This window comes from Rhincodon typus, chromosome 4 (assembly GCF_021869965.1).
Source record: "Rhincodon typus isolate 14 chromosome 4, sRhiTyp1.1, whole genome shotgun sequence".
NCBI lineage: Eukaryota > Metazoa > Chordata > Chondrichthyes > Orectolobiformes > Rhincodontidae > Rhincodon > Rhincodon typus.
The window spans coordinates 82,422,523-82,493,576 of NC_063335.1; the positions used below are offsets into that span (position 1 = coordinate 82,422,523).

Below are 71,054 nucleotides of genomic sequence, written 5' to 3' on the forward strand. Positions count from 1 at the left end.
ATTAGGTCTTGTTCAGCCTTCTCGACTCTAAGGAAAACAAACTCAGCCTATCTCATCTCTCTTGATAGCTGAATCGTTCGCACCCAGGTACTATCCTGGTGAATCTCTCCTCCACCGTCTCTAATGCCATCATTCCTATAGTGTGGCAAACAGAACTGCACACAGACCTCCAACTGTGGCCTAATTGATATCTTATACAGCTACATCGTAACCTCTTTGCTCTTGTATTCAATACCTTGACTAATAAAGACAAGTATTCCACATGTTTTCTTAGCCACTACGTCTACCTAGTTGCTTTCACAAGGTGTTGGTATGTTGCCTTCTTGAACCGCTGCAGTTCATTTGCTGTCAGTAGATCTATAATATAGTTAGGAAGGAATTTCCAGGATTTTGACTGAAGGAACAGTGATATATTTCCAAGTCAGGATGGTGAATGGCTTGGAGGGGAACTTGCAGGTGGTACAGTTTCCATGTATCTGCTGCCTTTATTCTTCAAGATGGAAGTTGTCGTTGGTTTGGAAGGTGCCTTCTAAGGATACTTGGTGCAGCTTGTAGATGATTGACATGCCTGCTGATGCACGTTGGTATAGGAGGAAGTGAATGTGGATGAAGGGTATGGTGCCAATCAAGCTGGCTGCTTTGCCCTGCATGGCTCAAGCTTCTTGAGTGCTTTTGGAACTACAATCTCCAGGCAAGTGAGTATTCTATTATGCTTCCAGCTTGTGACTTGTAGATGGTGGACAGGCACATTGTAGTTGGAGAGTGGGGAGGTGAATTACTCATTCTGAGATTCCTAACCTCTGATCTGCTTTTGTAACCATTGTAATTATATGGCTAGTCCAGTTCAGTTTCTGATCAATTGATACTCCCAGGATGCTGATGGTGTGTGATTCAGTTATGGAAACACTATTAAATTTCAAGGGTGTTGATTTGATTCTTGTTTATTGGAAGTGGCCATTACCTGGTGCTTGTGTGGTACAAATGCTACTTGCCACTTATCAGCCCAACTTGGACAGTGTCCAAGTCTTGCTGCATTTGGACATGAGCTGCTGAGACTAGCCTTCAATTCTGGATTTATGAATTGAATTAGAATTCCACCAGCTGCTGTGACAGATTTGAAGCCATATCGCCAAAGCACTGGACTACTACTGACATGATCATTACACCACCACTACCCTGACCTTTAGGTAGATTCAATTTTGCAATCCAATTTTAATCTGTGTCCACTTTTGTGTCCCTTTTAAGAATGCTGAATTGGTGAATTTATTCAGTGAGGAACAGATCTTATGATTTTTCTTTAATAGTACACAGAGGAAACCTTTCCTAGAATATAAAATGCCATTCTCATAAAGTTCTATAGGGCTCCTTAAATTGCCAAGAAGCAGTAAATAAACTTGATCATGCAGTTTTTAAATCCCATAGTATTGCTCAAAAGTGTGAGCTGAGAAAAGCAGGCTCAGGGAGAGCAACAAGCATCTTGGTCAACAATGTGGCAAACACACAATGAAATTTCAGCCCTGAGAAATAGTCAGAGGAGGACGGGAGACAGTGAACTAGAGAGGTTAATTCAGTGTCAAATCAAATACTGAAAGAGAAAGCAAGGAAATAAAGATGAGATTAAGAAAGGGAGAAACAGAAATGCAATGAAAATAGATGTAAAAATTGTAAAATTTAAAATTTGAACTTCATATAATAATTCTCCTTAAAGAACTCGCAATTTTCAAAAATGAGATCTCACAATTAACAATGTTCATTTTCTGGGAAAAATTACTGATTTCTGGTTATTAATAATTGGCATGTTATTATGTTAATTGCTAGACTTATCTTTCTGTGTAGTTAATGGACACTGTAGAAAGCCAATGACTTCATGAAAATCACATCGATGTTCAGTATGACAAGATCTTTCTGTGAAGCTGATGGTGAAACAATGGAATTTGTTCAGAAACCTTCTTATCTTTTCTTTTCTTTGCAATTCACCAGTTCCAGTAAATTCTGATCCGAAAGCATCATGAGAATAAATGCAGGTCACCCTGATGACTAAAGGAACAATTGGAACATACTGCCATCTGCTGTAGTATTTGATTTAGTCAATGTCTAAGACACACAGGCTAAAATCATTCCAGAATACTTGTAAGTACTAATTGCCAAAATTATTTTGATATTTTAATCTTTGGATTCCTTTATCACATTAAGATATTTACTAATAATTCCACACCAAGTTGTAGTTGCATACGCAGCTGACACATGTCCTGATTGCCTGAATATTAGTAATGCTTCAGATATTTTTAAAAATTATGTTAATCATCTGGAGAGTGTCACAAATTCATGTTTAATTTTAAATATCTTCATGGGATGTGGGTGTTACTGCCTGGGCCAGCATTCATTCTCTATCACTAGTTTCTCTGAGAAGTAGTGGTGAGCTGTGTTTTTGCATTGCTGCAGTTCATTTTGTGCAGGTAAACCCATAGTGTCACTGGGGAGGAATTTCCAGGATTTTGACCCAGCAACACTGAAAGAAGGGTGATATAGTTCCAACTGAGGATAATGAGTGGCTTGAATGGGAACATGCATGTGGTGGTGCAGGCTTTGTCCTTCCAAATGGCAGGGGTCAGAAGTTTGGAAGATGCTGTCAAAGGAGGCTTGTGGGTTGTTCCAGTGCATCTGTAGATGGTACACACTCCTGCTACCCTGCATCAGTGGTGGAGGGAGTGAATATTTGTGGATGTCATGTTAATCAATAGGCTACTTTATCTTGGATGGTTGAGCTTCTTGACTTTTGGCAGAGCTGCCCTTATCCAGACTGTGGGGAGTATTCAATCATACCCCTGACCTGTAGATGGTGGACAGGGCTTGGGGACATCAGGAGGTGAGTTACTTGCTGCAGGATTCCTAGCCTCTGACCTGCTCTTGTAGCCAGACTAATTATATGGCTAGTCCAGTTCACTTTCTAGTCAATGGTAACCCCAGGATTTTGATAGTGGGGGAATCAGCAATGGTAATGCCAATGAATGTCAAAGGACAATGGTTAAATTCCTTTTTTATTGAAGTATGTAGGAAGTTAACTTAACTGCCGCAGGGCAATGCAGTGGCTCAGTGGTTAACACTGCTGCTTCATAGCGCCAGGGACCCAGGTTTGATTCCAGCCTTGACTGACTGTCTGTGTGGAGCTTGCACATTCGCCCCATGTCTGCATGGGTTTCCTCCCACAATCCAATGATGTGCAGGTTAGGTAAATTGGCCATGCTAAATTGCCCATGGTGTCCATGGATGTGTAGATTAAGTGGATTAGCCATGGGAGATGTAGGGTTACGGGATAGGGTCAGGGTGAAGTCTGGGTGGGATGCTCATCGGAGAGTCAGTGTGGACTCAATGGGCCAAATGGACTGCTTTCACTGTATTAGAATTCTATGATGATTTGTGGTGTAGCTTTGGTGCAACCCAAGAGTAAGAAATCTAACTCAGTCTGACACACAAATTCCTTAGAAAATTTCCATCTAATGTCTTAACTGTTCAGTCTTCAACACACTTAATGACTCATCCTCAACAGCCCTCTGCAGTAAAGTTTCATGATATCTAAGAGAAATCCTCATTTCTGTCTTAAATGGGCAGTACCCTACACTGAGATTATGCCCTGTGGACATAGACACTCTCACAAGCAGGAACAACGTCTGTATATCTACCCTGTCAACCCCCCTAAGAAACTTATATGTTTCAATAAGGTCTCCCCCAGAGATCTGAACCGTTCAAACCCTCCTGACAGGAAAATCCCTCTATACCCAGAATGGTGAACCTTCTCTCGACTGCCTCCAATGCCAGTATAACTTTCTATAGATAAAGGGACCAAAGCTGCTCACAGTATTCAAGGAATGATCTGATTAATGTCTTGTACAGTCCTAGCAAGACATCCATATTTTTATACTCCATTACCTTTGAAATAAAGGCAATCAAGCAATTTGCCTTTCCTATTTCCTGATGAATTTTGATGCTAGCTTTTATGTGATTCATTCACAAGAGCTCTCAAGTCCCTCTGTGCTGCTCCTTTCTGCAGTCGTTCCTTGGCTCACCCTTGGTTTATTTTCCCCCTTTTTTTGAATCATCCTTTGTTGGCTTTTAATACTTGCTGGTTTGCCACTAATCTTTGCCACGCTGATTTTCTTTTCTTTGTATTTGACATCATCCTTAATTTTCTTGATTAACTATGGTTGGTTTGTCCCTTTATGAGATTCTTTCTTTTTCACTGAGATGTTTCTTAGTTGTGAATCATGCACTGTCTGCTGTTGTTCCACAACCGTTTTTTTCTGGTAAAATACTTTAGCGTCCACTAAAGTCAACTTTACCCCAGTCATTTGTCATTCCCTTTACTTCACGAAAGCAGCTCACCTCCACCTTTTAAAGAAAAGTTAAGACGGACAATGAATGTTGGCTGAGCCAATGGCTTCCACAATCAACAAGGGAATAAAGGAAATAAATTGAAGTTTAGCACAGTTATTTCTGAACCAAGTTGGTCACTCTCAAATTGAATGATAAATTATATCATGTTATTGTCCCTGTTCCCTAAGGAATCTTTCACGCTGGGAAAGAATGGTTCTAAGAAAAAAACAGCAAGTTATATTTTTATGTAATGGTTTTCCATTAGACATATTTTGTTTGTCACAGAGTCAGAGATCTACAGCATAGAAAAATCCCTTTTGGCCCATCATGTCCACACTGGTCAAAAGCAACCACCTAACTATTCTGAGGAAGGGTCATTCGACCCATAATGTTAACCTGATTTCTCTCCACAGGTGCTGCCAGACCTGCTGAACTTTTCCAGCAATTTCTGTTTTTGTACCTAACTATACCATTCTTTTTTCAGCACTTGGTCCATAGCATTGCATGTCTTGGGAGCTAAGTATTTCTTAAATATATGAGGATTGCTGCCTCTACCACCTTTCCTAAGTGAGTTTCAGATTCCCATCTTCTTGGTAAAAAGGTTTCTCCTCACATCTCCTCTAAACCTTCTGCCCATTACCTTAAATCTTTAAGTTTGGAACACATTGTCTTTAACGTGCTCAATGGCTCCCTGTTGAGTGCCTGCCTCATGGCATTGACCTAGACCTCCATTTTTGCCAAAGACCTGAAAGTCTGCTGTTAATTCGCTGTTCAACACTTTAGTCTCAGCCTTGCGGTCCTGCTGTGACAAAGTAACTGCAAGCCCACTAGTGAGACACTAATAGCTGCTTCTCACAACAATGTTGTGCCGAGCACGATGCCAAATTAAAACAATGCCTTCTGCCTGCCCTTGGCTCATGTCCCTCCATTCCTTGCATCTTCACGTGCTTATCTAAAAGTCTCTTAAACACCTCTATCATATCTGCCTCCAGCACCACCTTGGCAGTGTGTTCCGCACACCTCTGTGTAAAAACTTGCCCCTCACATCTCTTTTGAACTTTCCCTTGCTCACCTTAAATGCATGCCCCCTAGTTTTAGGCATTTCAACTCTGGAGAAAATGATTCTAACCATCAATGCATCTTATCATTTTATAGACTTCTATCAAGTCTCTCCTCAGCCTCCGCCGCTTCAGAAAAAAACAACCTGAGTTTTTCTAGCTTCTCCTTATAGCTCATACCCTCTAATCCAGGCAGCATCCTGGTAAACCAGGATCTTGGCATCTTTCCAGCCCTCCACATCCTTCCTGTAATGTGGCGACCAGAATTGAATGCTGTACTCTACGTGTGGCCTAACCAAAGTCTTAAATGCTGCAACAAGACATCCTGACTCTTGTACTCAATTCCCTGACCAATAAAGGCAAGCATGCCATATACTTTTTCTACCAACCTATCTACTTATGCAGCCACTTTCTTGGAGCCAAAGACTTGAACCCCAAGATCCCGCTGTACATCAATGCTATTCAGGGTCCTGCCATTAACTTTATACTTTTCTTTAACATTTGATCTCTCAAAGTGCAATACCTCACACTTACACTGATTAAACTCCACCTGCCATTTCTCTGCTCATATCTAGAGCTGATCTATATCCCATTATATCCTTTGCCAATCATTTACACTATCTACAACTCCACTGGTCTTTGTATCGTCTGCAAACTTACTAACCCACCCACCTACATTTTCATCCAAGTCATTGATATATATCACAAACAGCAGAGGCACACTACCCTCTGCCTTCTACGGCCAAGCCAATTCTGAATCCATGCAGCTTGTATCCCATGCATCTTAATCTTCTGGATGAACCTACCATGAGGAACGTTGTGGAAAGCCCTACTACAATCCATGTAGCAACATCCACTGCTCTACCCTCATCAATCACCTTGGTCACCTCCTCAAAAAATTCAATCAACTTTGTAAGACATGACCTGCCCTGCACAAAACTATGCTGGCTGTTCGTAATTAGACCATTCTTTTCCAAAGTGCCTAAATCCTATCCCTAAGAATTCTCTCCAATATCTTCCCAACTACCGATGTGAGACTCGCAGGTCAGAGATAGTAGGAACTGCAGATGCTGGAGAATCTGAGATAACAAGGTGTAGAGTTGGATGAACACAGCAGGCCAAGCAGCATCAGAGGAGCAGGAAAGCTGACGTTTCGGGTCTAGACCCTTCTTCAGAAATTTCTTTAATCTGCAGATAGATTACACTTTTTCTTTTTCTTTATTCACTTGTGGAACGTGGGCATCACTAGCCGGCCAGCATTTATTGCCTGCTCCTAGTTGCCCTTGAGAAGGTGGTGGTGATCTGCCTTCTTGAATCGCTGCAGTCTATGTGCTCCAGGTAGACTCAATGCCCTAAGGGAGGGAATGCCAGGGTTATGACCTAGTGACAGTGAAGGAATAGAGATATATTTCCAAGTCAAGATGGTGAGTGATTTAGAGTTGAACTTGCTGTTCATGTATCTGATACCCTTGACCTTCTAAATGGAAGTGGTCATGGATTTGGAAGATGCTGTCTGAAAATGGTGAATTTCTGCAATACATCTTGTAGATAGTATAGACTATGGCTTCTGACCATTGTTGATGAAGGGCGTGGATGTTTGTACATGTGGTGCTAATCACATGCTTTGTCTTGGATGGTGTTAAGCTTCTTGTGTATTGTTGGAGCTGCATCCATCCAGCCAGGTGGGGAGTATTCTATCATACTCTTGTCTTGTGCCTTGTAGATGGTGGACAGATTTTAAGAGTGTCAGGAGGTAAGATTTGCACCTCAGTATTCCTAGCTGCTGCCCTTTTCTTGTAGCCACAATATTTATGTGGTGAGTCTAGTTGAGTTTGTGGTCAATGATAACCACCAGGAAGTGCATAGTGAGGGATTCAGCGATAGCAACATCATTGAATAGCAAGGGCCACTGATTATGGAGATGATCAGTAGCTAGGAATTGTACAACATGAATGTTACTTGCCACTTGTCAGCCCAAGACTGGAATTGCTTCAGTATCTGAGGAGTTGTGAATGATACTGAAAATTCTGCAATCATTTATGAACATCCTCACTTCTGACCTTATAGAGGGGAATCTCAGACATTAGTAGCAATACCATGGAATCCACATAAAGTCCACATTAAGACCATTGGGCTACAAGCATTGCATTGGACTTTACAAGCTTCAAAATCTCCCCACCTTCGACCTCATCCCAAGACCAGCCCATCCCGTCCCCGCCTCCTTGACCTGTCCATCTTTCCTCCCACCTCACTGACCAACCCCCACCCCTACTTCCTACCTGCACTCACCTGTATTGGCTTCATCCCCGCCTCCTCGACTTGTCCGTCTTCTCTCCACCTATCTGCTCCTTTATCCACCTTCTATCATCGCCTCCCCCTCTCTCTATTTATTTCAGTGCCCCCTTCCCCTCCCCCATTTCTGAAGAAGGGTCCAGACCCAAAACTTCAGCTTTCCTCCTTCTCTGATGCTGCCTGGCCTGCTGTGTTCATCTAGCTCCACACTTTGTTATGATGGGCTCCTTATAGTTAGAAACAGGGGAATTTATAATTGGGAACAAAGAAATGGCTGACCAATTACATACATACTTTGGTTCTGTATTCACAAAGGAGGACACAAATCACAAGAGATGTTAGGGAACATAAGATTTCATGAGAGAGAGGTACTAAAGGGAATCAGTACTAATAGGGAAATAGCATTGAGGAAATTGAAGGCCAATGAATACTCAGCCCTGATAATGTACATCCCAGAGTATTTAAGGAAGTGGCCCTAAAATTATTGGATGCAATGATGGTCATCTTCCAAGCTTTTATAGACTCTGAAACAGTTCCTTCAGATTGGATGGTAGCTAATGTAACTTCTCTAAGAAGGGAAGCAGAGAGAAAAGCAGGAATTATAGATCAACCTGACATCAGTCATGGGAAAATGCTGAAGTCTATTATAAAATAACTAATAGCTAAGGCATTAGAAAAGTAGTGGCTTTGAGATGCCTTGTGGGAAATTACTTGCCACAATATTCCTAGTCTCTTGTAGCTACTACATTTATACAGCAAGTCCAGTTGCCAGTTAAAGAATCAAACAGATTCAACATGGATTTACAAAAGGGAAATCATATTTGGCAAACCTACTAGAGGGTTTCATTGACGTAACCAATAGAGTTGGTGAGAGAAGCTAGTGGATGTGACTTTCAATAAAGTCCCATGTAAGAGATTAGCGTGTAAAATTAAAGTGCAAGGAAGTGGAGGTACTGTACTGAGATGGATAGAACAAAACAAGACGCTCAGGGAAGAAAGAGCTAGAATAAACTGCTTACGTAGAGACATGGCAGAGTCGTGCCCAAAGTTTTATGATGGTTCTCTGCATGCACTACTCCAGGCTGTAATGGAATGGTGGGAGCTCAAATGAGAAGAGGAGACAGCATCAATTAATCTAACCACTCTGACAGGGACAGCAGAGGATGTGAGTAAAAGTCATCATTGTCCTCAGAGGACTATAGGCTACTTTCTCATTAAAACAAAACAAGCAATGTGTTTGACTGCAGGATCATCACATCTCAGAAGAGGTTAAGTAGGCAGAACATTCATAGTACAAACCAAAGTTGCTGGAAAGGCTCAGCAGGTCTGGCAGCATCTGTGAATGAAAAAAAAAGTGTTAAACCTGACCTGAAATGTTAACTGTTTTTCCCATTCACAGATGCTGCCAGATCTGCTGCTCTTTCCCAGCAACTTTGTTTTTGTTCCTGCTTTACAGCATCCACAGTTCTTTAGGTTTTTATTGGAACATTCATAGTAGCTCAGCCAACACAGGACTTGAACACATGCCACTAACTCTGCATCATAAACCAGCCATCCAACTAACTGAGCTAACCACAATATTTGGTTACATCTGGACAGTCAAGATTGGATCCCGACCACGTACCCAATTCCCCCTTGCTGTTCCAGAACAGTATTTCTACTCTGGTTCCAGTATCCCACCCACAAACTCTGATCTTAGCAAGCCTAAGTGCCCCTATGCTGCCAGCCACCCAAATGCACGATCACTGCCAGTACTAGGATTATGGTATCTTGAAATTGACATCATGTCTGGGACATTATATTCAATCACTATTTCACCTCTGTTCCATTTTAGAGGAAAATGAATTGAATCCAATGTTTTTAACTTTTCTGAATGATTTTTCTCCCTCAAGTTATCGAATGAACGCAAGGTCAATCCCTCATGGCTCATTTCATGCCGTTAGCAGTGAAAACTAATGGATTTCATATAGCATATTGATTCAAACAAGTAGAAACATACCTTGTGATGCTACTGCAAATAAAATTGTACTTCCTTCAGTATTTTCGGAGACAAGCGATTAAGACAACACTTCAAGATTATCTTAATCTGTCTAAATAAGTTATTTATGTCCCCATAACAGAGCACATATATAGCATTTCCACAGCTGATTACAGGACTGAACCAGCATTTATTTGTAACTCTCAATGCTGTTGTATGTTGAATGCCAGAATTGTTAATTTGCAAAAACTATGACAATTTACAATCTACCACCCAATAATTTTGAACCCATTTTCAAATATCTTATTTCAAGTAAACAATGAATGGTTACCTAATCATACAGGTCTACAGCACAGAAAAAGGCCTTTGGCTTATCAAGTCTACACGTCCAAAAACAAGCAGCCAACTATTCTGATCCCATTTTCCTGCATTTGATCCATAGCCTTATATTCCTAGGCAATGCAAGTGTATATCTAAATAGTTCTTAAATGTTGTTTCTGCCTCTAACCCCCTTACAGACAGTGGGTTCCAGAATCCCAAAACCCTCTGGGGGGAAAAAGAATTTTCCTCACATCCCATCTAAACTTCCTGCCGCTTATCTTAAATCTATGCCCTAGTTATTGATTCAGACTCGACTCCATTTTTTCACCCCTGGTCCAGGAACTTCCCACCTACGTCCATACACCACCCACACCCTCCACCTTCTCCAAAAATTCCGATTCCCTGGTCCCCAACACCTCATCTTTACCATGGACATCCAGTCCCTATACACTTGCATTCCCCATGCAGATGGCCTAAAGGCCCTCTGCTTCTCCCTGTCCCGCAGGCCCGACCAGTCCCCCTCCACTGACACCCTTATCCGCTTAGCTGAACTCATCCTCACCCTTAACAACTTCTCCTTCAATTCCTCCCACTTCCTACAGACAACGGGGGTGGCCATGGGTACCTGCATAGGCCCAAGCTATGCCTGCCTCTGTGTAGGATATATGGGACAATCCCTCTTCCGGAACTACAAAGGCCCTATCTCCCACCTCTTCCTCCGTTACATTGATGACTGTATCAGCGCTGCCTCGTGCTCCCACAAGGAGCTCGAACAGTTCATCCACTTCACCAAAACCTTCCACCCCAACCTTAAGTTCATCTGGACCATCTCCGATACCTGTCTCTCCTTCTTGGACCTCTGTTTCCATCTCTGGCAACCACCTGGAAACCGATATCCATTTCCAGCCTACCGACTCCCACAGCTACCTAGAATATACCTCCTCTCACCCACCTTCCTGCAAAAATGCCATGCCCTATTCCCAATTCCTTCGCCTCCGCTGCATCTGCTCCCGAGATGAGGCATTCCACTCCCTAACATCCCAGATGTCCTCGTTTTTCAAGGACTGCAACTTCCCCTCCACAGTGGTCGAAAATGCCCTCGACCGCATCTCTTGCGTTTCCCGCAACTCATCCCTCAAACCCCCTCCCTGCAATAACAACCAAAACAGAATCCCCCTCATCCTCACGTACCACCCCACCAACTCCCAGATCCAACGCATCATCCTCCGGCACTTCCACCATCTGCAATCTGACCCCACTACCAAAGACATTTTTCCCTCCCCACTCTTATCTGCCTTCCGGAGGGACTACTCTCTCCATGACTCCCTTGTCTGCTCCACACTCCCCACCAGCCCCACCACCCCTGGCACTTTTCCCTGCAACCGCAGGAAGTGCTACACTTGCCCCTACACCTCCCCCCTCACCCCCATCCCAGGCCCCAAGAAAACCTTCCACATCAAACAGATGTTCACCTACACATCTGCTAATGTGGTATACTGTATCCGCTGTTCCCGGTGTGGCCTCCTCTAAATCGGGGAAACCAAGCAGAGGCTTGGAGACCGCTTTGTTGAACACAAACGCTCAGCTCACGACAAACAACTGCACCTCTCAGTTGCGAACCACGTCAACTACCCCTCCCACTCCTTGGATGACATGTCCATCCTGGGCCTCCTCCAGTGCCACAACTATGCCACCCGAAGGTTGCAGGAACAGCACCTGATATTTCGCTTAGGAACTCTGCAGCCCAACGGTATCAATGTGGACTTCCCATCCCCAAGCGCATCCCAGAACCAGCCCAGCTTGTCCCCGCCTTCCTAACCTGTCCATCCTTTCTCCCAGCTATCCACTCTGCCCACTTCAACCCTCATGCCCGCCTCCTTGACCTGTCAGTGTTCCCTGGACTGACCAACTCCAACGCTAACTCCCCACCTACACTCATCTTTACTGGCTCCATCCCCACCTCCTCAACCTATCCATCTCCTCTCCACCTATCTGCCCCTTTATCCATCTTCCATCCGCCTCCCCTTCCCCTTCCCCAGAATCCCCTTCCCCTCCCCCATTTCTGAAGAAGGGTCCAGACCCGAAACGTCAGCTTTCCTGCTCCTCTAATGCTGCTTGGCCTGCTGTGTTCATCCAGCTCTACACCTTGTTATCCCTAGTTATTGAGCCCTCCATCAAGGGGAGAAAAGTTTCTTCCCACTTATCCTGTCTATGCCCCTCATAATTTTCTACATCTTAAATCATTCCACTTCTCCACTCCCGCACCCCCAACCCCTCAGTCTTCTCTGCTCAGAGAAAAACAAGCCAAATCTATCCAATCACACTTCATAACTAAAACTTTCCAGCTCAGGTGACATCCTGGCAAATCCGCTCTGTACCTTTTCCAGTGCAATCACATCCCTCCCACAATGTGGATTCCAAAACTGCACACAATACACTAACTGTGGCCTAACCAATGTTTTATACAAAAATAGAAATTGTTGGCAAAACTCAGAAGCTCTGTCAGCATCTGTGGGGAGAAAGCACAGCAAGTGAAGGGGTCTGTCGGATGGGCACAGGACTCCTGACTAAAGAAATGGGCACAGAGGCAGAGGTGACAGAAGAATTCAACATCATGTGATGCCTGAAATTCAGCAAGACAGGGCACAGGGGGCTAAAACTAAGGCTTTTGCTAAGTATAGAACATTCAACAACTGACAGCGAAAGGTCAAAAGGGATAGCAAATACCTGTCAGGAGGTGGCGTTAGAAGGATAGAAACAGAGGGAAAGTGAGGGAAGGGAGATTCCAGAATGATGTGGTATGAGTGATTACAGCTTGCGTTCCTCAATGCCTGAAAAGTTTATTGTTAGAATATTGAGCAAGCCAAAAAATGAAGTGGAACTAGGGGCACAGGGAAGTTCTGAGATAACACGAGGTGATAATGATAGTCAGAGGCCAAGATTGTGCAAATATATAGTACATAGCACCGAGTGTGGATCTCAGGATGCAGTGAGAACAACGGAGGTCAGGTAACTGTGGGAGTCAGTGCTTTTGTATATCAGTGGCCAGCCTATTCCCAGAAATGGAAACAGAGACATTGATAGGTTCAGAATTTTATAGGGAACACATGACATTCTGTCCATAAACACGAAGCAGCCAATAGATTTTAATGTAAAACATTCAGGTCAGGACTGTAACACACAGTGTTTTCATATGGGAATGTGATCTTCATTTACCATGCAAGAACAAGAGTGGCAAATTCAGAAAAGAAAACATTTCAGTGATTATGCTTCAAGTAGCTAATTCACCAACTAGCAAAAGTTTTTGTTTTACAATTTATCAATTAAAACCTTCAACCTGTTATGCAGATCAGTCACAGCTCCTTAAAGCAACTTGAGATGACAATTTAAAGAAATAATACTGGATAGTTTGTAGAGTTTTCTTCATATTCGTTTGATTGAATAGGCTTTTTGTTTAAAAGATGGATTTAAAAATTGGGTGTATATTCAAAGTAGAATAGTCATGTAATTTTCTTTGATATAGGTATGAATAATGTATCATACAATAAATACATTTGGAATCAATTCTTATAATAAATACCTGCAACAGTTGTAGTCTTATACTTAAATCCTTGCCAGCCCACTTCTAGATGACAATATCCTAGAATTATGATTTCATGTGCTGATATTGACAAACAAAATAAAAACTTGTTTCTGCTACATTTGTAGGTAAATTATATCTGGAGATAATTTTATCACTTTGAAAGATATCCAGTCTACGGCTGGCAAAGATGACCACATTCCTTCAGTGATCTAAAATTTCTCACAGCTGACAAGAAGTTTGATTGGATAGGTAAGCCAGACTAACACTAACTAAAAGGGGCTTTCAAGTTCAAACTAATTTTGCTATTCAGTACAACTACCTCGAATTTAGAAAATGGTAAGAAAAATATTAAAGGATATCTTAGAGCCTTTTCATTTTTTTTAAACCAATGCTATATTGGTTATTCGTGGTTCTCATTAAATAACTAAATTAAATCACTAAACAATCAAGGGGTAAAAGAGGAAGCAAATACAATAACTATCACTGCAGAAAAAAAAACTAATGGGGCTAAAGTCCAAGAAGTCCCCTAGATCTGATGGGATGTATCTTAGGATTTTAAAGTAGCTACAGAGATAGTGGATGCACTAGTACTAACTTTTCAGGAATTCTTAGATTTTGGAAAAGTCCCACAAATTGGAACACCTTTATTTAGAAAGGGAAAGAGACCAAAAACAGGTAACTAGAGGCCAGTTACCATAACATCTGTTATTAGGAAAATGTTAGAGTCTATTGTAAGGAATGTAATAACACAGCATTTAAAAACACAATATGATCAGGCAGAATCAGCATGGCTTCATGAAGAGGAAATTACACCTGAAAATTTGCTACAATTCAAGGTTAACAGGCATAATAGATAAAGGGGGAGCAGTGGATGCAATACATTTGGATTTTCAGAAGGCATTTGTTAAGGTACCTCCCATTAGGTTACTTAATAAAATGAGTCCATGGTGTTGGATGAAGTAAATTATCATGGGTAGAGAACTGACTAACAGAAGACAAAGAGCCAAGATAAGTGGAGCATTTTCAAGAGTGCTCTGGCCGTGATTATTTACAATGTATATTATTGATTTAAATGAAGAAAGTGTATGTACTATAGTCAAGGTTCTGGGCAACAAAAATAGGCAAACAGTCAATTGGCGAAAATGACAGTGTCGCAAAAGGGACATAGTCAGGTAAAATGAGGAGGCAATACTTAGTACATGGAAAAATGTGGGAAAATGTATGGTTATGCCTTTTAGCAGGAAGAATAAAAGGAGCTGAATATTATTTGAAGAGAGAGACTGCAGAAATCCAAAGAACAGAGAGATTTGAGAATCTTCATGCATGACTTACAAATAGCTAGCATCTAAGTTCAGTGGATAATAAGGAAGGCAAATGGAACAATGTGCTCTCTTTTAAAGGAAATTGCGTATAAAAGTAGAGGGGTTTTGGTAAAACTATACAAGGTACTACTCAGAGCACAGCTGGAATTCCGAACAGTCTTGGGTACCTTACCGAAGAAAAGATATACTGTCATTGGAAGCAGTCCAGAAAAGTTCATTAGACTAATACCAGGTATGGAGGGATAGTCTTATCAGGTGAAATTGAGTACATTGGGCCTGTACTTATCAGAATTTAGGAATAAAAGACAACCTTATTGAAACACACGAGATTCTGTCGGGACTTTACTGAGTAAATATGGAGAGATTGCTTCTACCTCTGGGAGAGTCCAGGACCAGAGGACATAATCTCAGAAGGGGTTACATATTTAAGACACAGATGAGGAGGAAGTTCTTCTCTGAGGGTAGTGAGTCTGCAGAGGTCTGTCGAAGTTGGTTTGTTACTTGTATTCAAGGCTGAGAAGGAGAGATAGAGAGATTTTAAATCAGTATGGGAATCAAGGGTTATGGGGAATTGGCAGGAAAATGAAGTTGAAGATTACCAGGTCAGTCATGATCACACTGAATAGATTTGACAGACTTAACAACCTACGTCTGCTCCTGCAGCTTGTCGTTGTATTACGAAATGAGATTACATAGGTTACAACATAATGATTTCATTTAATGTAGAGAGATCACAGAATCTACACCTACTAGATAACAGTATCTATCAAGACGTGCTTTAGCAGCACTTTCTTAGAGTCAGAGGTCACAGCTCAATTCCCATTCTAATTTAAGCACAACTTCTGCACAGGTATTGCTGGGATTTTTTTTTAAAAACTTCACATTTTACAATTGAAGCCATGCTTGTTCATTTAGGTGAATGTACAAATTTCTGTTGCACTATTTCAGCTTGCATTCATAAATCAATGCCACACAAAAAGATTTAATAGGGCATGTTGCCTATTGATTTTGTCTAGCTATGTACAAGCTGTGCCAGGCTTATCTACAACTGCATTTTGAAAATAATCCGTGTGTTATTTGGGACATCCTAAGAACACAATTTTTGTATAAACTCAAATTTTCTCTGCTGACGGATCTTGTCCTTACACATCCCTAGAAAAATGAGATCAGTTATTGGTTATTTTACCCTGCTAGTCAAGTTAATTGATCCATATTAAAACTAAAAAGCAAAACACTTTTTTGATTTCAAATTGAGGCATGAGAAGTATCATTTCCCTAATGACTTTGTCCACATCTTTGAAAAAGGTGCTCATTTCCAGCACATAGGCTGCTGATTCTTTACATCACTTCACCAAATATCTGAATACCATAGTGTAAACAAGCAAGGCTCAGCTCTGTTTTGTTATTGACATTACCAACAAGCTCTTGCCAATCGTCGAAATGTGCACCATTCGAAGACGGCTTCTGCTAGATGTAAAAGATACATTAAAATCTGAAGTACAAAATCATTTAATATGTCTAAAATACTTCTGCTTAAAATACAACTATAATTAGCACATTATGTAATTCTTCAATCTGTTTTTCCAAATAAACTAAACAAACTCTGAACAGAAAGGCTGACATGATCAATAGCAATGCTGATGAATAATCCAGAATCAAACAAGCTCACTTTAAATCATTTTATTAAAACAGATTATACATTAAATTAAATATTCAGTCATGTGACATCAATAAAGAAATGCACTTCATAGTAAACAATGATATCATTTTTTTGTGTGTACAGAAAGCATCAGATGTTTCTATACAAAATACAGTAACCAGGAGCAACTTTAAGAGAGTGATCCAATTGAGCCAGTCAAATGACAAACCACTCAGTAAAAGGTAGTTTCTAGCAGTCATCGGAATCCAAAATTAGATTTTAGAATTGTAATCGCTTATTTAGAATATATAATAGTTTCATTTTCATATAGACTTCTTCTTTTGGAGTTTCCATTCTGCCACTGGCAGTCAATATGGATAAAGTTCATGCACACCATATTCTTGATTCATGAGATTCACACAAAACATTTAACCATGATGACATTTCTGCAGATTTATCAAAGAATAGTCTGAGATCTTCACTGGAGTCTTCTGCACACGACCATTGATATATACACATATTATTGCCGAGTACCATTATATGAAAGCAAAATTCAAATTTTATAAAATCTAATGCTCCAAGAAATAGAAAGGGCAATTCAATTTATAGATACTAAACAAAATATCCATCATGTATCTGCAAGCTAAAAGCAGAATACGTTGAATAACCTTCCACATTAGTTCAACTTTTACTTATAGAAGGGAACAAAGTCACAGCTGTAATTCATTTTTTATAATTCACAACTGAAAAACCATTAGCAAAGTCCAAATTAAAGACATGTCTGTTCCATACCCGTTTTCAGTTTGTAAAATCTGTTATACTTCACGACACTGATATTCATGAACAAACAGGAAATAAATCAAGTTAAATTCTTTGAAATGTGCTTTTTTTCATATTCATTACAACTAAACCTTATTCTTTTAAGGAATCTTTGTATTGAAAAGCAGGATGTCACCCAGACAGTGTCCCAGCTTAGATGTAAATTACATTAAATTTTTTAACAGAACTTTGCGTATATATGTATGATATAGGCTTTCAAGTTTCCATAACCAGCTAACAAAGTGTAAGCATCAACAAAACGTGCTTCACTCTCTTACCGCATCTCAACTATTTTCAAAAGAACTACAATAATTTCCATTTGTCCATTCTAACTGGATTGTAATTATTTCCAAAAATGTACCTTTTTACAATATCTCTGCATTTCATTATTTCAGCTTTAACTACACTATTCAATTAATATCCATGATCTTGACAAAATTTGCAGCAAGTTTGAATGGTACATAGGCCATGTAATTACAAACTTACTGTACATATCAAACGAAAGGAAACAATTCATGTCCATTTGGCATTGGCTAAAAGTGCATGTCTGTCAACTCCAAGTTATAAAAGCTAAAAGGAGTACAAATGGTGTTTAACAGATGCGTTACACCATATAAAAGTTTTCATAAGCTATAAGCAAAATAGTTATCAGTTTACCATCAAGGCAAAGAGAACTCTTCACATACGAAAAGATCAGAGCTGCAAAAAAAAGTTACTACACTGATAACTCAAAGTAATGACTCAGAAAACATGCAATATTTTTATACTACACAACAGCACATTAAATATAAACATGCTGCTTAAAATGTTGTTCTTAAATCATAGTGCATTAACTAACTGATGTTCAATATATATAGAACTAAAGTATTATCTTGCATGTGGGATGTTAAAACAACATGAATCATTGTACACCTCTGTCTACTGATTTAAATGGGTGTCATGCAACATTTCTGGTATGGCATCTGTCTAAAAAGAAAGTCCTATTTTGATGATGATGTACTGGTCACTCAAATAATTGACTGGCTACACACTCCCAACATTTCCTGCATATCCCACTGTATCTAACTGCTTAGTTTAATAATCCATTGGGAAAAAGCTAAGATTTCAAATGCAGGATTAAACTATCTCAATGCCTTTGCAAAAATGAACATTTCACTGTGATTGTTAAAAGCCTACAGACCTCATTGATTGCAAGCTATATTCTCATTTGTAACATCTATAGACATTAATACACCAGTTTCTTTGACAAGAAACAACCCTAACTGATGTAATCTTGACACAAAGATCATCAAGATGCAGCATATTTATCTGGTTCTTCATTCTAGGTTCAACCAAAATAGTTTTAAACTTGAGTTTTGTAAACATATAGGAAATCTTGAAACCACAGACTGGCATAGACTGAGCTAACACATATCACATTGTGATACTTATATTTATGTTATTTTCACGAGAAGGAGCAGATTCACACATTTTGAATGTTCCCAAAGACACCTGGTTCAAATTGATCGCTATTAAGACCATAACCGTATTTATTTATGCCAATTCTGATGTGCAAAATACTTTATTTACGAAATGTTCTTTTCGATTCTAGATTTTACTAATTATTTTAATTATAGCAGGCAGCCTCAATAGCTCAAAGGCAATGAGCACTTATTTTTGAGACACTCTGTTGTTATCAAATGCTTTCTCTACAAATGTACCATTCTGATTATGACCAAATACCTAAAGTGCATATTACAAGTAGCCACAGGGCCATCTGTATTACTCTTACTCATTTAATTAGAAGGTTACAATGAAAACACTAATATAAACTTAGTGCTTATTTAATTGATCACAGCAAAACTGCTCTAATATTTAAATGTTTTAAAGACGACTTTAACCAGATTAGAAAGGGGACTTTTGATTGGAATTTTACATGTCAAACAATGTTCTAAACCATGGTTGTGACATTCCATTTCATTCTCCAAAACTGGGAGCCCCTTTGTTCTTTTTTGCCTACTCATTTGGCATCAAGCATTTCATTCACACAAACAAATATATTATCTTACTTGGTATGCCATAGTGCCACATATACTAGATTTTAAAATACAGTTGCAACCAAATATATATCACTCTGAACAACTCTGATTGTAAACCAATTTACAAGGTCAATAGTGGAGGGAGGACAACCAAATATTGGCTGTCCAATGAAATCAAAAAATGTTATAGACTGTGTTCTTCCACGACAGATAGACAGGGTTCAATCATATATGCAATTCAGTTAGCAATACCTTATTAATGCTTTTTGAAAAGTTGTCCTTCCATCTTGCTTTCTTAATAATGAGCAACAAGACTCCATCACACCTTACCTATTTCAGCTACCAGTGCCATACCATACCATTAATACGTTCACTATTAAGGCAGTTGCGCAAAGCTGTACTGTAGTATTGCCCAACAATTAGTCATTAACTCTACTGACCTAAAATTAGCACTGGCCATTGGGCTTATAGTTCCCTGAATATAATAATTTCCATTCATACAACATTTATTCCCCCACTTGTCATGGCTGAAGTCCTCTTATTACAGAATGTCATGTTGGGTCCATTTGGATGGCCACCTTTAATAAGCGAAGACTTTAGTTCCATCTGGCAAGCCAAAATGGCAGCATCCAATTCAGTATGAGCCCTGTGCACAACATAAAACATCAGTCCAACGCTGATACAGATCTGCAACCAGAAGAAGCAAACAGTATAAGTACAGTATAACAACATGGATGATATAGTGAATACGTAGAGTAACTGTACAAATTGAGATTTAAACTGCCCATACAGTTCGGCATTAGCACTACAGATAGTAAACAAATCCACCTGTTTAAAAGTATTGCAAATTTGCAGCCTCAATCACAAAAACCAACAACTTGTTCTTGCATGGTGCCCTCAGTGTAACATGCAGGAAATATGGAATTGGTAATTGAGCTTGGGTCAAATATGGGATTAAAATTGTAGCCAGTCTCAGACAGTGGGTGAGGAGGGATTTGAGAAGTGAGACGTGAACAAAGGCCTTACACAGCAAGGAGAGGTTGGTGACCGACTTTACCTTTTCAGACACAACCAAAAAGTCAAATAGTCAAATCTTGTTTATTTTTGGGGGAGCTGTGGGGAGAAGAGTGGATCTGAGCAGTTAAGTGCTCAGGACACAGTGCCTGAAGAATACAAACTGCCTATTTCAGCTAATATGTAGGCAGAAAGTGAGATAAAAGTGCAACAGGTTAATGGGAATGGAGTTAAGGAAACACATGATAGGTCTCACGCACGAGACAAGTTCAAGATTTTTATTGCAAGGTGACAGGACAGGAATAAGGAGCAAAAAGCAACCTTTTATAAGAATACAAAAATGAAAAAGAGCTAGAAAAGGGCATGATTATTCAGATGTAAAATAAATCAAATTGATAAAGTATTTTCCATCAGTTTTTAATCAAATGATTATGGAGCGAACCTTTACTTGCTAAAGGAAGCTATGAAATAATTGTTAGAGATAACTGGGATTCCTTTAAAAAAGTGCAGAACAAGTCACCAGGCTTTTGCTGCATACATATAAACAGGTTAAAGGAACTCAGGAGATAGTAGAAGCAATAACTTCAATTTTCCAATCTCAGAACAGTGCTAAAATAAAACATTTGTCCCTCTCTTTATTCACGAATAAAAACAGGGAATCACAGAATAGTTATCTAGCTAAAGTTAAAGGCAAGCTCTTGGAATATACAACCACAATCGTAAATCAGGGTTACAATTATAGAAATAATATAAATTTAAGATGGGACTAAAAGCTCAAAATCCCAAAACGTACATTCCAGGATACCTAAAGTGGTGACCTGTGATACAGAAATAGTGGTTACCTCAATTGTCAGCTTCCAAAATTCTGTGAATTCTAAAATAGTCACAGTAGATTGGAGGGTAACAAATGTAACCTCACTATTTTAAAACAAATGGAAGGAGAACACAAAGTACTAAAGATCATTTAGCTGATCAATAGCAAGGGCAATAGGAAAACATTCGAGACTAAAGGATATGATAAGGGGGCACTTAGAACTGTTGACAGAATTAGGTAAAGTCACCATAGATTTAAGAAAGGGAAGTAGCGTTCGACAAACTGGAGGTTCTGGAGGACACAGTAAAATACATGAGCAAGAACCAGTGGGTGCAATAAATTTGAATTTTTAGAAAACTTCTGATAAAACTCCAATAAAAGGTTAAAGTGCAGAATTAAAGCACATGGGATTGAGAGTAATATACTGGCATGGACTGAGAAGTGGTTCGCAGACAGCAAACAAATGGGTGCAAATAGGTATTTTCTGGAGTGGAAATGGTGACTAATAAGGTATTAGAGAAGTCAGTGCTCAGGCTCCAACTATTCACAGTATATATCAATGATTCAGATAAGGAAACCACATGTATTATTTCCAGGTTTGTTGATGCAGCAAAATTGGATGGGATTGAGAAGGTGAGGAGGATATCAAGAAGCTTCACAGCTCTTTGAGCAAGTTAACACATCATGTTACACTGCAATCATGTACAAGTATGAAGTTATTCATTTTGGTAGGAAAAAACATACCACTTAAATGGAAATAGATTGACAAATGTTGATGTACAACAAGCTGTGGATGCCCTTGTATAGAAGTCACTAAAGCTAGCATGTAGATGCAGCAAGCAGGTAGCAAGGCAAATGCTTTGTTGGCCCTCATTGCAAAAAGCAATTCAGTACAGGAGCGAGGATGTCTTGTGGCAGTTAATACAGGGCCTTGATAACCTACAGTATCATGTGTAGTTTTGACTTCTTATCAGAAAAATGATACAGTTCTCATGAAGGGAATACAGTGGAAGTTCAACTTATTGATTCCGGAGATGGCAAGATTGTAGCGACTAGGCCTGTACCCTATGTACTCCAGAAGAATGAGAGGAGATCTCATTTAAACATATACAATTTTGTTAGCGCTGGACAGACTGGATGCAGGGATGTTTTCACTCTGGCTGGGGCATCTGGAACAAGGAGCAATGGTCACAGGAAAGAGATAAGTCAATTATGACTGAGATGTGAAGAAACTTCTTTAGTAAGAGTGGTGAACCTACAAAATTCTCTGGGCAAAAGGAGGTGGAGTTGAAGTCACTGAATACAATTAAGAAGAAAATAGATTTCTAGAAGCTAAAGGTGTTGACAGTCATGGGGAAAGAGTGGGAGTATGGCATTCAGATACAGGATCAGACAATAGTCATACAGATTTGCACAGCAGACTCAATAAATCAAGAGTCCTACTCTTGCTCCTAAATTATAAACCAAGGATCATAATTCACTTCAATTCCACATTCAGTTTAAAAACTATGTTCTCGGATCACAAACAAGAATCTTAAAAACCAATTAAGTAGGTACGATGCAAAGTCGACAATGTGGAGCTGGAGGAACACAGCAGGCCAGGCAGCATCAGAGGAGTAGGAAAGCTGACATTTCGGGTCGGGATCATTCTTCAGAAAGGATCCCGACCCGAAACGTCAGCTTTCCTGCTCCTCTGATGCTGCCTGGCCTGTTGTGTTCCTCCAGCTCCACACTGTGTTATCGGCAGTTCTTACTATCTCACAATGCAGAATTTCCCAAGATTGACTCTAATATAGACTAAGGAGGCAATAAATAAGCAACAAGTGATAGAAAAGAAATAATTCAAAATATTCAAAAGTACATTCCAGATTAAAAACAAGTAGTAACCATCCACAGCTTATTATGGAAGTACAGTATTAGATTAAAAGTCGTTTACCATCAACACTACAAGTGGCTTTGTTTTGCTGCTATGCAGACCTCCAGGCATGACAGCGTCTTCTGTATGCAGAAATTATCGCTGCAGCAGAGAACCTCCTGGTGGATACACAGCCATGCAGCTTAGGGGGTAACATTGCTTAGATATGTGGTAAAAATAACTAACTCTGAGGACCAGAGTGTTTTAAGGATGAAAGAGCTACCTCTAAAGTTGATAAAAAGCAAAAGAATAGAATGAGAGTGATGTAGCCATATAGTTAAGAAAATAGTTAAGAGACAGATATATAGATAGGTATACAACAAGGACATCAAAGTAAGTATTGGCACCTTAGAAGCATATACATCAATGATGAAATGGCCAAGTTATTGAACAGATATGCTGTGTGCAGTTTAATAGTTTTTTTTAAGGTGTAACCATCATGGTAGATCGTGACTAACAAAGTGCTGCAAGGATCAATGTTAGCACCTCAGTTGTTTATGGGATGAATCCCAAAATACTCTGCACTCCATGATAGTCCCCTGCCTATTTAACGTACAGGGAGAAGGGCAGTCATCAACGCCAAAGTCTTGGAGATGATTCTGAGATTTTCAAGACACTGCATAAGATGGAGCTAAAAATTTTAATCCTTTAAACTCCAGGGGACCATAATACAGTAGATAAGGGACCAATGACAAGGCAGAATAATACTAATTTATAACAGGGATATAGTCATCAGATTAAAATGATCAGCTATTCAGCATGCAGTATCTCAAAAATAGCTTTGGACATTTTACCACAAGTAGTAGGCAGAGCAGAGACAACTGCAAAATTTAAAGATGCTTGAAAAAATAATCTCAAATAGTGGAAGAAATGGATGGAATCAAAGACAGTGACTGATTTTTGGTAAACCTAGTAGTGACAATGGATCAATAGACTTGTTCTGTGCCCACTTCTACGGTCCTTCTACTGAACATACCACATCAGTTCAAGTCTAAAACAGTGTTTGTGAAACTCCATTTTTTTCCAAAGCTTGAGGGATCATGAGACATGGACAGAACCCAAAAGTGGAGTAACAACTTGCACTTTTTAATGCTTCAATTTTTTTGTTTGAAGATGATTCTTTGACCCTAGGTGCATATAATGCTTTGTAGAAGTATTGGGGAAATGAACATAATCAAAAGCATGGAAAGCCAGGTTTCTTCTGGCAATATGAAACACAGAAGACAAAATTATCTACACATGAAAAGGGTAGAACAGAAGAAAGAAAGAGAAGATTGTGCCAAATTGTTGACCAAATTTCAATCAGATTAGGGATTATTCTTCCTACTCAGGGATTCTTACTTGTGACTCCTAATAATACACCACACTAACGGTGACTGCATTCAGTATGACATTTATGCTAAGCAGCAATAATTTTATGATGAGATAGTAAGAACTGCCGATGCTGGAGTCAGAGATAACAGTGTGGAGCTAGAGGAACACAGCAGGCCAGGCAGCAGAGGAGCAGGAAAGTTGATGTTTCGGGTCGGGATCCTTCTTCAGAAATGGGGGAGAGGGAAGGGTGCTCTGAAATAAATAGAGAGAGGAGGGGTGGGGCTGGGGAAGGCAGGTGGGACGGTGATAGGTGAGTGCAGGTAGGGAGTGGTGGGGATTGGTCAGCAAGGTGGGAGGAGTGGATAGGTGGGAGAGAAGACGGACAGGTTGTGTCAGGTCAAGGAGGCGGGGATGAGAGGGAGAGTTGGTCATGGGATGAGGCTGGGGGGTGGGGAGATCTTGAAACTGGTAAAGTCCACATTGAGACCATTGGGTTGTAGGCTCCCAAAGCAGAATATGAGGTGCTGCTCCTCCAGTTTCCAGGTGGGGTCATTGTGATACTGGAGGAGACCCATGATGGACATGTCGCCCAGGGAGTGGGAGGTGGAGCTGAAGTGAATTTTATGATCTTCTCTTTGCACAATACCACAATATCAAATGAATTTTCATTACCCATGAAAATATAATACAAGCAAAAGATTACCTGCAGACTGAATATTAAATATCCACTGACACTCTGCTCAGCAATTACATCTTCCATTGTCCGTAGTGTTGTTCCCAGGTAAGAATTCAAAAGTTGAGTGGGGAGCAGTCCAACTGATGATGCAACAAGGTAATTTGGGACAGATAAATCTGTAATCTGCAAGAGCAAAACCATATAATTAAATATTATTTCAAGGAAGAACAGTTGCATCAAACTAGAGATTTTTTTTCCAGTTATTTTGACAGTTTCTCCAATCTAATTGCTTCTACTCAAAGAAAAGGTTGAAAGGAGATTTGACAAGAGTATTCAAAAGCATGACGAGCCTACAAAGAAGACAAAGAGAAGACATTCCCATCCATGGAAGGCTCGAGACCAGACAACTGAAAAAATAGCTAATGATGAAGGACAACATCTTCACTCAGCAAATGGTTAGGACTGGAATGCATTGAGCATGTGTGGGATGGAAACAGATTCAATGGTGGCTTTCAAAAAGTGGATTGGGTTAACATCTGAACAGAAAATAGATTTCAGGGCTGCAGGGAGCGGAGACAACTAGACTAGCCAAATTGTTTTTGCTGAAAAGCTTCCTTCTGTACAGTAACTATTTCAAGTATCCAAGTGAATCCAGGATGGGTGCCAAGGTCAGACTGCTGTGTGCAAGTTATCTACAAGATGCACTGCCATAATTGCTCTAAGGTTTCTTCAGCAGAACTTCCAAATGCATGACTTCTACCACCTAGAACAAGGACAGCAGGCACATGGTAACACTGTCACCTTAAATAATTTCCTCCAAATTGCACACCACTCCAATTATGATAGCATTTCACAATCCCTTTATTGTTGTAAAGTCAAGATTCTGCAACTCCCTACCTGATAGCATTATCACTGCATTTACACTACATGTAGCTGTTCACCATCACCTTTCTCAAAATAAAATGTTAGTCTTCACTCAATGCTCAAATCCAATGAACAAAAAAAAAAGTCTCTGTGTTGCTATTGTGTATTCAATTGTATGATCTGCAGATATCCACTGCCCAAAGTTCCACTGGCTAGTAGTTTAAAAAGTGCTACATAAATGGCTTGTAACTTGTCTATAAAGTCACAAATCAGAACTCTAACACTGCATATTTGCAGTTCAATCAACACAGGAAAAATAACTAATTTTAGCTTCAAATTATCCAGTCATGGGCTAGTGAATATTAAGCAATTGTAAGAACCAAGAATTTGTTGATTGTTTATGACTATAGATTTGAATTATAGAATATTCCATTATCACAGCTGACTCTGATCAGAGCAGCTGTTTTCTTTTCCATCCAATTTCAAAGATATTCCAACTATTATAATGCATCTCTATCAAATGCTCAAATTAAACAGCTGTTTCATTCTTTCCACGACAAACCTCAATTAAATACTCACTTCGGTTATAATTTGCACCCATGTTTGATGACGTACACTGGAAACATATTTATAGAAAGGAACAGTGATCCAAAGGTTAATTGATAAATGTCTAGGGACACAATGTAGGGTTGCCAGTTACTGCTGGATGGATCCCTGGAGAATGCATCTACATGATTGCTAGTCTCCAACCACCTCACCCAGTTAACAGTCTTCCCCACAACCAACTGTGGTCAATAACTAACAAATAAAGTGTTTGAAGGAGAAAAGATCCAGTATTAGTATCTACATATTTTTCTCAGATCAATCCTATAAGGTTTGGAAACTTATCATGATGTCATCTGTTTTATTGTATGTAAAAACAAAACAGGTAATTTAGTCTTTATTCAATGCTCTGATTAGTTTCAAATCTGGAGGCACAGATTCAAATTATGTACTCAAAACTGAATTCTGCTCTGCACCAATGTAACATGCTTTCCACGAGGATTCTATCCTTTTTACAGAGTCAACTTGTTCAGAACAGTTGCTAATGAGGTGACAATCTGCATTGGTAGACATTACAGTAATTTTCTGTTACATCCAATAGTTTACCCTGCAGTAGGCTGAAAAGCTCCTGGGCTTGTAGATCCAAACTGCAATCAAATATAAATGCTGCATTAAGTCTCTTTTAGCTTAATGAGAACCAGACTGATTCAGTTAGGAGGATTAAAGTAAAGATTAAATTAAAGATTAAAGCAAGCACCGCATCATGGCTGTATATTATGATCCTGTATGAATACGGTTCAAATTAAAAAGTATTTCTTCCAACTGTCTCTTTTCTGTAGAAATTATAGTTTTGACATGGAGCTCATTCAGTATTTAGCACTCAAAGTCAACATTTCTCAACTTCAATGACAGGACAGGCAATATTCTGAAGCAAAAATTGCTTTTGTCTTTGCAATTTTCATATATTCCTCATTATCAGACTGATCACTCATTTCTTGTTAACTTTCCAATTACTCTTTCACTTTCTGAAACGTAATAACAAACAAGGCTATGGATCAAGTGCTGGAAAGTGAGACGACTGTACATTTAGAACAGGTTTTTAGTCAGGGCAGACTCAGTGGGCTGAAGGGCTGCTCCTGTACTGTACGATTCCATGTTTCATATTTGAGTAGGTCAACCTCCAGATATCTACTAAAATTCAACCAAAGTTCAGGATGGGGAAAGCAGTGGAATGGAAACTTCAGTATCAGTAACAACTTACAAGACAGCCTTGATGATGGTTTAAGTTCTGGAATAAGCTTCTGGCTCAGAGGAAAAAAGGAACTATCACTAAGCTGTACTGACAGATGAAACCATAAACCTATACAGGAATATAGCTAGTCTCGCTGGTGCTGCAGTTATACACTGTACCTGCACATGCAAAAAAGATATTCCAGGCAAAACATAATGCTCAATTACACCTTCCTACGTTGTCTGTTTAGTCGTATATTATGCAGACGTCACTGTCAGAAAAACATAGTCTTTCATTTCTTTAAGTATACATTGCCTTTTGTTAAAAATGAAAAGTGGAGGGGCTTGCCTCTGTTGATGTATCAGCATAATAGCTTCAGGAACAAAAGCAATCTGTTTGATAGTGTTTTAAATACAAACGTAACCCCAGTGGTATTGTCAGTTCTCACTAAACGATCTTCATATTTATTTAAAAGAAGTACCATGCTGTTAAACACAAACAGAAAATGCTGGAATACTCAACAGGTTAGCAGCATCTGTAGAAAGTCAGAGTTTAATAACTCAGTCAAAAATTTTTCACTAGTGCCAGGGGAGGGGGGGTGGCAGCGGTGGTGGATAAAAGGTTTAAAGCGAGAGGGGTACTAGGAAAATGTAGTACAAGTCTGTGGCAAGGTGGAAGGCAGGAGAGATTAAATGACAAAGCATTAATACTGTAAGTTCAAAGGGAGTGATATATAAACTCCAAAGCAAAATGTACATGGTGTAGAACACCCTTAGATGCTGCCCAAAAGCGTACAGAACAGAAGAGAAAAACTAGAGAAAACCAAAAGCAAAGGAAACTAAAGAGAGAAAAGGTTATGGTCTGAAACTGCTGAATTCAATAACAAGCCTGGAAAACTGACATGCCTATGAAAGATGAGATGCTGAACATCATTGGACCACACAGGAGGCTGTAAACAGAGATCAGCATGGGAGCTATATGATTAAAATGGCAGGCAAATGAAACTGAAGGGTCACGCTTGCACACTCGGAAAACCAATTCCGCAAAGTAGTCACCAAATCTGTATCAAAGTAGACTGCATGTAGATCTACAAATAAAACTCAGAACTCAGAATCAGTGTGGAAACAGGCCATTCACCCCAAGTCCACACCGACACTCACAGCATCCCAACCAGGCCCATCCCCCATAACCCATCTAATGTACACATCCCTGGACACTATGGGCAATTTAGCATGGTCAATCCACCTAGCCTGCACATCGTTGGACTGTGGGAGGAAACCCACGCAGACATGGGGAGAATGTGCAAACTCCACACAGACAGTCGCCCAAGGGTGGAATCAAACCCAGGTTCCTGGCACTGAGAGGCAGCAGTGCTATCCACTGAGCTGCCCCAAATACAGGATAATAAATTAAAACAAACACAAATAAACCATTTTCACCTGTAAGAGTGTTTGAAGCCTTGGGCCATGAGGATCAAGGAAGTAAATGGGCAGCTGATCCAACTGCTGTTTGTATGAAACATGCTACAGATGGCTGCTGGGAAAGGTGGTGGTAATGGTGGTGATGGTTCTTCACCCCTCTATCAATGACAGCAGCTTCTCTTCTTTTATCTCTAGACCCTTAAAAATTTTGACTATCCCCAATCAAATCTCTTTTTAGATAGAGCTATGCCAGCTTCTATGATTAAACTTTGTCAATGAAGTTCCTCATCCTGGAACCATTTGAGGACCTTTCCTGCACTTTCTCTGAAGCTTTCACATCCTATCTGTAGAAGATAATCAGGAAGGCTAATGGAATATTGACCCTTATTTTAAGGGATTTGGCACAAAAGAGTAGGAAAGTCTTACTGCAACTGTTCAAAACGCTGAGTCCTTTCAAAATAAAGCCCAGAATCAAAAAAAGTTCTTTACTTAAGACAGAGGGGAGACAATTTCTTCCGAGGACAGTGAATCTGAATTTTTTTTTAAAATTGCAGAGGGGTGAAGAGGCTGGATTAAGTACATTCAAGACGGAGACAGATTTTTTAATCAGTAAGTGAATCAAGGGCTGCAGGGAAAAGACAAAGTGAAGTTGAGGATCATCAGATAACCATGATCTCACTGAATGGCGGAGTTGATTCAATGGGCCAAATGGCCTACTCATGTTCCTACATCTTACAGTCAACAGTCCACCTGAGGCTGAACCAGAGTTTTATAAAGGGCTGTCTTGAATTCTTTGCTCTTGTACTCTATACCGGTTTTAAAAGTCTCCTTTTACTACTTCAAAACCTCCTTATTGCCTTCAAGGATTTGTGCAGATATCACTCAGTATTGGCCCATTCAGGCTAAGAGAAGTTGTTTCTAAAGGGCCTGAACTCTGCGAGTCTGCAAGTCCGTTTGGATGCATTCAGAGCCGCTTTCAAAAAGACTTTTAGATTTTAGGTCCTTTTGGTTTTGGAAACCCAACCTGAAATGCACTTGGGAGGGGGCTAACGGAAAGAGATTATAATATGCATGGTAGGAACCTGGGAAGCACAGAAGATCATAAAGACATATTCAAAAATTCACGACAGTAGCAAGATGGGTAGATAAAAGTGATTACGGTGACATATGTCTATTAGCCAAGGCATAAAAATAAGAGCAGAGAGGTTATGCCGGAATCAAAGAAAAAGGCTGGTTGGGATGCAGTACTGCATGTAGTTTTGGTTATCACGTTAATCAGAACGATGTGATTGCAGTGGAGAGGATGTAGAGGAGATTTGATGCGGCCCAGGCTGGAGGGTGTGAGCTACAGAAAATATTAGATAGGCTGGGGTTCTTTTCCTTGGAGCAGTGTGGGCTGAGGATGAACCTGATAGAGGTGTATACGATTATGAAGGCCCGAGATATGTTGGATAGAAAAGCGCTTTTTCAATTAATAGAGGGATTGATATCAAATGAGGCATAGATTTGAAGTAAAAGGCTGAGAGGAGAGTTAAGGAAATTGTTTTGCAATTAGAAGGTGGTGAGAGTCTGGAATTCTTGTAACATGCAAGCAATATTCAGATATTCATTCATGTTGTCATCACATCCAGACCTATGAAAAGCTAAAAAATGGGATTAATGTAGTCAGATCTTTGTTGATTGGTGCAGACATGATGGGCCAAACGGTCTTTTATTTGTGATGTAAAAATCTATGAAGCTACAAAGGTACAGATAGTGGTTCTGGATGGCCACAAGTTTACAAAAGATGGAAGAGCATAAGACTTGCCTGTCAATAGTAAAGTCCCTATTTCTTATGGTCTTTCTTTTGTATATTTCAGCCATGTTTATGATACATTGTCTACATTCAAGTTCACAGCTACATGTAAGACTTCCCTTGAATACTTTAATGGACTCCATCCTGCATGCAAATTTATTTTGAAATTAAACAGTCAAACGAGTTGCTTTTCTTTATTTTTCAAACTGAGCAATTTGCAGGAACATCCCTAGCAGTGTCTATTGGAAGCTTACCTTCTCTGGCTAATGTACTAGGATTCTGGCAATGCTACATGCAATAAGGTTGGTCTTAACAGCAACCAAACAAAGATAGAACAATGGGAGGCCAACAAGAAGAGCATTAGAACTGTTAAGTCTATGGTGACCAAGATGTGGAATGGTGCCTAGAGCTTGTTCTAACCTATTTGACATTCTCAATCATGTGTCATAATTGTCCAAATAACCTGCCTTCTAATAAATGCAATGGATTCAATGAGAATTAATGCTGAAATCACTGTGCAATCAGCATTCTGCAACACTACCAATACATATTGCAAATGATCTCCCTGTGGTAATATCATATGTACTCTTTATAAAAAGATCACAATATGAAGTAAAACCTGCTGTCAGAATTAAAACTAGGGGGCATATTTTTAAGGTGAGAAGAGAACAATTTAAGGAGGACATGCGGGGCAATTTTTTTTTAAAAAACACAGTAGTTTGTGTGTAGAATGTACTGCCAGAGAAAGTGGTAGATGTAAGTACAGTTACGACATTTAAAAGACATTTGGATAAATTCAAGAATAGGAAAGGTTTGAAGGGATATGGGCCAAGCACAGGCAGGTAGAACTATTTTAGTTGGGAACATGGTCGGCATGGACTGGTTGGACCAAACAGTCATACAGCAGGGAAACAGGCCCTATGACTCTATAAAAGTCTCTTTCTTAAGCACATTCAGTGAATCAGCTTCCACAACATTCTGTGGTAGAAAATTCCACAGGTTCACCCTCGTGAAGAAATTTTTCCTCAGTTCAGTCTGAAATGGCCTACCATGTATCCTAAGATTGTGACCCCTGTTGCTTGTGGAAAAGAAAAAGAAAGAGAGAGCACACGCAAGAGACAGAGAAAAACTGGGGGGGAGAGAGAGAGAGACACACAGACACTTGGCCTATCCTGTCTCCAAGGTGCATGATGGAATACAAATATGCTGCTGCAGATGAAAGTGATGCAGTTTTGAGCTCCTGGATCTGTTCCCAATTAGCACAGTGGTAATGTCGTGCACACAATGAAGCATACTCTCAGTGGAAAGATGTTACTTCATCTCCACAAGGACTATGCAGTGGTCACTCTATTATCATCATACACCGATGCTCTGGTGTCTGGTAGGTTGGCAAGAACAAAATTAAGTGGGTCTTAGCCATCACGTTGGTTCTCATACTACCTGCAACTAGCCCAGTTTGGCAGCCATGCCTTTCTACACACAATATTTCATGCACATAAAAGGGTACCAGGTCTGCATAACAAAAAACTGTGGAAAATCTATATTTTCACAGGTAAACTCCAATTAGGAAATGCTTAAAAAATTTCATATAGTTGACATTGCTGCAATTTATTCTGTATAGGTGATGCCAACTGTTACAGCTTAGCAACACAAAACAATACTAAAACAGATGTGAGTTAGATAAACAAAAGAAAGTCAAGCAATATATACTCAAATCCTTTACTCAAATCATGAATACAGATTCAAACATTCTATCACTAGACTTAAAAAGTTACATTTATGCAGTTTCCCTGAATTAAAGAACAAGGAACCTGCACATTTGTCATAGGGAAAATGCTGAAGCTATCATTGCAGATGTTATAACAGGGCATTTGGATACATTCAAGATATTCAGGCAGAACCAACATGGCTTTATCAAAAGGGAAATCATATTTAACTGATTTATTGGAGCTCTTTGAAGTAGTAACTTGCACTGTAGATAAAGGGCACTAGTGGATGTATTGTATTTAGATTTACAGAAGGGTTGAGATAAGGTGCCACATCAAAAATTATTAGGGTAAATAAAAGCTCATGGTGTAACATATTGGCATGGATTAAAGATTAGTTGGCTAACAGGAAGCAGAGAGTAGGAATAAATTGGTCTTTTTCAGACTGGCAGGATATCATGGGTGCTATGCCACAGGGGTCAGTGCTAGGGCCTCAAATCTTTACAATTTATATAAAAATGATTTGGATGAACGCATCAAAATGGTAGCTAAATCTGCTTATGACACAAAGATAGGTAGGAAAGAGTTGTGAAGATGGTTTAAGGAGCCTACAAAAGGATTTAAATAGGTTAAGTGAGTGGGCAAAGGTTTGGCAAATAGAGACCAATGTGAAATTGTGAGATTGTTAATTTTGGCAGAAAGAAAACAGAAACATATGTAAAAAAGGAGAGGTTTCACAGCGATCAAGGTTTCCTAATGTATGAATCATAGAAGGTTAGCAGACAAGTACAGCAAGTAAATAGGAAAGCTAATACATATTATGGCTTATTGTGAAGAGAACTGAATTCAAGAGTTTACTTCAGTTATACAGGGCATTGGTGAGTCCACATCTGGAATACTATGTGCAGTATTGGTCAACATACTTATGGAAAGAAGTTCAGATAAGGTTTACTCGACTAATACCTGGATTAAGAGAATTTCCTTAGGAGGAAGGCAAAACAGGCTAGTCCTGCATTTTAGAACTTACACAAGTCAGACTTAATTGAAACATACAAGATCCCAAGGAGACTTGGCTGGGTGGATGTTGAAAGGATGTTTCCTCTTGCGAGAGAATCGGAATCATAATTTATCAAACCTTCATTACAATCTTACCATTTAGTGGATAGTCCATCTGGATTCTGTAGAATCTTAAACAACTATTAGTTCCCCCCTTACCCTTTAGCAGTTCTAGTTTCAAAAATCATGCACTTCTCAAGTCTGAGATAACAAGGTGTAAAGCTGGATGAACACAGCAGGCCAAGCAGCATCAGAGGAGCAGGAAGGCTGACGTTTCGGGCCTAGTCCGGTCTGCTGTGTTCAGCCAGCTCTACACCTTGTTATCTCAGATTCTCCAGCATCTGCAGTTCCTACTATCTCTGAAACCACTTCTCAAGTCTCTCCATTTTTACTCAACCCGATAGTACTTTACCAGATCTACGTCAAAAACTTTATATTTCTTTACTACATTTGGATATCTAAGACAGCACAAAATACTTAACTACATACCAGTATTACATATTGCTTTCAGAGCTACGTGTACCTTTCATGTCCAAAAATAAACTTATCCTGTTACCACTAATGTACTTATTTGCATACGAAGTTCTGTCTTCTCCTATACTCCAAATAAGATGCATTTCCTTTCTTGATTGCTATTTTGACAGCATAATTTTTCTTCTATATTGACGTGCATTTGCTACCCATCTATGTTGAATTTTCATAATCATAAATTACTATTCTCCTTATGTTGTGCCATCAGCAAATTTGAATATTACTCTTTAGAGTCTGAAGCCTTGAGCACCAATCCCATATTTTTCCAATCTGAAAAAAAAATCTAGATTTTCCCAGCCTCTTTTGTCCTCTCCCCTCTAATGAGCTTCCTTCCATTCAGCTTTAGTCCATATACCATTATAATCATTTACCCATGAACTTAGCCTAAATATGAATGAAGTATTCAGTCAGAGTCATACAACATAAAAAACACATTCGGACCATATTTTTTAAAATATTGAACCAAAAACCTTGTGTATTACAAATCTCAATTTTATTTTAATATCATTGGAGTTAAATTTGGGTTAGTTTCACTTGGGTTTTCTCATTTTCAAAGTTATTAATTGAAACATTTCTGTAGCTTTCATGATTTAGTTTAGAAAAGGTGGAGAGATATACTTTGGCAGCACTAACAGATTTTATTTACCTTCAGGATGTTTTTCAACTTAGCAAGATAAACCACAGTCCTTTAAGAGATGTTAGAAATTTCTAAACTTAGGGTTTTTTCATCTTAGAAGAAACACACAAAGCTTAGAAGGTGAGACTTTTTTTCAGTTTTGTTTTGGGCAGTTCTGGGAAGTTCTAGGACAGAAAATTTTGAATAGCGTAGTGCTCCTGAGAAACAGAGAATATGGTAAAACTAGATTCCTTAGAACTAAAGGAGAAGTTTTGTGACAAAATACTGAAGAAGCAACTTACAGCAGAGTACAAGATCAGTTGTATGTTAACTCCAAGAAGAAGCTATCAGCTTTTCCAGATGAGGAGCTGAATTCACGGCTACCTTAAGCTAATTGAAGTGTTAGAAAATATTTATATTTCCTCCGAAGTGAGTACTATATAAGAAATTTTTTAATTTGGAATTTGAAACAGCCTGCTTTTGAACTAATAGGATTATACTTTTACTTCAGATTTTAAAATGAAGTTTTGAATTTGAGATAAATAAATAGCTTGGTTCATTTCACCAATTCTTTTGGTTAATAATCTTTTGTTGCGTCTGTACTCAATGGAGTTAAGAATAATGACAGGCCTTAGTTAATTACAAGATTGTTATGGGGTTCTGTTGCATGGGAGATGCAGAAAGGCCGTTTTCCCTTGTGAGAGCTTAGAGGGCATAATCTCAGAACAAACAGTCACCCAGTTAGAATGGAGATGAACAGGAATTTCTTCTGAGGGTTGTGAATCTGTGGAATTCTTTACAACAGAGGGCTGTCAAGGCTAGATCATTTAATATATTCAAGGCTGAGATAGACAGATTTTTAAATCAGAAAGGGGATCAAGGGTTATGGGAAAAGGCCGGAAAATGGAGTTGAGGATCATTAATTCAGCCATGATGGTATTGATGGGTGGAAAAGACTGAAGGAAGCAATCCACCTATTTCGGTTTCCATGATACAACCCAATTTTTTTTTCATATCACAGAACTATTTCCACAAGGTGGTGCACTGCTGTGGAATGTGCCCTGCCTAAAATTATAGCCATTCAAACATCATCCAAGACTTCAGAGTAGTAACAGTACATCTTTATGTAGACTTTTCCAAATACCTGGTATGTCCCTGCAAGTCTGATTGACACCAAAGAATTGTTATAATTTAAAGACAACTGTTCAGAATTACCCTTGTTAAAAAAAAAATTCTAGATAGTTGGTGTGCATCAACTTTTACAGGACAACACGCACATTTATTCATGGAGACAGCATCAACTGGCCAACTGAAGTAAAACAGAACCAAACTACTGTCAAATGCTAACAAATAGTCTTTGCAAATGAGATTATAATAGATAGCTTGTGCGTAATGGCTAGAGATTCAGGATCACTGCTAAAGGACCCACTCTAAACTTATTGCAACTGTTTCAGCACATCACATGGGTTAATTGAAATAACAATGCTCAAATATTTTCATTCTTGGTGTTGATAGATCGATAAAGCAAGAATCTAACTGAGCAAGTTAAAGGTTCAGAATAAAAGTTCAATAATAATTACTTTGTAGATCTCTCTACCATGTATTATTTGCCACTAAAAACTGATCTTTCCAATGAGAGTTCACCTCAAACAAAGTTATAAATGTACTCTCAAAAACAGTTAATCACAGAATTATTAGTGTCAAAGGTGGTCATTTGGCACATCATGCCTGTATCAGCCAATAGTGACTGCCACTCTCCTGGCTTCTCCCCATATCCCTGCACATCATTACTATTGAAAAAAAAACAAACAATCCAATGCCCTTTTGAATGCCTCAATTGAACCTGCTACCACCACATCTCCAGGCAATGCATTCCGTACCTTAACTACTTAGCTGAAGGTGACCAACACGAATTGGGTATAAACACGATTGATGAATTGTGGACGCTGTTTGGATAATGCAAAATTTCTGCTGTACAAGTGTAGCAATTTCCCTATAACGCGACTTTCTATAGTGCAAGCTCACACAAGAACGCAACTAGTTATAGGAGAACTACTTGTAAATCGTTTCTGCACTTTCTCCAATGCATTCGCTTCTTTCATGTAATGTGACGCACACAATTGAAGACAATACTCCAGCTGAGGTCTAACAAGTGTATAATTTCAACATCACCTTCATCCAAGCCCCTATTAATAAAGCAGCAAGCACTGTATGCTTTGTATGCTACTCCTTCTACTTGTCCTGCCACCTTCAATGATGTGCACACTTATACACCCAGGCTCTCTGCTCCTGTACCCCTTTTAGAATTTTACACCCATTTTATATTTTTTCATTTAAAGGAACAATTGTTATTCTTGCCTCTTCAGCAACCGGTTCAAAATAGTACATGTTGCAATGCATTCTATCAACTGACTTTTCATTGAATTCACTTGTGGGAGGTGGGCATCACTGGTTGGCCAGCATTTATTGCCCACCCTTAGTTGCTCTTGACAGGGTGAGCTATCTTCTTGAACCACTGCAGTCCATGTGCTGTAGGTTGACCTACAATGTCCTCAAGGGAAGGAATTCCAGGGATTTGACCCAGCAGTGAAGGTTCAGTGATATATTTCCAGGTCACCATGGTGAATGGCTTGGATGGGAACTTGCAGGTAGTGGAGTTCACAAGTATATGCTGCCCTTGTGCTTCCAGGTGGAAGCAGTTGTGGGTTTGGAAGGTGCTATGTAAGAAGCCTTGGTGAACTTCTGCAATGCATGTTGTAGATAGTACACACTGCTGCTGCTGAGCATTGGTAGTGGTGCCAGTCAAGCAGGTTGCTTTGTCCTGGATGATGATCAAGCTTCTCAAGTGTTGTTGAAGCTAGACCCATAAAGGCACATGACTGAACAGAGCTAAAATTCAGCATTGTCAGTATTATTCATATCCCAAGAATCAAAATATTTACAATTATTTCAATTATACAATTATTTCATTAGTCCGAGAGACAGCTCTTCCCAACTGGACACTAGTCCTCAGATGCTAGCAAGGATACCTTTATAGGCCTGATGGGGCTAGGATTGCAAAGGTCCTGATGTAAAACTGTCTTTGGCAATGAACTTGTCAAATACTTTGCTATTCAGTTCATTCAGCAATGATTGCTTGCAATTAAATGACAGACTACTCCAGTCCATAGGACATGAAACTCCATGCCAATCATACAGTGGAATCAGAGTTGTATGCAGGCTGGACCAAGTAAAGGGAGGGAAGAACAAAAAGAGGTGTATTTTGCCTCCTGAAGGATCAGTGATATTTTTATGACAATTTGATAGCTTTGATGATTTTTCATCAATCTAGATATTACAGACTTAGTAAATTCATTTTTTGCTACAGCATTTAGTGTCCTGTGAGTTATGCTATTTAGATCTTAGAATCCCTACAGCGTGTAAACAGGCCCTTCAGCCCAACAAGTCCACACCAATCCTCAGAGTATCCCACCCAGACCCATCCCCCTATAACCCACATAATCTATACATCCCTGAACACTATGGGCAATTGTGCACGGTCAATACACCTAGCCTACACATCTTTGGACTGTAGGAGGAAACCGGAGCACCCGGAGGAAACGCACACAGACATGGGGAGAATCTGCAAACTCCACATAGACAGTCACCCGAGGGTGGAATCAAACCCGGGCCCCTGGCGCTGCGAGGCAGCATTGCTAACCACTGAGCCACCGTGCCACCCCCAAAAAATATATGGAACGCTTCACGGCTTTGCGTGTCATCCTTGCGCAGCGGCCATGCTAATCTCCTCTGTACCATTCCAATTTTAGTATACGTGCTGCTGAAGTCAGCACAAAATCCAGGGACTTGAGCTTCCATTAAGCACTGTGAGCCTGACATGATCTGAACACACAACCTTGCTTTGAACAACAGAAAAATATAGTAGGGTTAAATGCAAGTACTAATTGTACTTTACCAGACAATTTTATAGATGCCAAATTTAGCTAATTTATATGCTTTATTTCTATACTTGATAGAACTAGCATCTGAACACACACATTGCTCAAAAATGTGCCCAAATACTGTAATTCAGTCAGTGGATTGCCAAGTGTTTCTTCCCATATAGGAACTGACAGTAAATTATTGTTAGTGTGATCATTCGCCAGCAATTCCAGAGTCAGCAGGACACTAATCAATGAGGCTACGCTTAGAACGCAGTATCTGAAAGTATTCTTTTTTTTAAAATGGGCAGTGCAGGAGGGCATGCAAGCAGCATTACTAGGCATACCCAAAAATGAGGTATCAACTTGGTGAAACTACTAGACAGAAGTACTTGCATGCCAAACAGCATAAGCAGCAAGTGATAGATACAGCTAAGCAATCCCACAAACAACAGATCAGATGTAAGCAGTTCTGCCACATACAGTCGAGAATGGTGGTGGACAATTAAACAAGTCACTGGATGAGGAGGCTTCACAAATATCCCCATCCTTAATGATGGAAGAGCCCAGCACATCTGCGCAAAAGATAAGGCTTAAGCATTCACAGCAATCTTCACCCAGAAGTGCCGAGTGGATAATCCATCTCAGCCTCCTCCAGTGGTTCCCAGCATTACGTATACTAGTCTTCAGCCAATTTGATTCATTCCACATGAAATCAAGAAACGGTTAGAGACACTGGATACGGCAAAGACTACGTGCTCTGACAACATTCTGGCAATATACTGAAGACTTGTGCTCCAGAACTTTCCACTCTCCTTGCCGAGCTGTTCCAGTACAGTTATAACACTGGTATCTACCCAACAATGTGGAAAATTGCCCTGGAATGACCTGTACATAAAAAGCAGGACAAATTCCAAGCTGGCCAATTACGACCCCAGTAGTCAACTCTCAATCAACAGTAAAATGATGGAAGGTGTCATCAACAGTGCTATCAAGAAGTTCCTGCTCATTAATAACCTGCTCCGTGATGCCCAGTTTGGGTTCCATCAGAGACACTCAGACCTCATTACGGCCTTGATTCAAACATGAACAAAACAGCTAAATTGCAGAAGTGAAGTGAGAGTGGCAGTCCTTTACATACAAGGCTGCATTCGACCAAATGTGGCATCAAGGAACTCTAGTAAAATCAATGGGTACTCGGGGCAAACGTTCCGCTGGTTAGTGTCACACCTGGCACATAGGAAGATTTGTGGTTGTTGGAGGTCAGTCATCTTATCTCCAGGACATCTCTGCAGGTGTTCCTCAGGGTAGTGCCCTCGGCCCAACCATCTTTAGCTGCTTCAACAATGACCTTCCCTCCATCCGAAGGTCAGAAGTGGCAATGTGCAATCATCGGTGTACAATGTTTAGCACCATTCACGATTCCTCAGATACTGAAGCAGTCCATACTCAAAAGCAACAAGATCTGGAAAGTATCTTGGGATTGGGCTGACAAGTGGCAAGTAATATTTGTGCTACACAAATGCCACGCTATGACCATCATCAATAAGAGACAATCTAACCACCGTCCTCGACATTCAATGGTATTACCCTTATCTTTTGTGCAGATGTGATGGGCTCTTCCATCATTAAGGATGTTACCACCATCGAATTCCCCTATCAACATCTTGGGGCTTACCACTGACCAGAAACTCAACTGGACTCACCACATAAACACAGTGGTGACAAAAGCAGGTCAGAGGCTAGGAATACTTTGGCGAGTATCTCACCTCCTGACCTGCCAAAGCCTGGCCATCACCTACAAGGCACAAGTTAGGATTGTGATCAAATACTCACCACTTGCCTGTGCGGGTGCAACCCCAACAAGCATCCACTCCCTCCACCATCAACACTCAGTACACACTGCTGCTACTATCCAAAAGATGCACTGCTGAAATTCACCAAAGATTGTCAGACAGCTCGTTCCAAACCCATGACCACTTCCGTCTGGAAGGACAAGGTCAACAGATATATACCAATACCACCACCTGCAAGTTTCCCTTCAAGCCACTCATCACTTTGACTTGGAAATATATCGCCATTCCTTCACTGTTGCTGGCATTGTGGGTCAACCCACAGCAGGGGGGCTGCAAGAAAGCAGCTCCTCACCAGCACTTCCTCAAGGGCAACCAGGGATGGGCTAGAAATGCTGGCCAGCCAGCAATGTCCACATCCAAAAAAATGAATAAAGGAATAAAAAAAAAATACTCACTGGAAAATAGTCATAAACAAGCATTTCACTGATAACTTTTTTTTAGACATTCTAAGTTGGAACAAAATGCAAATATATCACACCAAGCAGATGTTGATTTGGAATGCTTACAAAAATTGCATTTTCAGACTACAGGGATCAGCAGTTTTATTTTGTACAGTTATATAGAAGATTGATGCATATAAAACTTGACTGAATGCTGCATTCTCAATTTTTATAAGTTTAAAAACACACTGGCACATAACTTGAAGTTAATTTTTGGACACAATAATGGACACAATCTGCATCAGCGAGTTTCATTAGGTTTACATAATGCTTTTTATTCTCCATGTAATTCAGGTTCACTTCAACTTCATGGAAAATTTGCTTAAAACAGCCATACATCAGCACAATTGTGGAAGCTCAAAATATTAAAATTGTATTTCAACCAGACATACTACTCATCTCATTCTGAGTCTGCAAATGCAATTCTAATCTTGAAGGCAATGTTTTGATTTATCCAGCTCTATACTACTAATTACATTCATTTCACATACATTTGAAATCAACACCAATTAAGTTCAGAGTCATCATTTGATCAAAATAAATAAAATTGTCAAAAGAGTTTACATTACAAGATGTAAATAAATGGCTCAAGAAACAATGCCGGGGAAACTCAAATCAACATAATTTGCATCACCAGATAATTATAATTAAAAAAGGAATGAGCGACATGATGGCTCAACTCCACCCTCCAGCAACTGCCTGTGTAGGGTTTGCATATTTCCTGTGTCTGCGCAGGTTTTCTCCAGGTCCTGCGGTTTCCTCCCTCACTCCAAAAACATACAGCTAAGGTGAACTAGTCATGCTAAATTGCCCATGGTGTCCAGGTATGTGCAAGCTAGCTTAATTAACCATGGGAATTGCAGTGATAGGGCTGGTGGGAGGGGTCTGAGTGGTTGTGTCTGGGTGTGATGCTCTCCAGACAGTCACTGTGGACCCGATGGCCCAAATGGCCTGCTTCAATACTGTAGGGATTCTATGATTCAAGACAAAGGAGCTTCAAAAGAGCCAACAAAACCAAGAAATACAAAAATTGGGATAAAAAGGAAATTACTGGAAAAACTCAGCAAGTCTAGCAGCATCTGTGGAGAGAAATCAGAGTTATGTTTTGGGTCCAGTGTCCCTTCTTCAGAACGACAGTTCTTTTTGGTTTTTGGTTTTTGGTTTAATTTCAAAAATAAACTACCAACATCAACCTTACCAATAACCTCCACCGCAATAGCCACGATGTTCAGACATCCACTCTTCATGACCAATTCGGAGGCTACTCGGCATCTGATTTTTTTTAAAACTTTATCTGTGTAGTGTTATTTATTCTCCTCACATTTAATAATTAATAAATTGACTCTTTGTTAATTCAAAAAATTGACTCCCTCTAAAACATAAGTTCATGTGGTTAGGGAGAAAAGGTATCCACAAGGGCAAGGATAATTTTAAAACTAAGCATGCTGGAATCAATTGAGAACGTTGTGAAAAAAAGAGGGGAATCTGTTCATCCCTCCACATCCAGAAAGCTTAACAGTTTGGAGTATCTCATCTGAAACCGTAACAAATTGAGGAACCTTGCCTGCAATTTGGTTGCATTGTGCCAAACTGCACAAACTACCATTAGATATTTCCATTCTCACCATTGCCTGTTACTAATCCAAGTATCTTACTGATTCTACCACATTAACAAGTTATTCCGTTACCAAGTCCTACAGACCAAATACTTTTGCAACCTTGCCGTAAAAATTTGCAAGTAGCATTGACTTCACTTCTCTGAAGAGTTTAAGAGTAATATTACCTGTGCACATTCAGATTCAAAAGTACATTATTCCGACATGTAACACCCTTCAAGCCAATCTCTGGATGCCCTGTCCTAACATTTGTGCTTCCCTTTTGCAGCGGCATATTAACAATTTTACTTATTTGTTTAATCTCTCATTAACCTTTTAATGCTGTAAATGCTGGTTTCAGTATTTTCCAGTGAAAGTAATTCAAGAATGGGGAGATTAGACTGATCTCCTTGGAAAACAAATTAAGATCTGACAGAAGTTTTCAAAATCATGAGGGGTCAGGACAGTAAATAAGGAGAAATTGTTCTGCTTATGAAAGAATGGAGAACAAGAGGGCACAGATTTAATGTGATTCATATACGTAGCAAATGTGATGCGAGAAACAACTTTTTCCTAAAATGAGTAGTTTAGGCTTGGAATGCACTAGTGAAGCTATCAAATTGGTTCAATTGTGGCATTCAAGAGCGCAGATGATTATTTGACTGACGTGTGCAACTGTATGGGGAAAGGCAGGAGAATGACACTAAGTCATAAAGCTCATTGGACAGCCTGTGCAATGGCCTCCTTTGGCACCGTAGCTTTGTGAACTTATGGAAATTGCCCATTTCACCTCACACACTGGAAATACGCCGCAGGTCCTACAGTCATGCAGCATGGAAACATGTCAAAAATGTCAGTTCAACTCATCCACACCGACCAGTCATCCCAATGTGACCTAGTCCCATTTGCCAACATTTGACCAATATCCCTCTAAACGCTTCCTATTCATGTACCCATCCAGTTGCCTTTTAAAATGTTGTAATTGTATCTTCAAGCAGCTCGTTCCATACATATACCATGCTCTGCATAAAAATGTTACCCCTCCGGTCCTTTTTAAATCTTTCCCCTCTCACCTTATACCTATCAGACATCTTCAGCTGAGAGAAACAGAGTTAATGGAGAAAATTTGATGAATAATGTGCCATTCCCAGCAGCGTGACGAGAAACATTCACTCTCTTGTTTCCTGCCCCCCCACCCCATTTCCCATATGATCCTAATTTAAAATTTAAGTGCCACCAGTAGCACCACAGGAAATACTTGTGATTCGAAAGTGCGGATGCTTTTATGCAGTGAAGCACTCCATCAACTAACAATTTTACATCAATGAGTGAGCTATAAAAAGAGGCTCCTGAAAAAAAATTCACAAACACAGCTTTCAAATCCAACTCCATTAATGGTTCTGTCTATTGCCACTGCAACCGCAGGGGACACACTCTCAACACTTGTGAGATCACTGCTAGCAACACAGCAGCAAGGTGCCTGCAACAAAAAGGAGCAATAAAATACGTAATTTGCAAATGTTTTAAATGGATTAAAATCTTAGGATCATGATTTGCTCACTCCCTCACTCCCAACCACTTATTGCCATGCTGTCTCACCGTTCACTGCCACTAGGAACAAGGCAGTGAGTGGGAAGAAGGCAGTGAAGGGTCAGGAGTGAAATGGCCAGAAGGTAGCAAGCGGAGAGATAAGCAGGACGAACATGTTCATAAGGGCAGAGTCAACGCAGACCTCTGACTATAGGCACCCACTGAATTATCAACAGTGTCAACTTTCAGCAGTCAGAGCCAATCCATATGGAAAGTGAAACAAAGTTAACATTTCAGCTCAATGACCAGCTGTCAAACATTTTAGGTCATAAAAAATGATGACAAAGCATCAACCTCATTTACCCTTCTCCTCAGGTGTTACTTGACCCAAGTGTTATTTCTAACAATTCCTTTTTATTTTCAGCTCTAAAGCATTTTGCTATGCTTCCATGATACTGTTTCACATCAAAACCAGAGTATATTTTATAACTGTTTCAAAAAATTGTTTTCTTAAAAGCTTCATATTGCCAAAACACACTATCTTTTTGTATAAAGCCACTGAACTGATTAGTAAATTTCCAAAATATATACACACACACATACATAACAGGATCATTCAACTCTACATAATTTTAAAGATAAACACACAATATTGAGATTCAAGTTTATGTAGTCCTACAAAGATGGAGACAGTCAACCTCTGTTTTCAGGCTAAGAACGCACCGCACAGGTTCAATTTCTTCAACAATCAGGTTACTTTAATCCCTTGGTACTTGACACCTGCTCTTACCAAGCTATTTTGTAAATCACTGTTCCCTGTGGAATGCTTTTATGTTTTGCTGAAGGATATTCACCATTTGCAAACTTGCCCGCCCAAGTCTTCCCACTTTCAAGAAGAAACTGAAAATACAACTCACTTTTCCTGCAGCAGTACATTACGGAGCAGAAACAGTCCATTTCCAAGATTTCTAACTGAGCAGATCAGACAACATACCAATTAATTAAAAAGCCAATATGTTTTAAGCAGAGATAGTAGGAACTGCAGATGCTGGTGAATCTGAGATAACAAGGTGTAGAGCTGGATGAACACAGCTGGCCAAGCAGCATCAGAGGAGCAGGAAGGCTGATGTTTTGGGCCTTAGCACTTTTAATATTCAGTTTTTTTTGTAGGAATGACAATTCCAAAATGGGCCTACACAACATTTTTCTCCATTTAAAACTCGCACCAAACTTCTGATGTGGGAGAGCTATATCTATTACTATTATTCACAGTACACTTTACAACTATATGTACAAACACTAAGTAATTTTAAAAAAATAAACCTTGTTCATATTTAATATAAAACCTCCTCCTGCTCACTACCATTCCTTTGTGTTGTGCGAGGGCTTGGGTGAGGAGCAAAGAGGCGGAAGCAAGTGAATGAGAGTGGCTGCAATTGGGAGAGACACAAGCAAGAGGATCAGCGGGCAGGCTAAGTTCTGGCTTAGCTTCATGCACTGACAAGTGAATTTTGGTTGTAAATCCATGTGATCAATCATGTCAGGTTTGGTTCTTGATCTCTACTTTCCCAGCTTAGGGGAGTATATCAGCTCTTTGCTCATTAGCAAGGGTAGTAATAAAACTAATTTTACCATCAGGAAGTGCACAGCACCTGATGGACTGCCGCATGGTCACACAGGCAGGAAGCGTAAAGGAAACACTGATCACTAACCCAAAGATCCTTTCCAAGCCAGACATCATCATAGCTTGAAAATAAAGTACCTTCCCTCATTGTCACTGGGTCAAAAATCACAGAACTCCCTTTGTAACAGCACTGGGAGCAACTTCACAACATGGACTACAGCAGTCCACAAAAGACTCACCACCTCTTTTAACGTAATTATGACGAGCAATAAATCACACCCACATCACATGAATGAATAAAACAACTCCGACATCTCTCTCATACATGTTAGGAGCTTAAGCTTAAACTACCACACAAATTCCATTCAGATTTAATGTTCTACATTGTATTACCATTCATCTGACAGTCTCAGCTGATAGGTGGTCCCATTAAATTACATCTGCATCTTATCAGCCTAATCCCCAAGCCCCACTGGTATTTGACTGTTTCATTCTGAGATGTCTGCAGCATTCACCCATATTGGTTCCCACAGCAGCAAATTTCACTTTGTTCCTCTCTCCATTTTCTAAATCATTTACTTTGAACATAGATGACAATGACGTGTCATTGAATACTGAAACATTCCAGTGACAGTAATCGTTCATTCTGATTCACCTCCCTGAACAAATAACCCTTGCTTCCTGAAAATATGCCACTTTCTACTGGATGGGTCTCACTGTGGTTCTGAAATCAATTAATTTCCAACACAGAAAATAGGACCCAGAAGTAGGGTATTCTCAACCCTTCGAGTTTGCTATGCATTCATTATGATCTTCACCAATTATCAAACCCAATTGCTTGTTCCTGCTTTTCCCCCATATCTTTGATCCCTTTAGCCCATCAGCTATATCCAACTCCTCCTTGAAGTCATACATGTCCAGTCTTGTTAGCCTTTTATAGGTTTCTCAGATTCCTCTCATTCTTCCAAACTTGAGTGAATATAATCCTGACCAATTCAATCTCTCCTCATACATCAGTCCCTCTATACAAGGAAACAGCCCAGTAAACCTTCGCTGTATTCCTTCCATAGCAAGAGCATCTTTCCTCAAATAAGGAGTTCAAAACTATACACACATACATATAGTGAGGTCAAAAATATTTGTGATGTTTAAATAGAACATCAATTACTTTGTATGAGGGAGAGAGGAGTAATAGGTCATTCAGGCTCTTGAACCTGCTCCACCACTCAAAATCAGGACCAATCTGTATCTCAATTCTATCAAGCCACCAATGCTCACATTCTTCAATATCCTTGCCAAACAAATCTTGCACTTGTCAATTAGTATCCATATTTTAAAGTAAAGTGATCCGGATTCCCACATTCCTGAGAGAGAGAAAGTGGCACAGATCTAATTTTAAAATTATGACCACTTGCTCTGTATTTTCCCCTCAGTTTTTCCATATGCTGAAATTGTTTCTAGAAAGCTTTTAAATGGGACTTTGCATTGGCTACAATTATAACGCAAAAGAAAAATACTGACTGCTGGAAATCTGAAGTATAAAAGGTTGTAAACATTAGACAGTCAGAGAGCCATCTGCAAAGACGAACAGAGTTACATTTCAGGTTGATGAGACTGAAATATTGACTCTCTCTCTATCTCTCTCTCTCTCTCTCTATAGAGATACTGCCACACTTGGGAGTATTTCTTACATTTTCTCATCTATTACAGTTGTGCTGTATTGGGTAGAAAGGACAAAGATTGGAGATACAGCACCAAGCACAGAACCACTAACTGATGCAATCCCAATTTTTAGCTCTGAGCCAATGCTTGGACAAGCACAGTGGTACGTATTATTTATTTCAGAGTTGCTTCACTAAGCAGACCAGAGTCATCATAACGCTATGACAATTTGAGCTAAGTCCACACCAGATCTCATAGGAGCTATCCTGCCAGTGCCATTCTTCCCCTCAATTCCCAAAGTCTTGTAGGTATATTTTCCTCGAGTTCCAATCCAATTTCCTTTTGAAATCACTCCTGTCATCCTTGCAGTAGCCAACTTCAGGTTCTGATGAAGAGTCACTAGCTCTGTTTTCTCCTTACAAGTACCTGGTCGGTTTCTCCAGCAGTTTCTGTTTTTGTTTCAGGTCAGTACCACTGCCTGTATTAAAAAAAAGCTCCCCCTCCTATTCCCTCCTTCTATCTCTTACCCAAAACCATAAATGTGTCCTCTAATTCTTGACCCATCAATAAATGGGAACAGCCCATCTGTCTACCTTACCGAAACCTATCAATTTAGCACACCTCTGAAAGATTTCCCCTCAAGCACCACTTTGTTCCAAAGAACGACTCCAGCTTCTCCAACCTAACATTATAGCTAAATTCCCTAATCCCCGGTGTCATTCTGCATAATGCCTTTATACCCTCTCAAGGACCTCCTGACATCCTCCTTGGAGTCTGGCAACTATTTGTTACTGACCATTGGTTGGGGGACTTGTAAGATGCACAAAATAGTAAAAGGAAGTGCCCAAACTAAAATACAAGTTTCCTCTTTTAAGAGTATCTCATCATATGCGCCAACAGTGGGTGAAAAATAATTATGTATGTTTCTGGGCAGCCATGTTTGATTTCCTCAAGAATAAAGAACTGTCAGCTAATGGAAAAAAAGTGTCTGAAGTATCACTGTTGCAGATCTAAATTAAATTTAATTTTGAGTTGCACCATGTTAAGTGTACTGCTACTCCCATTTCCCAAGCAATAGCAGTAATTTTCAGTCTGGAGGAACCACCAAGTCTCCGCGGAAATTAAACAAATACTCTTCCACGCCGCCCACTTGTCTGACATAGGAAGCCAAAGAGTTTTAGAATTATCTGAGAAGCACTGTAATTGAGAGTCAAAGTGCAACTCGGAATGCTCTAATTTATCAATGCACATTCCCTAGACACTATATCCGGCAAAACAGTCTCTCATTAAACTAATTTTACATAAAACTGCTTAGATTCTGATTTCAAACCAGACAGCAAGACTTATTCTTGTCTAGATGGATGGGGGTGGGGATGGTATTTAATATGCCAAGATTTGGAATGGTTACTTCTGAGCAATAAGTTGTCAAAAAAAAAGTAAGTTTGCAGCAATTTTTCTTTGGATTGTTTACAATTGTCATACTGATGCTGCAGGTTTAAGTAGTCCTTTGTGCTCCGAATATCGACTTTAAATACTGATACTCACCGAAAACACTGCATTCTGCAGCCCGAAGGGAATGGGGGTGAGTCTGGCCAAAGCGACCACCTTCAGTCCGCTGCCTCCTTCCACCACTCGAACCACGGCGCTGAGCTGCTCGTTGGACCGGACCTTAGCGACGACCCACGCCGCCAGCAGCCGTTTGCAAAGCAGGTGAGCGATGAAAGTGCCGATCAGCACCCCGACCACCACAAGTCCCAAGCCCAGCACGAAGCCGTACAGGTAGCCGGCGGCCACGTTTAGCACGATGTAGCCCCAGCTGCAGGGGAAAGAGACGGCGATGAAGCCCACAACGAAGAGCAATGCCCCGACCAAGCTGTCCAAGCCCTCCACCCACAGCAGCAGTTCCTTCAGGTAGCGCCGTAGCAGCGCCAGCGAGGAGAAGCAAACCAGGGTCAGCAGGCAGACCAGCAGGAAGCTCTTGAGGCAGCAGCCGTTCAGGCAGCAGGTGGCCTTGGGGTCCCCCAGGATGGGCAGCTCGCTCTCCAGCCCCTGCTCCTGCAGGCTCAGCTCGGGCTTCACCTGCACCCGCTCATCGTAAGAAGCCGCCTCCCCCTGGGCCAGCAGCAGCGAGTTGGGGCAGGGTCTCTGCAAACCCCGGCTCAGCGCCCAGTGCTGACCTTTGCTCAACTTCTTCAACACTTTGCTCAGTATCTGCAGGGGGCCACCGCCAGAGTTCCACATGTCCGGGTGACGGGGGCGAGAAAAATCCAGTCTTTCGGCCAACTACAAACAGAGAGAGACAGAGAGAGAGAAACAAGCCAACAATCTATTCAGCCAAAAGAAAACAAACTGCAAACATTTTCTCTTTTCAGGAATTGGGGAGGGGGAGGTGGGTGGAGGAAGATCACAAATCATAAAATCCGATTTCCCTCTGATAAATAGATTCACTTTTTTTGAGTGGGGGTGCGGGGGAGTAGGTCGCACCGCTTCGTTCCCAGCGCAGACCTGGGGCGAACGGAAGCGAGCGGCAGAAGACTTAAAAAATGTTGGTTGACTGCAGCTGCAGCGGTTTACCCCGCTTAGGGGGAGGAGAGTAGGGGGGAGGAGAAAGAAAGGAAATGAGGATGTCCCCGCAAGGCCGAGCGTTCGTGAAACAAAACGACAGAGGGAGGAAAAATAAAAGGATGTTTCTATTTCCTCCTCCCCTCAGACGATCCCGGTGTCTGTGCAGCGGAAGCAGCTGCAGTAGCTAGGGAGCAGAAGACGGCTTTCTGTTGCCACGTCCTGTCTCATGGTTCCTCCGGGGTGGGGGAGAGGAGAGAGAGAGAGAGAGAGAAAAAAAAACCCTGACAGCCGCACAGGGCAGCGATGGCAGCTCCTCCGCCAACGCCAATCCTCCCGGTAGGATACGCGCCCGCTCCCGGGCTACAGGAAGCGCGAGGCACCTTGTGAGCTGCAGGGAGGCCGCCTCGCGCCGGCGCCAGCCTCCGTTCCCCGCCGCCACAACCGCCATCCGCGCGCCCGCCCACTACCACCGCGCGTCACCGCACGCGCACACTTTCAAAACAAGTTCCCCCCCCGCCGGCGGAGGCTTTCACACCAACTGCCGTCAACGTCGGATCCCCGTTCACCTCGGTTGGGGTTGGGGTTGGGGGTAGGGGTGGGAGAAATCGATTCCCTGGGAGACATGACCTTGCATTGTTGACTGATCATTAATGAAGCACAAACAAATGCAGCAGCAATCACAGCAATAAAAAACGTCGAAACAAAACCAAGAACAGAGAAATCTGAAACAAACACAAAATTGCTGGAGAAACTCAAAGAAAACAGAAGCTGGAATCTGTACTCAAGCACATTACTGCAGATGCTAGTACTGGAGACAACTAATGCTGGAGATCACAGCGAGTCAGGCAACATCCACGGAGAGAGAGAGCAAGCTAACTTATTGAAGTTATACCTGGACTCAAAACGTTAGCTTGCTCTCTCTCTCTCCCCGTGGATGCTGTCTGGCCCTCTATGACCTCCAGCATTTGTTGTTTTCAGTGCTGTCTTAGAAGGTTTAAAAGGTTTACCTGAGAAGGCTATGCCACAGCATGTTGAGAAAACTCCAGTGTCCTCTTCTACCACTGACGAAAAGAGGTTCAGAGGCAGATAAAGTTCATTCATGTAATAAAGAACATAGATGATCTGTTATAATATACCAAGTGTCAGTGATTTATTTCCCATTGCAACTAAGAAAGGTGGTCATCTCCATAAGCACATGTCTTTGGATAGACCCTAGACACTGAAGCTGCATGTTAATAAATGTGGAGCTGGAAAAGCACAGCAGGTCAGACAGCATCCCAGGAGCAGGGAAGTCAATGTTTGGAGTTGAAAAATAGAGGGAGGGCGGTGGGGCTGAGGGGAGGGTAGGTAGGATGGAGATAGGTGGATGCAGGATGGAAGCTCCCAAGGTGAAATATCAGGTGTTCCTCCAGTTTCTGTTTGGCCTCACTCTGACAGTGGAGGCCAAGGATAGCCTTGGGAGTTTACAGCCCAATGGCCTGAATATTGACTTCACCAGCTTCAAAATCTCTCCACTCCCAACCTGTCCATCTTCCGACTCACCTATCCATTCTACCCTTCCTATTGACCAACCACAATAACCCCTTACCTGCATCCACCTATCTCCATCCCCATTTACCCTCCCCCCAATCCCCCCCCACCCCGCTCCCTCTCTTTATTTCTGGGCTCCCCTACCCCTCTCCAGACCTGACGAAGCATTTCAGCCTGAAACTTTGACTTCCTTGCCTCTCAGATGCTGTCTGACTTGCTGCGCTTTTCCACCTCCACATTTATTGATTCTAGCTTCCAGCGTCTACAGTCCTTACTCTCTCCAAGAAGCTGCATTTTAGATGGTTGAAGAAACTCAGGTTTGAGATAATGAGCAAAAACCAAAAGATACTGTTATTTCAGTGTTCCAAATAAAGTTAGTGACCTCCCCATTAACTGTCATGTAAAAAAAAGTAGAATTTGTCTCTTATGGCTTTGATGTTCTGTTGGTCTGAGATCTACTCCCAGGAGGTTTCATTCTGGTCCTCAGCATCCTCTAATCCATGTACAGTAACAGAGCATTGTGGTCTGTTGTTACCTTTTCATTTGGCTGAGGGAGATCATGGACCACGTCTTCCTGGTGTTTTGACAATGGGGCTTCCATGAACTCTTTTGCTCCCTATCTCTATTTTAGCCTTGGCACATAGGCAAACAATTGTTGCTGTGCTTATGGCTGTTCACCAAGTAGTAATTTTTCAGTTAATCTTTTGTTCAGTCGTTCCTGCATTTACTAGGAAACTTCTAGGCATTCACTAAGAATCATAGAGTTGTACAGCACTGAAACAGATCCTTAAGTCCAACCCATCCATGCTGACCAGATATCCTAAATTAATCTAGTTCCATTTGCCAGCATTTGGCCCATTACCCTCTAAACCTTTCCTATTCATACACCCATCCAGACGCCTTTTAAATGTTGTCATTGTACCAGCCTCTCCTATCTCCTCAGGCAGCTCATTCCTTAGACACACTGCCTTCTGCATGAAAAAGTTATTCCTCATGTCCTTTTTAAATTTTTCCCCTCTCACCTTAAACCTATGCCCTCTAGCCCTCAACTCCTCTACCCTGAAAAAAAGACCTTGGCTATTCACTCTATCTCTGCCCTTCTTGATTTTATAAACTTCTATAAGGTCACCCCTCAGCCTCCGATGCTCGAAGGAAAATAGCCCCAGCCTATTCAGTGTCTTCCTATGGCTCAAACCCTCCAATCCCGGCAACATTCTTGTAAATCTTTTCTGCAACCTTTCAAATTTAATATCTTTCCCAAAGCAGGGAGACCATAATAGAATGCAGTGTTCCAAAAGTGGCCTAACCAATGCCCTGAACAACTGCAACATGACATCACAACTCCTATACTCAATGCACTGACTGATAAAGGCAAGCATACCAAACTCCTTATTCACTATCGTCTCTACCTGCAACCCCACCTTCAAGGAACTAAGAACCTGCACCTCAAGGTCTCTTTACTTGGCAGTACACCCCAGAGTCCTCCCATTAAGTATATAAGTCCTTCCCTGATCTGCCTTACCAAAATGCAGCACTTCACACTTATCTACGTTGAACTCTATCTGCCACTCCTCAGTCCATCTTATCAATGTCCCGTTATACTCTGAGATAACCTTCTCCACTGTCCAGTAAACTACCAATTTTTGTGTCGTCTGCAAACTTACTAACCGTTCATCCTACATTCACATCAAAATCATTTCTATAAATGACAAAAAACAGTGGACCCAACATCCATCCTTACAGCATACCACTGGTCACAGGCCTTCAGTCTGAAAACCAACCCTCCACCACCATCTTCTGTCTCCTACCTTCATGCCAATTTTATATCCAAATGGCTGGCTCTCCCTGGATTCCATGTAATCTAACCTTGCTAATCAATCTACCATGAGGAATCTTGTTGAACACCTTGCTGAAGTCCATATAGACAACATTCTGCCTTCATCAATCTCCTTTGTCACTTGTTCAAAAAACGCAATCAAGTTAGTGAGACATGATTTTCGGTGCAAAAAGCCATGTTGACTATCCCTAAACAGTCCTTGCCTTTTCAAATACATGTAAATCCTATCCCTCAGAATCCCTTCCAACAACTTACCACCACTGATGTCAGGCTCATTGATCTACAGTGCCTGGCTTTTGCTTACCATCTTTCTTAAATAACAGCACCACTTTAGCCACTCTCCAGTCCTCCAGCACTTCACCCATGCTATCAGCAATAAAAATATCTCAGCTTGGGGCCCAGCAATCACTTCCCTAGTTTCCCACTAAATTCAAGGATACACCTGATCAGATCCTGAGGATTTATCCACCTTTATGCATTCTAAGATATCCAGCATCTCCTCCTCTGTAATATGGACACTTTTCAAGCTATCACTATTTATTTCTCCAAGTTCTCTAGCTTCCATATCCTTCTCCACTGTAAAAACTGATGTGAAATGCTCACTTAGTATCCCACCCATCTCCTGCAGTTCCACACATAGACTGCCTTATTGATCTTTAAGAGGTCCTCTTTTCTCCCTAGTTACTCTTTTGCCCTTAAAGTATTTCTAGAATCTTTTGGATCTTCCTTAATCATATTTGCCAAAGCTATCTCATGTCCCCTTTTTGCCCTCCAGATTTCCCTCTTGAATATACTCTTACTTATACTCCTTGAGGAATTTGCTCGATCTCAGCTGTCTATATCTACCATATGCTTCCTTCTTTTTCTTGAGCAGAGCCTCAAATTCTCTGGTCATCCAGGATTTCCTACACCTACCAGCCATGCCCTTCACACTAACAGCAACACACTGCCTCTGAATTCTTGCTATCTCATTGTCAAAGGCTTCCCCTTTTCCAGCAGCCCCTTCACCTGCAAACATCTGCCCCCAATCAACTTTTGAAAGTTCTTGCCTAATACTGTCAAAATTGGCCCTGCTCCAATTTAGAACTTTAACTTTTAGATCAGGCCTATCCTTTTCCATAGTTATTTTAAAACTAATATAATTATAATCACTGGCCCCATAATGCTCCCCGCGACAACTCAGTCACTTACCCTGCCTTATTTCCCGAGAGAAGGTCAAGTTTTGCTCCTTTTCGAGTAGGTACCTCCACCTACTGCATAAGAAAATTTTCTTGTGCACATTAGCAAATTCCCCTCCATCCAAACTTTTAACACTATGGCTGTCCCAGTCTATGTTTGGAAAGTTAAAATCCCCACCATTACAATCCTGTCATTCTTATAGATATCTGAGATCTTCCTACAAATTTGCTTCTCAATTTCCTGCTGACTATCGGAGGGCCTACTGTACATTCCCAATAAGGTGGACATTCTTTTCTTATTTCTCAGTTCCACTCAAATAACTCCTAGAAATAGGGCAATTGACAAGTGCTTAGGATCAGAGGCAGTCTTCGTCAGCTTCCAGTGCTCACCAGGCTGCAGGGTTCTTCAAATAGGAGATGCACCCAAAGTTGGTGAGGAAAACCCAGGGAAGAGTTCCCTAACAAATTGGCTAGGGAGCAGGAAGCTGCCTTCACAACTTTACTGAGATTAACACACTCTGTACCAACTGTTTGACCCTTTTCTGGTGTCAGTGAGCCATCCTCAATTGTCACATGTCATGTACTTCTTGCATTTAATTAACTCATATCCTAATTCTTGCTTCCTAACTAAATTAATAAACTGTCTGAAAATTCTTTGCAAATGGCCAACTGCCCAGTTTAGGTAACCAATTCCAAAACCATTAAACCATCATATTGTACAAGTGTTCGAAGGTGATGCCGCAGCTGATCTTTTCAACTAAGAGCCTTTATTAAACTATATAGACTTACAACGTAAGTAGGAGAAAGTGTTCTCACATGCTACTTACTACAGTCTAAGGTCCCTGTGCCCTGATGTTAATAGGCATCATTGATGATGGAAGCTATCTATTAGCATAATAGGAGTTAGCCATTACTCTACAGTTTCAGGTTAGGGCTGCAGGGCATTTTCAGATTGTGATAGTCAATAATTAGTATGGATTCATACTTGAAAACAGATATTTCTTATTAACATAGTCCCCTTTCCAATTGTTTTTGTCCTTTGGCCAGAATGACCCCCAGTTTTTTTGCAGGTGCCCCAGAAAGTCTCCTGATCTGTTTCAAGAGTCCCCTTTGAACCTCCAGCAGGAAGTAACAAAGAACAGTAAACATGTAGCATATATCTAAGTAGTTGCTGGTATTTGCTACAATCACTAGCGTAATGTTAATTTTAGCAGAAGGCATCTATTCAAAATAAAAAGACAAGCTCTGAAAGCAACCTGTCCGATAGTCTCACCCATTTATGGTCCCCATTATTAGCTTTATTTTCTTTCCTTGGCATACCATTATCCATCCCTATGTTCGCCTCGCTGCTGTTGCCTCTCTCTAGGCTCCATCTCCACTTACCACAAATGCCTTTACAACCCCCACACCATCATCAGCGTATTTCTCACCTTTTCCTAGCTACTACCGAAGTATCACTGGGCCTGAAATGTTGATTCCACTTTCTCTCCACAGATGTTTCCAGACATGCTGATATTCTCCAGCAATTCCTGTTTATGTTTCGGATTTTCAGCATCCAAAGTTCTTGGTTTTATTTTAGCAGTCAGACAATCAGTGTGAAGCAGCAGGTCCGCAGCAGATGAATGCATAGAATCCTCCTATTACAGGCAGCAAACGTCAGAGAATAAAAGGTCAACTGGAAAGGTAGTACATGATGAACAACCATGAGCACACAGTACTTAGCTTTCTGAATTGTTCGACTGACACTCTAAAGTTAAAAACAAGATTAGAAACAAAAGGGCACACAGTAAGCCCATTGCCAGAAAGCATGGAAAGAATCAGGGTGCAGCAACTAACGTTACTCTGGCTTTGCATGGTAGCAAGAATAGATCCCATCAGCAAGGAGTTTGCTCAACCATTATTAGAAGGGCATGGGTGACACAAGACAGCCTGTTCACAACACCATGTGGAGACAGCTAGCAGCCTCCCTCAGCCGAATAAAAAATTAACATCAAACAGCAATGCTGCGTCAATGCTTAAGATTAGAGGATGCTGAGGACCAGAATGATGAAATCACAGAGGTGCAAGACAGTTTAGACTTCACAGACCTACAAAACATCACAGGCATATCAGATAAATCTTTGTTGAAATTACTATGTAATGGGAAGGTCACTGATTTTATTTGGAATACTGAAACTACAGTATCTTTTGCTTTCTGCAAAATGCCTTAGAACTGAGCTTCTTCAACCATCCAACATGCAGCTTCAGCATCTAAGATATATCCCAAGACATGTGCTACAGCAGATGACTGCTCTCCTTAGTAGCAATGGGAGAGAAATGGAACACATGGAATGTTATTCCTGATCATCTTTATTCTTTATTAAGTGAAGAAGCTGAACTATATCTGAACTGCTTTTCATTAGCAATAGCAGACAACATTGGAATTTTTTCATTATGCTGTGAGCAAACCTTCACAGGTAAATGTTATGGATCTTCTGTTTACTCTTCAACAGATTCTACATTCAACAGACCAGAGGCAAAATGGCAACGACACAACGTACCAAGTCTTAAACCTACATTTGTTCTGTTGGAAAATGGAAGCATGGGAATGAAGGCGCTAATGATGTCAAACATTCCACAAAATAAGATTGCTGTTTTTATTATAACACTTGAAGACAGTGTTGATATTGTGGTGCCTTTCTCCACTGAAGCCATCACTTCCATACCTATACCTGAAGCAAGGAGACAGATACAGAGAGTATGATTTCACAGTCAAGAGATGAGGACCTGTAATTGAAAAAAGTCTTTGACAGAAGAGTAGGACTTTGAGCATATACAACCAGAATATAACCTGCAAAACAAACCCTTAGGGACTGAAAAGCATTAAGTTTTTAAGGAAGTCAAACATCTACACCATATACCTGAGAGATTATGAAAGGAAACAAATACCTCCAAAACTCATGCTCAGACACAAGTGAGCTGTTGCAGAATTTGAGGAACAGTACATGAATAGAATGAAAACAAATGCAACAACTTCAAAAAAAAGACTTGTTATTGGTCTCCAGGAAGATATTAGAGAAGACGGAAACTTGCAACTGAAAAGGAAAGTATTTCAGAAAAATTCCAGAGGTCATGTGCAGAGGTATCCATTGCTCTAGAGAAATTGGTGTTAAATAGAAATGTGATAAGGTTGCTTTTTTTACTTAAACTTTTTCAAAGTTTAAAAATCAGTGTATATCTGTTAATGCTGATATTAACACAATAGAGTGGGTTGCTCTAAATTAAGGAAATCAGGATGTGGAAAAGTTTTGGATTGAGTTTAGAAATTATGAAGGCAAGAATTTACTTGTGTGAATGCCGTACAGTAATCACATGATAGGGTGGAGTATAAAGCAAGAAACAATGAGAGCTTGCCATAAAGGCATAGCAATTATCTTGGGAGTTTTTAATCTATATATTGACAAAAAAAGACACATGGGTAAAGGTAGCCTAGATGAGGTTTACATAGAAAGGAATAATTTCTTAGAACAGCATGTTCTGAATCTGACCAGAGGACAAATTATACTAAGCCTGGCTTTGTGCAACATGTTAGAATTGATGATTATATACTGTAGGATTTTACATTCAGTTTGGGGGAGATTGGAGAAGGTTCAAAACTATATTTTAAAAATTTAAATAGGACTAATTATGAGGCATGAAAGCAGGGCTGGTTCAAATAATTGGCAAATTAGATTAATGGATAGGTTGAAAGAGATGCAGCAGCAGATATTTAAGGGGATATTTCAGAATATACAGAAAAGTTATACTCCAGACAGCACCAAAATCCTTCCATCTGTGATTAATTAGAATTGGTAAGAAGAGCACCAAATTTAAAGGAAAACATATATTTGTATAAAGATAGGTGGCTACCCAAAATTGAACAGAATATAAAAAAACAGAAATGCCCAAAAATTAATGAGTGGAAAAATTAAAGTATGAGAGAAAGCTAGATAGAAGTATAAAGTAAAAGGTTCTATAAATATTTAAAGAAAAGATTTAACAAGTGAATGCTTATCATAAAGAAAGTGAAGCTGTTGGATTAATAATGGAAAATAAGGAAATACCTGATGAATTGAACAGGTATTTTGCATTTGTCTTTACAATGGAGGATAAAAATAAAAGCAGTGATAAATTAATAAATGTAAGAGAGGGAAGACATGAGGAAAATCATGATCATCAAAAAAGTGGTAATGAGCAAATTATTAGAACTGCAAGCTGACAAGGGCCCAGATCCCGAAAGGCTTCATCATCAGCTCTTAAAAGAAGCCAGTAGTGAGATAGTTAATGCATCTCTAAAGCTTTGTCGGGGATTCTGAGATGGTACCATTAGATTGGATGACTAAAAATGTAACTCCTTTATTGAAAAAGTGAGACAAACAGAAAGCAGGAAACAACAGACCAATTAACTTAACATCTGCCATAGGGAAAAAGGTTCAAAGTTAATCTTAAAGAGGTTAAAATAGGGTACTTGGATAGGTTCAAATTAATCATGCAGAGTCAACATGGTTTTGTGAAAGGGAAATCGTGACAACTTGTGCTGTGAGAAAAGGGGAACTAGTGGATGTACTGTATCAAATGCTTTTTGGAAATATCATTAAAGTGACACGTCAAAGTTATGATGGAACATAATACCCCATGTGCAGGGAGGTAGCATAAGGACATGAATAAAAGAATTGGCTATCTAACAGGAAGCAGAGAATAGATACAAGACCATAAGACACAAGAACAGAAGGAGGCCATTTGGCCTATCTAGTCTGCTTCACCATTCAAACAGGTCATGTCTAATCTGATGATCCTCATCTCCACTTTGCTCCCTTTCGCCTATAATCCTTGAATCCCCTACTCAGTAAAAATTTGTCGATCTAAGCCTTGAATATTCTTCATGACCCAGCCTCAAAATCTCCCTGTAGTAAATAATTCCACAGATTCACCTCGCTTTGAGAGAAAGTAAAAATTCACCTCATCTTTATCTTAAATGTGTGACCCACTTCCTCTGAGATTACACCCTCTGGTCTTAGTTTCTCTCACAAGGTGAAACAACTTCTATATATCTACCCTGTCAAGCCCCCTAAGAATCTTATATCTTTCAATATGGTTGCTTCTCATTTTTCTACACTCCAGTGAGTATAAACACAATCTACTGAATCTCTCCTCAAAAGAAAATCCCTTCATACATGAGATCAACCCAGGAAACATTCTCTGCACCCTCAAATGCCAGTATATCATTCTTTGGATAAAGGGACTAAAACTGTTCAAGGCATTACAGTTGTAGTCTGACTAGTACATTTTATAATTTTAGTAAGACTTCACAATTTTTATACTCCATTCTCTTTGAAATAAAGGTCAACTTTCTATTTGCTTCCTTTTTTACTTGCTGAACTTGCATGTGATAATTTTATGAATCATATGTAAGGATCCCAAATCCCTACGTGCAGCAGCTTTCTGCAGTCTTTCACCTTGTAAGTAATATCCAACTTCTCTAATCTTCCTGCCTATGTGCAGACCCTCACATTTTCCCATATTATGTTTCATCTATCAAGTCTTTTCAACTCGCTTAACCTGTCTATATCCCTCTGTAAACTCTTTGCGTCATCCTCACCACTTGCCTCCACTTTTATTTTTGTTTTCATCCATAAATGCAGCACATTTACTTCTTTATCTTAGTCATTAATGTGTATTGTAAATATTGTGGCAGCAGCATTGAGTCCTGAGGCATTCCACTAGTTACAGGTTGTATCCTGAAAATGTCCCCTTTCTGTCTTCTCTGTCTTCTTTTAGTTAGCCAAACCTCTATCCGTATAACAATACTACCTGGAATACCATAGCTTTTGTTCTATTTGGTAGCCTTAAGTGTGATATCTTATCAAATGCCTTCTGGAAATCCTAATTTATTACATCTATAGCCCCCCCCTTTATCTATCCTGCTTGTTACCTCCTCAAAGAATTCTAATGAATTCATCAGGCATGATTTCCCCTTCACAAAGCTATTCTGAGTCTTCTTGATTTTATTATGCGTTTCCTAAATGTTCTGCTATTGTATCCTTTGAACAGATTAACATTTTCCCAATCATAGATGTTAAGCAAACTGAGTTTTACCTACTTCCATTTTTGAATAAGGGTGTTCCATGGGCAATTTTCAAATCCTCTAACACTCCTCTAGAATCTAAGAATTCTTCAAAGACTCGGACAGTGCATCTATGTCTCTGTAGCTACTTCATTTAATATTCAAGGATGTCACCCAGCAAGAACAACGAACTTTGTAATCTTTAGCCCAAATAGTTTTCCTAGTACTTATTGTCAAGTGACAGTTGTTTGATTTATTTCCTCCCTACCTTTACCCCTTGATTTATTTTTGTTGGAATGAGGCGACTTTACCTTTAGTGACCTCTAACATGAGACCGAATGCAAAATATGTATTCAACTCCTCTGGGATTACCTAGTTCCCTACTGTTAGTGTTTTTGCAGCCTAATTGTCCAGGGTTGGTGGCGGTGGGGGTGGTATGGCTCATGATACCTTTAGCTGCTCTGTGCCTTTTGATATAATTAAAGAAGCTCCTAATATTTACAATCATATTACTTGCTAGTTTGACCTCATTTTTTATTTTCTCCCCTGTTTAACACATTTCTGGTCATTTTTGCTAACTTTTAAAACTTTCCCAGTCCTTTCCACTAATCTTTGCTACATTGTGTTTCTTTTTCATTTAATACTATCTTTAACTTTCTTGGTTAACAATGGTTGGTTTATCCCCTTCCTGGAATCTTCCTTCCTGACTGGGATATATTGTTGCTGTGAATCAATAACTATTCTTTTAAATATCTGTCATTGTTTCTCAACTATCTTATGTGCTAAACTCCTTGCCCACTCCTCTCTAGCCACTAACGGAAGATGGGAAAAGAAGCCAACCTCATGTATAAATCAGGCTACCGTAGAAAGGAGAATTAGAGATAGACTGCTGAGTAAGCAGAAGCTTGATCTTAAGGGTTACTCATCCTTTGTGGTTTCAAAGGTTGCTAAATTAAGGGCTGGTAGGAAACTGACAATGTAGCTGATGTGTCCTGTTGCATAGCCCTTGGACAGATAATCTCAGAATCATGATGGTCTTTGGCAAGAAGACCGGACAAAAACATACAAAAGAAGGAACATCGGAGACATCATTTGCAAAAACCTGGTAACAGCCATCACGGAAGGAAGGTCCTGAGATCGGAACTCAGAGAAGATTACAAGCCATCAGATGAATCTGGCAGATTCACCTCACATGAGTAATGTCTAAGTCCAAGCCATGAGTGTTGTGATTTAGTGTAATGAGTGACAAGATAAAATAGTGAGTTAAATGCAAAGTTATTAAGAATTGATTGAATGCCGGTATATTTTCAGTGATTTGAGTACTAATAAAGACTAAGTTGTACTAGAGATAACAAGGTGTAGAGCTGGATGAACACAGCAGACTAAGCAGCATCAGAGGAGCAGGAAAGCTGACGTTTCGGGCCTAGACCCTTCTTCAGACTGAAACGTCAGCTTTCCTGCTCCTCTGATGCAGCTTGGCCTGCTATGTTCATCCAGCTCTACACCTTGTTATCTCAGATTCTCCAGCATCTGCAGTTCCTACTATCTGTAAGTTGTACTAGAATTTGGTTTGAATGTTACTTTCTACCCCATGTCAGTTGACATCCTAAAAAGACAATGGGTCAAGAAGCCAGCTCTGGCCTCCTTGGTGCACAGGCTGACAGAGGTGCTTCAACTAAGGTTTACTGCAAGGAGGAAATGTTCCAGAATGAGAGGTGAGGAGAAAATAAAAAGTGTGAATCGAGAGGCTGACCTGCAGTGAGGCCAGTGATGGATTGATATCATGAACTACAAGTGATGTGAGTGCACGGCAAGAAGCTAATTGGTGAATAGGATTAGTGGATATTTCCAGTCTTTAAAATAAAAGTAAACTCTTTAGGTCGCAATGTTTTCCTCCTTTCTTTTCACAAAAATAGCTGCCGAAGTAGAAGACGGATCCTGGTGATAAAATGTCATTACAGTGAAGTCCAAACAGGAAAAGATCTAGAAAATTCATTTATAAATGAAGTCAATGTGAAGTTATGGCAGGTCAGTGTTGTGTTGCTGCTGCAGCATGTGAAAGCTATCAGACACCAAAAAGATCCAGATCAAACACATCTGTAATAGGAGTGTGCAGCATGAGGAATGTCAGATCTAAGTTGCAAGCTGCAGATGTTGCACCACATCAGGGAAGGGGGAATGGACTTGATCACTTTGGTCCAGAGGCTGGTCACAACATTCAACCTCTTTAATTCAAATTTGTTCTGTGATCAGGGACAATGGGAAGGGACTGCAGATGAAGCAGATATGAGGACCTTGGGAAAGGTTCAAGGAGCCTCAGTCCTTGCAATGTTGCAATAGTAAGAGGCTGTTGCAACATGTGTGGATAAGAATGGGGCATTAAGAGAAGATAAACAAGATGACCATGACACCATGGTATAGAGAGCCATTCAAGTTGGTGATGGGGGAATAGGAGAAGAAATAGGAATGTAGTTGTGGTAAGGGACAGTATAATTAAAAGGTATATACTATTCTCTGCAGCCATCACCATGAGCCCTGAAGACTGTGTTGCTTGCCTGGTGCCAGGATTAAGGACATCTCTTTTGGGCTGGAAAAGAACTTGGAGTGGGATGAGACGGATCCAATTGGCATCATCCACATTGGTACCAATGAAATTGATAGGACCAGAATTTCTTTTAATTTAGCTCCTAGCAGTTCAATTCTATCAGCCTAACTGCCTTTCTACCTGAACCCTGGGTAAACTGGCTTTGGGTAAATAAAGACAAGGAGTTAAATGTGTGGCTTAAAGATTGGTGTGGGTGGAATGGATTTCAGCTCATGGGGCATTCCTACCACAGGGGCAGAAGGGAACTATTCCAATGGGACAGGCTTCACTTGAACCATCCCGGGATCAATATCCTGGCAAATCAAATAAACAGGGTTATAGAGAGGGATCTAATCTAATTAAAGAGGGTGGTGTTAAGGTAGTATGTTATCATGGACAGAGGATTGGCTAAGTGATAGAAAATAGAGAGTGGGATAATGAGAGCATTTTCAGGCTGAGACGTGATCTTACTGAAACATGCAAGGCTCTTCAGGGACAGAACTGTGGCTCAGTGGTTAGCACAGCAGCCTCCCACTACCAAGGACCCAGGTTCAATTCAAGCCTTGGACAACTGTCTGTTTGGAGTTTACACATTCTTCTCTTGTCTGCATGGATTTCCTCTGGGTGCTCTGGTTTCTTCCCACAGTCCAAAGATACTCAGATTAAGTGGATTGGTCATGTTAAATTGCCCATAGAGTCCAGGGATGTCAGGCAAGGTGTGTTTACCATGGGAAATGCAGGGTTACAGGGATAGGCTGGGGGCATGGGTCTGGATGGGATGCTGTTCGGAGGTTTGATATGGACTTGATGGGCTGAATGGCCTGATTCTGCACTGTAGGGATTCTATGATTGATAATTTATGTGCAGAAGAAGTTGTTTCTCCCTCAAGGAGAGCCCAGGAACAAAGGGCATGGTCAGAGTATGAAGTGTCACCCAGGACAAAGATGAGGAGGAATTTCTTCTCTAGGAGAGTTATGAATCTGGCTTTTAGATTTTTGTGGACAGGAGAAGCCATTTGCCCCTCACCTGAATGTCCCATCCAAAGAGAGAGTTTTGCAAACACTGCGATGATATCAAATAAGTTAAAATACCATTTCCAAACAAAACATCCATCTCTTGTGAACAAGGACAGTACTTCAAAAACAAAACATGCAGAGGACCAACCGTCTGATGGACTGTGTGGGGATATTGGATAAAACTCAAGAGGCTACTTAGTTAATGTCTGAGTTTATAGCAAAATCAAAGAAGCCCCATACCATTGCTGAAACCTTAATCTGCTGTCATGTAAAAAAAATTGTCGATGTAATGTTAGAAGTTAAAGAGAACGACAAAATTACAGTCTCTGATAATACAATTTAACGGTGAATTGATGACATGTCAGCTGATATCGAGGAGGTGCTACAACAGAAGTTAGCTACTAATCACTTTGCAAAGTGACCAGTCCTCCAATGTAATTGGACACTGCCAGCTGTTGGCCAGTGTTCAGTAGGTTGGTGGAAAAATCATTTGGGAGAATTTTTTTATTTTGTAAGGAGCTACTAAGTCATGCAACTGATGAAGAACTATTTTGGGTAACACATACTTAGTCAAAGGAAAACAAACTTGCCTGGGCCATGTGTTGGAGCATTTGTACTGACAGTGCAACCTCTATGGCAGGCAAAATCAAAAGGTTGTTAGTGGAGCAAGATTTTCAGGTGTCCCTCTAATCAATTGCTCCCTGAATCAAGAGTCTCTGTGTGCGACAGCAGGTCCAGGTTTCTCAATAATCCAGCAAACTGCAATTCACCTACTTCATGTTTTGCTCTGATCTTTGAATTTATTTTATTATTCTGTTCAATTATTTAATGAAAATTATACATTCAAAAATATTGTTACGAATATGAGATGTTATCTGCAAAATACAGAACTCTGAACCAAGTGGAGTGAGTGGAACAGTTTTTAAGGCCATGAATAGTTAGAAATAGTTGAGTTAAGCAGATTTTGAAAATGTGTCGCAATCGAAAACAATGTTCTTTTTTCCGGTGGATTTGAAACATTTATGCATTTGATCCTTTTTTAGCTTGCTTTATGCACTATGTCACAATCCTCTCTAGGAAGGCCGTAACCATAGCAAATGCAAGTAAATGTGATGTTTATGAGCAATCAATTCAGCTGAAAAAAGATGTGTGTGCCATGGAATTATTTATCTCATTGAAGTGTGCCTTGATACTGAAAAGTTTGGGAACCAATGCTCCATACAGTAATTGTCTTGCCCATTCGGTTCCATGCATATGAAACTTTGACTTTGTACTCGTGTAATATGAAGATGCTCCATTTTCCATTTTCACTTGAGCTCTCTCCAACAATTTCTGAAGATCAGATGGCATGAAAAAAACCCTAGACACTGAGGTGTTTGCCGAAGCTAGCTGCCAAGGATTGACACCATATGGAGATAATCACAACTGAATTGGGCTGGTCATGCAAGCAGAATACTTGATACTTATTTGTCAAAGCGAATCTTCTACTTAAGAGTTTGAATGTGGAATGCATTGCCATGGGGTATCAAAGGAAATTCTACAAGGGTTGTCTGAAGGCTTCACTTCAGAATTTTGACATCGACTTCAAGACCTGGGAGAAGTCTGACCTGGGATGTTGCCTCCAGTTTGATAACAAGTGCAAGGAGAGAAACTCAGCAAAATCACAACTATCTGCACTAATCCTATCCAGATAATGAACATTGGTCACCTTAGCTTTGAAAACTTATGACCATGACGTTGTTGACTTGCTTGCCGAGCTGGCGTGTTCTAGTTCAGACATTTTGTCACCATGCTAGGTGACATCATCAATGGAGCCTCCGATGAAGCGATGTTATTCTACTCCACTTGGAATTTACTCTGTCCGGTACATTATGGTGAGTACTGTCATTTCCGGTTTTGATCTGTATGGGTTTATACATGGGGTCCAATTCTGCATGTTTGTTGATTGAAGTGTGGGTGAAGAACCATGCCTCTAGGAATTCCCGTGCTTGTCTATGTTTGGCTTGGGCTACTATGGTTACCTTGTCCCAGTTAAACTGATGGGCTTTATTGTCTGAATGTACAGATATTAAGGAGAATTCATCGTGCCATTTTGCTGCGAGCTGATGTTCATGTATTCTGATAGCTAGTTTCCTTCCTGTCTGTCCAATGTAATGTTTGTGGCAGTTGTTGCATGGTATTTTGTAAACCACGTTCACTCTGCATGTTGTGGGAATGGGGTCTTTAACCCTTGTGAGTGTTTGTCGTAGAGTGGCTGTGGGCTTGTGGGCCACCATGATTCCTAGTAGTCTTAGGAGTCTTGTTGTCAGTTCTGATATGTTCCTGATGCAGGGAAGTGTGGTCAGTGTGTTAGGTCGTACTGTGACCTCTTGTTGTTGTCTGTTATGTAGGCATCTGGATGAAGTTGCAGGGATATCTGTTTAAGGCGAGGATCTTGTATAAGTGTTCTTCTTCTTCCCGGCGTAATTCTGGAGTATTGCAGGCCATCAGTTTAACTGGGACAAAGTAACCATAGCAGCCCAAGCCAAACATCGACTCACACGAGAATTCCTAGAGGCATGGTGATGAAACGTCTGAACAAAAACAAGCCAGCTCGTTGAGCAAGTCAACAACCTCATCCATACCTGAGCTACAGATCTTTGCCAGTACTTTAAACTTATGAACATATATGACAGGCTAATTCAGTGATATGAGCCACAAACAAAAATGGATCCAGAATCTTGTGGAAAGCTTCTGAAAACATCATTCCAAGTGCAAAAACATCTGTCAGACATTACCTGTTGCTTTGTGGATCATAGGATCCCTCAGATCCTATGAGCTTTTAATTTTCTCAACGTGCATCATGTGGAACATATTAAAAACTTTGCTGACATGTCTGTAGACTATATCAGCAATGTCATCTTCATTGACTCTCCAATGACCTTCTCAAAAAATTCACTGGGAGTTGGTCCGTAAGAACATATCTTTAACAAGTTCATACTAACTGTTCTTGATTAATCCATGTCTCGCTACGTGACAAATAATAATTATTTTCCTAATAAGTTGCCAATCACCAATTTTGCACATGCTGCATAAAATGAAACTTGTAGTTGCACAGCAGCTGTAATTTTTTTATTCGTTGACAAGGCATGAACTAGTAGACCATCCATTGTTGTTGTGAAAGGAGACTTGGTGAGTTGCCAAAGTGCATCTTATGGATTCTACACACTCCTGACACTGTGCATCAATGGTAGAAGAACTGAATATATCAAGTGGTGGAAAACAAGCTGCTTCTCCTGGTTGGTGTTGAGATTGTCAAGTGCTCTTAATGCTATGTAATTAGGCAAGTCAAGAATATTTCATCGCATTTCTGTATTTTAGATAGTTAACAAGCTTTAGGGTGTCAGGAGATGAGTTACTCTCTGCAGATTTCCCAGCTTCTGATCTTCAGTTGTAACTACATTTTTTAAAAAAAAATTCACACATGGGATGCTAGTGTTGCTGACTGGCCAGGATTTATTGCCTATCCATAGTTGGCCTTAAAACGGTGGTGTTGAACTGCCTTCTTGAACCACTGCATCATGTAGATAGTGCACACTTCTGCTACGGAGCATTGGTGGTGGATGGAGTGAATGTTCATGGATGTGGTGCAAATTGAGTGGGCTGCTTTGTCCTGGATGGGTCAAGCTTCTTGAGTGTATTAGAGCTGTACCCATCCAGACAAGTGGAGAGTACTTCAGTCAAGGGATGATGGTACATGGCAATCAGCAGGAGGTTTCCTTGTCCATTTTTAACCTGATGCCATGATGCACCACTGCTCAGAAGCAGCAGCATACACTATCTATAGGATGCATGAGCCTTCATAGGTTCCAAAGTCAACATTGAGGACTGCTAGAGCAACTTCCTCCTGACCATATGCCACTGTGCCACCACCTCTGTTGGGTCTGTCCTAGTGGGACAGGTCTTATCCAGGGATGGTGAAGGTGATGTCTGAGACATTGACAGTAAGGTAGAATTCCGTGAGTATGAATCTGTCACACTATTGCTTGACTAGTCTGTGAGAAAGCTCTCCCAATTTTGGTACCAGTCCCCACATCTTAGTAAGGAGGATCTTGCAGGGTTGATAGGGCTGCTTTTATCGTTATTGTTTCCGGTGCCTTGCTTTATATCAGATGGCCCGTCCGGCTTCATTTCTTCGTTGTAACTTCATAGTGATTGCTACAACTGAGTGGCTAGCTAGGCCATTTCAGACAGCAGTTGAGAGTCAACCACATTGCTGTGGGTCTGGAGTCACATGTAGGCCAAGCCAGGTGAGGATGGGCGATTTCCTTCCTTGAAGGACATTGGTGAATCAGATGGGATTTTCCTGACAAACAACAATGGTTTCATGGTCATCATAGATCTCAAACCTCTGTGACCTTGGTCTCAGCTCTGCCGTCTGCAACTGGATCCTCAGCTTTCTGACCCACAGACCGCAATCAGTGAAGATGGGTAACTGCACGTCCTCCACAATAACACTCAACACTGGAGGCCCCCAAGGATACATCCTCAGCCTCCAACTGTACTCCCTATACACCTAGGATTCTGTTGCCAAATTCCGAATGAACACCATCTACAAGTTTGCTGACGACATCATCATAGTGGGATGGATTTCTAACAACAACAAGTCAAAATACAGAAAGGAGATTGAGGGCTTGGTGAAGTGGTGCAATGAGAACAACGTCACTGTCAACGTTGACAAACCTAAAGAACTGACCATTGCCTTCAGAAATAAAGGAGTAGAACACGCCCCAGTCTGCATTAACGGAACTGAGGTTGAGAGAGTGGAGAGTGCCAAATTCCTCAGAGTGACGATAACTGACAACCTGTCCTGGATTTCCCATATAGATGCGACAGAAAAAAGGCACAACAATGCCTCTTCTTCCTCAGGCAGCTCAGGAAATTTGGCATGTCCATAAAGACCCTCACCAACTTCCACAGATGCACCACTGAAAGCATATTGTCCAAGTGAATAACGGCCTTGTGCAGCAACTGCTCTGCCCAGGACCATAAGAAACCACGGAGGTTGTGTGCACAGCCCAGACCATCACGGAAGCCAACCTTCCAACCATGGACTCCACTTATATGGCTCGCTGCCGCAGAAAGTCTGCCAACATCATCAAAGACCCATCTCCTCTACTGTCAGACAGAAGATGCAGAAGCCTGAACACTCGCACCAGCAGGTTCAGAAACAGTTTCTTTCCAGCCACTATCAGACTGATGAATGGACTCTCTAGCCTCAAATAATTCTAATCCTGCTAATGTTGATCTCACCTAGCGCATGCCCTGTGCAATGTAACTTGTATGCCTCCATCAATGTCTTTTTACAATCTCTGACCTGTACATCCTTGCTTAGTATGATTTGCCTGTACTGTTCGTAAACAAAGCTTTCCACTATACTTCGGTACACATGACAATAAATCAATCAATCAAACAATCTTAATTCCAGATATTTTCGCTGAATTCCACATCTGTCGTGGCAGATTTTAACCCAGGTCAACGGAACATTAGTTGAGTTTCTGGATTAATGGTCCAGTGATAATACCACTAGGTCATCACCTCCCTGTGTTGGACCTAGCTAGTCTAATTCATTTTCTGGTCAATGATAGCCCACAGGATACTGATGTTGGAGGCTTTGGGGATACTAATACCATTGAGTGTCAAAGGGAGATGTTGTTGGAGATGGTCACTTCCTGTCATTTGTGCAGCACAAACATTTCTTGCCATTTATCAGTTAAACCCTGGAAGTTGTTCAGATGTTGCTGCACATTGACATGGTCTGCTTCAGTATCTGAGGAGTCACAAATGGTGCTGAACATTGTGCAATCATCAGTAAGAGGAGAGGAGCGGAATAGATAAGGTGAAAGCCCTGAGGCAGGCAGTTAGAGACAGAGTCAGATTCATTGGACCTGAATAGAATTGCTTCTTGCTCTGCTCAATAACAGTAAAGTTACCATAGTCCCTGAGGACCACACTCCTTTTTTTAATTTCAAAAATATAGTTTATTCCTAAAAATATTTATATACATACATAGTCACTAAAGCAGTTCAATCCTGTACACAGTCTTTGCGTGCAGAACAAACAAACCCAAGGCATTTCAGAGATATTAAGAACTGCAGATGCTGGAGTCAGAGATCCTGACCTGAAACGTCAACTTTCCTGCTCCTCTGATGCTGCCTAGCCTGCTGTGTTCCTCCAGCTCCACGCTGTGTTATCCAAGTCATTTCATACTTATACAAAACTATAGGCACTGGAAGGATACGATAGCTGAACAGACTGCCATTTAACTTCGGTAGAAAGATCTTAGACAGTGGTCTTTCCCCACTACACCTTGGCAGTAGCTGCCCTGAGCTTTAGTGCATCCATCAGCACGTATTCCTGGAATAGGCTCGCCTGTAACACTCGATCGAGGTCAACTCGTTGCTCTGGAAGACCAACAAGTTTCAGACAGACCAAAGAGCATCTTTTACCAGATTGATGGTCCTCCAGGTGTAGTCAATGTTTGTCTCGGTGTGCATCCCATGGAACTGACCGTAGAGCACAGAGTCACGGAGCTGCTCAGAACAAAAACCATTCTATCTTTCTCCAGAGATAGTAGGAACTGCAGATGCTGGAGAATCTGAGATATACAAGGTGTAGAGCTGGATGAACACAGCAGGCCAAGCAGCATCAGAGGAGCAGGAAGGCTGACGTTTCGGGCCTAGACCCTTCTTCAGAAAA

General features: G+C 40.6%; 1 protein-coding gene and 1 non-coding gene across 3 annotated transcripts; both read right to left on the minus strand.

The window, feature by feature from the left end:
• Window positions 1-16,590: 16,590 nt before the first annotated feature.
• On the minus strand, window positions 16,591-50,640 carry tmem64 (transmembrane protein 64). Of its 2 annotated transcripts, none has more exons than XM_048596282.1 (4): window positions 50,625-50,640; window positions 49,070-49,807; window positions 25,162-25,317; window positions 16,591-20,088 (listed from the first exon to the last, which is right to left on the minus strand). In XM_048596282.1, the coding sequence occupies exons 2-4, from the start codon at window positions 49,763-49,765 to the stop codon at window positions 19,897-19,899; spliced, it is 1,044 nt and encodes a 347-aa protein (XP_048452239.1). In that variant the 5' UTR covers window positions 49,766-49,807; window positions 50,625-50,640; the 3' UTR covers window positions 16,591-19,896. The 2 variants fall into 2 exon arrangements, with proteins under 2 accessions (XP_048452239.1, XP_048452238.1); XM_048596281.1 differs by lacking the exon at window positions 50,625-50,640 and adding an exon at window positions 50,470-50,565.
• Window positions 38,624-38,730, minus strand: LOC125483044. The gene has a single exon (XR_007262042.1). It is a non-coding gene; the product is annotated as a U6 spliceosomal RNA (small nuclear RNA).
• Window positions 50,641-71,054: the final 20,414 nt, after the last annotated feature.

Bases quoted from the DNA above. Each gene is read 5' to 3' on its own strand.
- tmem64 (XM_048596282.1), bottom strand. From the start codon at position 49,765: ATGTGGAACTCTGGCGGTGGCCCCCTGCAGATACTGAGCAAAGTGTTG. The intron at 25,318-49,069 runs GTGAGTATCAGT...TTGCTCTTGCAG, and splicing joins TGCAGAATGCAGTGTTTTCG to ATTACAGATTTATCTGTCCC. The intron at 20,089-25,161 runs GTAATCTTTTGC...TTCTGGTTGCAG, and splicing joins ATTTAATATTCAGTCTGCAG to ATCTGTATCAGCGTTGGACT.